Raw genomic sequence first — 72,089 nt, forward strand, 5'->3', positions numbered from 1 at the left:
AGAACTAAAGATGCCTATGCGCAATACAAACGATGCTATTACGAGGTAGCAACGACGCTATGACAGAGTAGTAACGAAGCTATGCTCAACAATCAACAACGCTTATGCGGAGTACAAACGACGCTATGACAAAATAGTCACGACGTTATGACAAAGTAGTAAGGACGCTTTGACGGATCAGTAACGACTCTATGGCAGAGTAGTAACGACGCTATGGCGAATAGTAACGACGGTATGACGAAGTAGTAAGGACGCTGTGACGGATAAGTTACGACTTTATGACGGAGTAGTAACGACGCTATGGCGAATAGTAACGACGGTATGACGAAGTAGTAACGACGCTAAGACGAAGTAGTAACGAAGCTATGTCGGAGTAGTAACGACGCTATGACGAACTTGTAACGACGCTATTACGGAGAAGTTACGACGCTTTGTTGAAGAACTAAAGATGCCTATGCGCAATACAAACGATGCTATTACGAGGTAGCAACGACGCTTTGACAGAGTAGTAACGAAGCTATGCTCAACAATCAACAACGCTTATGCGGAGTACAAACGACGCTATGACAAAATAGTCACGACGTAGTGAGGACAATGACGGATTAGTAACTACACTATGACGTTGTAGTATCGATGCTCACACGGTTGATCAACGACGTTATTACGGAGTATTAACGACACTATAACAAAGTAGTAATGACACTATGGCAGAGTAGTTATGACGATATTCCGAAGTACAAACAACGTTATTGCGGAGAACGGCGACGCCGTGGCGTAGTACAAACGACGCTATTGCGGAGTACAGCGGCGCTATGGCGTAGTACAAACTACGCTATGACAAAATAGTCACGACGTTATGACAAAGTAGTAAGGACGCTATGAAGGATTAGTTACGACTTTATGACGGAGTAGTAACGACATGGCGAATAGTAACGACGGTATGACGAAGTAGTAACGACGCTAAGGCGAAGTAGTAACGAAGCTATGTCGGAGTAGTAACGACGCTATGACGAACTAGTAACGACGCTATTACGGAGAAGTTACGACGCTTTTTTGAAGAAGTAAAAATGCCTAGGCGCAATACAAACGATGCTATTACGAGGTAGCAACGACGCTTTGACAGAGTAGTAACGAAGCTATGCTCAACAATCAACAACGCTTAGGCGGAGTACAAACGACGCTATGACAAAATAGTCACGACGTAGTGAGGACAATGACGGATAAGTAACTACACTATGACGTTGTAGTATCGATGCTCAGACGGTTGAGCAACGACGTTATTACGGAGTATTAACAACACTATAACAAAGTAGTAATGACACTATGGCAGAGTAGTTACGACGATACTCCGAAGTACAAACAACGCTATTGCGGAGAACGGCGACGCCGTGGCGTAGTACAAACGACGCTATTGCGGAGTACAGCGACGCTATGGCGTAATACAAACTACGCTATTGCGGAGTACAGCGACGCTATGGCGTAATACAAACTACGCTATGACAAAATAGTCACGACGTTATGACAAAGTAGTAAGGACGCTTTGAAGGATTAGTAACGACTTTATGACGGAGTAGTAACGACATGGCGAATAGTAACGACGGTATGACGAAGTAGTAACGACGCTAAGGCGGAGTAGTAACGAAGCTATGTCGGAGTAGTAACGACGCTATGACGAACTAGTAACGACGCTATTACGGAGAAGTTACTACGCTTTGTTGAAGAAGTAAAAATGCCTGGGCGCAATACAAACGATGCTATTACGAGGTAGCAACGACGCTATGACACAGTAGAAACGAAGCTATGCTGAACAATTAACAACGCTTAGGCGGAGTGCAAACGACGCTATGACAAAATAGTCACGACGTTGTGACAAAGTAGTAAGGACAATGACGGATTAGTAACTACACTATGACGTTGTAGTATCGATGCTCAGACGGTTTAGCAACGACGTGACTAAGGAGTATTAAAGACACTATAACAAAGTAGTAATGACGCTATGGCAGAGTAGTTACGACGATATCTCGAAGTACAAACAACGCTTTTGCGGAGTACAGCGACGCTGTGGCATAGTACAAACGACATTATTACCTGTGTCTTATATAAATGATAATTAATTATTTTTTGCTATTTCCTCGTCGAAAAAAAATTTGCAATGTTTTAAACTGTTACCGGTGAATATCGAACTGTTGACCGGTCAACAATTTGAACTGTTGCCCGCTTGAATAATGACGTCATTTCGTCGAAAAAATGACGTCATTTTACAGTTAAACAATCAAAATTATTTATTTTATCGATTACTGTTGTGTGTAAATACAAATTTAGTTTGCTGTTATTTCTATGTTGGAAATTTGATCAGGTAGTAAAACACTTATTTCATGGATGCTTGGTGAACAGTCAAAACTGTTGTCCCTCGGTAAACGAGGCTATGACGAAATACAAACGACGCTCGGACGAATTGGTATCAAATCTAAGATGGAGTATGATGGAGTACAAACGACGCTATGACGAAGTACAAACGAAGCTATGGCGAAGTACAAACGAAGCTATGGTGAAGTAGTAACAGTTCTAAGATTGGGTGTGATGGAGTAGTAACGACAATATGACGAAATACAAACGACGCTATGGCGGTTAGCAACGATGCTATGGCGGAGTACATACATTGCTATGACGAAGTACATATGACGCAAATGGTTAACTTTGTTAACTTGCAAATCTACGAAAAGGTTTCTTCACAAAAAGCTTGCGAACGACTTTGATTAATGTCTTATTCTGGGACCGATCTTGAAGTGACTTAATCGCTGCTTTGTACAATTTTTGAAGTGTGTCCTTTAATGCATTATTTTATTATTTAATCAATTAACTGTGGAGCCGATGTATTATCTATTTAAAGGCTGAACGTAAGCTAGCTTTTAATACTTCATCCAACTTATAAGCATGCTTTCACAAAATTTAACGAACGAAACAGAAATATTCAGAATTATTCAATCGTTTTGCTATTTCAACTCTGTATAATTTTATCAATGTTAAACGCCTATTAATCATAAACGAAACTGATTTGTTATTGTGAGTCTGAGCCATTATTGTGATTTCACTCCCTTGTGTGCAGTTTTCTTTTTGTTTAATCAGTTGCAGAAAGATTGAAAATTGTAATTGTGACATATTTGAACAAGTCCCTTTAAATCATTGTGTACATCAGTATACGCAATTTGTATTGCTACGGGCAATGATTTCAAACAGATGGATTAAGAAGTGCACTGGAAAAAGTAACACTTATCCTATCGCCAGGTTTCAGTTGACTCTGATATCTATTCAAGGGTGAAAGTTTTCGCTTTCGGTGGCTTGTTTAAATACATGAAAACTCGTCGTTAAGATTTATTTCAAACACCGATGTAGGATTTGACGAAGAGGTATGATTTGCAATTTATTTATTATACAAACATGCAATAGTTGCATTTGTCTTCTCACATGATAGATTTGTTGTTACTTTATATTTTTTACTTTTCAACGACTGTTCATAAACTCATAAATGTTCGTTATACGATAAGAAGAGGTGGAAAACGCCGTCCCCCCCCCCACCCCCTTAACATTTAATTGCTCACTCATTTATATATTTTCATGAGAATTATGTTATAAGATGGGGACGGGAGCAATTTTATTTACCTGTATTGTTAGTCAAAAGCTAACATTATGTTTTTACATAGTACATCACTTTCGCTAAATAGATCCTTTTTAAAATGTCTGTATTTAACATACAATTACCCATGACGGGATTGGTCTATTTTCACCGACGCGGAAAAAACAAACTTGCATATATGAGGCATTATATGAAAAGTTTATTGTGACTAACACAAACGTTACTTATACAGTGCTTACTTTAACTATTCAAATTTGCTATATTTGATGGTTAATATATTATGCATCGCAAACGTTTTGTTGCATTTCTCTTCGTCAGTGACCTTATTTACTCAATACCATATCAAATTAAAGACATAAATCGTGTACCGTAAATTTGTACTGTATAATGAACTGTATAACTGTATAACTTTATAAGAAAAGTCTCGGAATAGTTTTACAAATACTTTTTTATTTTCCTTCTGAATTAAATATAACTATGACACAATTTCTGTTTATAAAAACGAGTCTCAAGTATTCGTTGAAAACCTAGCCGCAAGTGTGTTTTGTGCGTGATTTCACGCATCTTATATACTCATAAAATGACAGGCATTAACGGAAGTGCGACACTTATAATGCGTCGAAATTTAATATATTCAATGGCTATTTGATTTGCTTATACAATCAATATATCAATATGCAAGCCTGTGGTCTAATGAAAACGAAATGCAACAAAATTACCTATTGGCGAGTACATTAATTAACATTTCAACCTCCGAGGGAAGGAAATAGTTATGTTAAAATTTTCCGTCATGCGATATACATATACTCTAACCTAACATTCTCCGATATTCTAAAAACACTGAAATTGTTTAAAAGAAATTATGAAAATATGTTTTTTATATTATAATGCAAAACTAATAATAATTATAATTCTATTTATGATTTAATAATATATACATTGTAAATCTTAAGTTTGTAATAATAGGTGTATATGTTCAGTGAGAATATTTTCTAACATTCAAGTATTATATAAATAATCAATGGGTATTTATTAATAATTTATAATTTACATATAGCAACAACCAATAATATTTATCACGTTAAATATGGTAAAAGATGTATTTTTAATTTCCAAAATTAACTTATTTATACATAATAATGTGCAATGGATTTCTATGATTGTATTACAACATTATATTCTTTATAATTAAGCATCTATTAATAAGTTCTGAAATTCAATTATTATATTTATGTTTAATGATATTCAGTAAAAGTCATTACGTTACAATCGGAAAGAATGTATTATACATCTTATATTAGCCTAATTAACTCGATTCTTAATCGAATAGTCCAGGCTATACTACTCACTCAAATGTCGGCGTCGGCGACCGCTTCATCTCTGGTTATGGTCTGGCGAAATATTTCGTGCATGTTGAAATTCAGGTTAACGTTTGCATTTAACAAGAGCATTCTCTGTATCTACACACAGCTCTTCGGAATAGTCATGCGATTCTTACTCGAAGGTGGTTGATTACTTCATTGACAAAACAAATTTACCAGTGTTTATTTACCAAATAAACAGCACTAACCAGGTGTGTTCTGTCTCCAGTGTGGTGTTACAAAACAAACTTATCTTTACAATTAAAACTCTGTGTAAAATCTATTAAAAATAGAATTAATTGTTAATTTTTCGTGTGTGTTTTTTTATAGAAAATTAAAAATTGTGTGCCGTTCTGATTGGTATCGTTTAAGAACATACAACACACATTACTTTTTTTGCAATATAAGAAAGAGCATTCGGAGCTAAATTTACTGTTATGTATTTAAAACGTTTACTTTTTAAAACCGTCTATTAGATTTAAATTCAATTACTTATTAGTAACCATTTATCAGTTGGGCGCTTTGTCCAGTGATAACGCCAAATATAATCGACGTTGAGCATATAATATACCATATAGTATATAGTATACTATAATACCAATTGTTCCAATATAATATACTGGATTTACTTCAATAGGCAAGATTATGAATAAAGGTCGCTGATTTTAATTATTTTGTATTTTGTACAAAGTTTTGCGTAACGTATTTCGCCGTAAGAAAGGCAAAAAAACAACGTTATGCGAGTTGATACGTAAATACATAACCTGAATTTTCAGAATTCGCTATGAATTCTAGGCAAGTAAACAGCACTGACTATATTTTGGTCACGTTTTTTTACGGATGAACATCTGTTCGCTGGAGAAATATTTAGAGTATATCATAACAAGAAGGATTTCAAGATTTCAACTTCATATATCATGGTGATATATCAAGATGAGAAAGTCCAATCAAACTATAGCAGTATCATTATTAAACGAATTATATATCTCACGAACAATATGGGGAAATGTATATAAACGATTTTACATGGAAAAAATGCACTTACAAATAATGATGTTGCTCTTATTCCTTAGGCATTCTGTTACGTTTTGTTACTTGGAAACTTGCATTTGCACGTGTTTCATCTGCATCTTATGTATTTTGATTTTATCCTCTAATGTTTCATGTTGGGATCTTTTCTTGTTGCGTCATCCCTGTATTTGAATTAGACTCATCATTCATACGTAGATTTTATATAAACCTACAATTTGTTGAAAGCCAAAACAAACCATACTCCTATACTTCGTATTGACACACAAGTTTAATCAGAAAACCTCCTTCTTACATCAACCTAAGTATGACACATTCAAATACGCGTGTTTGGCATTCCAAAAGCTGTCGTGAGAATTTCGCAAAATAGAATTGTGTGGTTTTGGCTTCAAGAAATCGATTCCATGCTTAAAATGACTTAACGATACAGTTTTCCCGGGACAGTATTGCATTTCTTAACCGCTAAGTTTCATTTTTCAGAACAAAACCTGACATGATACACACGATGCAACGGTTGTTGATTTCCCTCGCGTTGGTGCTCGTCTGTTGTCATGGTTACGCACTCGGCCCGCCCATCGAGGCCTGCGTGGAGATGTTTCCTTTAGATCACGGAGCTGACGCCCGAAAAGACTCGTCCCCGTTCACCATGACCATCAACGCTACGTCATATTCTCCGGGTGACGTCATTAAAGGTACGTGTTACGATATTTTATTGTATGCTTTAATGCGAATTGTATGGAAATATCGGTGATTAAAAACTTAAGTTGAAATATGTCATTGGTTATCGATAATTTTCACTGCTATGATGCGAAATGACGTCGTTATTTTGTCGTTATGATGTTATATGCCACCGACGATGTTAAAGCAGCATTAAATACATTTTAGCTTTTTCCAATCGTAAATATTTGTATATTCAAGCTTGGATTCAAATTTGGCGGACGTTTAAGAATACTCTAAGAACGGGCTTCAGAATGTTCATAGTAATGTTGCATGAAAACTACTATATTTTAAAATAGAGACCTTCAGTATGGGGGGTTGCGTGGGGGGATGCGTCTACGGGAGCTTATCGGGTTTAAGTGAGGTTAGTTTGAACTTACTTCCAGGATGGCGTGGTTTTCGTGCTTAGCGTGAAGGAGTAGCGGATGTTTACAGTAAAATCTAACTAAAATAACGATTAGTATTTTAGATATTTCGTGTCAAGCTATTTAACATAGGAAAGAGCTGGTTGTCATTCGGAAGTCAAGTCCACAAACGTGCTTAAAAGGAAGTCAGTCCCAATAAAGGGGGAGGTGGTTAAAAATTTATTTTTGGCAATAAATTAATTATAAGAGATAAAACGGCGTCGGGAAAAGGAACTTATTTTACATAGTTTTTAATGAACACGTACGTTAGTACTGTGTATTATAAGAGATGATATTTATACATCCAATTTCTCGAACTTTATGTAAGTAGACAACCGATTTGTGGATGGTTTTCCTTCAATAACTTTTATATCCCGACGTCTACGTCGATGGATACACGAGGGAACCGCACACACTTTGGAGCCAACATGGCGTAATCATTTAAAAGAAATATAAATACAAAGTGGCTTACCGGGTGAAACTATTCGCTACTCATTCACGAACAACCCGAAAACGACGCCATCTTGGAAGTAAGTTCCAACTAACCTCACTTAAACCTGGTAGGCCTTAGTATACGCATGCTCCACTGATAGTGCAAATCTAGTAAATATTTCTTAATATTTCTCTGCTTTTGAGATCAGCTTATTCAGAAACTGCGACAATAAATTAAAAACGTTTGGGCGGAGCCTGATATAAAATTAGAAGTGTGCAGTAAATTAATATTATCCCGTTAAATAACGGACACGTTTTCTCTGCCTTGTGTTACAACTACAATGATCCTTATTTCAGTGGTTCTAAACACGTCTGAGATCTACGGCCACTACTTCCTGGAAGGCTTGTTCGTGCAGATGAGGCCCGTCACGTGCTTGAACACTTCCGTCGGAACGTTCTCTATTGAGACGGGGGACGACTTCCTCAAAACAATGGACTGCTTTGCTAAACCCGCGGTACGTTTAATGAATACAAAAAAATAGTTCCAAATATCATTAATAAATCTTATTGAAATCATTGACCGAAGAGACTGCAGGTGAGCGTTGATATCAATTGGCTGAGTGATATATATGTAACAACGTTCATGTTTTAATTGTTTTTATTGCAAATCAAATTGCATGCAAACATTTTGAATATATCATGGCAACGTTCTACATGTCTTTTCAACATGTTCGTTATAACTTATAATGGTATACTCTTTTTAAAATATTTCATTGGAAATGTAGAAGAGTCCAATCTACCTGATGTCATAGTTACGGTTAAATTAAGTTTTCAATAAAAATGCATTCAAAGTAACGTTATCGCTTGATTAATGTGCTCAGTACCAGCTGTAAAAACAATAATTAATGTATAATGTACTTTTGTGAAAACATCGAATAATTGATTCCAGAGCGCCATAGCGCATTACTCGCACGAGCATATCCACGACCGCACTTTCTATTGGACAGCGCCATCTACAGCCAACGGCCATCTTTATCTCAGGTAGAGTTTATACTTCTAACAAAACCGTACAATAAATATTATGAAACCTCTAAACCCTTGTTTGATTTTTAGAATCAGAATCGTCGCAACCGTCACTGTCGACTTTCTCCTCCGACATCACCACCACCGCCGCCGCTGCCGCCGCCACCACCACCACCACCATCATCATATTAATCATTTTCATGTCCATCAACTTCATGTTTATAATCAAACTTCAATATGCATTTAATCAAAGTGCATATTTGTGAAAACTGTATAAATCTTTACCGACCAATAAACTGCATCAAATAGTAACGAAACTGACAGTTCTGTGGAATATTAAATTTCCCGTTCCGAAAAAATGGAGTATTACTTTAAGCGATAGGTTTGAAAATAACTTGTAAGTCTGTTGCAGAGCTACCGTTGCCAGAAACCTGAAGAACTTCTGGACGAACGTGTTCAGCGATTTTATCCTTGACGCCAGCATTCCGAATGCATCTCCTACCACACTGAAGACCTGCGCCGTGAGGTCAAAACAAACTTCCGGTGTTTCCATAACAACCAGCAGCAGCGTCGTGATTTTTGCAGCTCTCGTTGTTTTGGCCTTTGTCACAAAGTTGACGAATTGATAACTTGTATTTGTCGATATGTATGCTTCATTTAGTTTCTTTCTCGAAATATTGTAGATTACTTGTATACGACTGGTTATAACGTGCGTGTACATGGAAATCACACAGTCATATATAGACTTTATAACTATGATGTTAGCGTGCACAAGACGTTAAAATTCAACATGAAAGAATGAACATATGTCGTGTGTTTCTGCTGCTTTTGTGGATCTTCGGAATTATTGCTTACTTTCATGTTTTAAACTAGTATAGACCAGTAGAAACTTAATTTTATAGATTTAAACAGCGTATCACATAACGCAGTCATTTTTGAAAATCATCCCAACGTTCCTCCAATATACAAAAGAAATCTTAAAATAAACGTTAGCCTTTGCTACGCAATCTAAATCTTTAAAAAAAAACGTTCATGACCACTGTAACAAGTTTTTAATGCAGAAATCATCCTAGGAAACAATGACTTGACATTATGCTTAAAAGGTAGTTTCTTTTAACAAATAAGACCGACCGTACATTTGTATGTTTTGTGTGCGTATCTAAGCCATTTTTTATTGCAGGCTATGAGAGGATTGGTCATAAAAAAAATTCTATGGTCATGGTCACCCTATCTCTGATTCTTTAGGACAATTGTCGGGTACCAGCTTACCAAAAACAATTTGTAAAATGACCGCCGAGATCACAGGTAGAAGTAACGTACCCTGTATAGTGTATGGGCCCAGGAGCCCAATATATTCGAATACATGTATAAAATCATGTTTATGATATAAAAATTGACAAGGAGCCATGAAAAAAATCCCCACCCTCTGATATTGGAATCATAATATCATTATATAAAAATGGCAGAAAGAAAACAAGCATGAATGCAGTGTTTTATATGCACATGTACTTGTATAATAATTTAAATACTCAAATATTTTTAGTTTTTGTTTCTTTAATGATCTGTGTGTATATTATTTTGAGACTTTGTATCATGATAATATGAATGAAATGGGCAAAACTGTTGACATGAAACTATGATAAGCAATCGTTTAGTTTGAAGATATTCAACATACGTTTATATTTAGTTACAGCTATTTCGACATAATTAAAGACACATATTTATGTCCTCGCGCTTCAGTTTGAAAGATAACACTTTTTTTTCAAATCGTTGCCAGATAAGCGTGTGTTTTTCATTCCTGCACCACGAACAATGATGATTGTCGGAAATGTTGACATTCGTAGAAAAACTCGTATGCCTTGATAATATTTCAGTTTATTTTTCTTTAAGTAATAATTGCTTACACCGTCAGCGCAATAACAACATAAATATAATGAACGACATGAAAGCTACGCGGGTCCCGATATAACTATGACAGCCCAACATGCAAATTGACGCATCGCCATTTTTGTTTCTGTTTTTGTCTACGAGCTATCAGGGCTAGCAATAGTGCACTCATAATGAAGTGCATTACACAATTTATTGATATCTCGTGCTTTCAGTTCAGTAAAAGTGGCGATTAACTATTGCAAATCTTTCAAAAATAGAATTTATTATTGTATCATTTTATTGTATCATTAGATTATCCTCTATGTATAACTGGCTTAAACTTATTACAATTTTCATAAAACTCAACTTCTCGCGCGCCACCTCTTTTTTGAGACACTAATACATGAGCAAATGCAACTTCCAAGGTGGCGCTCAGGCCCGGATGTTTTGAAATTTCATGTATTATTTTACAGGGTGTTGAGGTATTATATGCTATTTTCAACATACATTTCTATTTCGCATTACTTTTAAAATCGGGCAGTGAAGTGCGATTCAGTGATTATAAATTCATTAAAAATGTACAGAAACATAAATTCTCAACCCATTTAAAAACGCGAGATTCACTCTATTACTTATTATTTGATACGACCCTACATTATGTTCCTGATTGATTTTTTTCACGCTAGAAATCTCTAAATACTTTTCCAATTCAATGACTGTTGTTTCTCGAGCTTTAAGACATAATTACCGAAAAAATGAAAAATGTCCTACCAATGCAATTGCGTAATTTTTCTCAAACCATGATAACTTTTGGAGACTTGTTCTCATCGAGGACTTCTCATACTATAGCTATATATATATATATATATATATATATATATATATATATATATATATATATATATATATATATATTAGTGTATACTACGGTGGCATAGAGGTGACATTCACTCTTTTTTTAAATTGCACTCCTCTTTTTTCTATCTCGTGGTGGCCTCACTTAGTAACTTGAGGCCACGACTTACTAACTCGTGGCCACGAGTTAGCTATCTCGTGACCACGAGATAGAAAACAACAGGAATGCAAAACTAAATGAAAGATGAGTGCAATTTGAAAAAGAGCGGTGCAGTAAATATAGGAAGAGGTGCATTAAACAAAAGTGGAGATAATTTTATCTATCTCGAGATCCCGACTTAGCTAACTCGTGGTCACGAGTTAGTCAGCCAATCAAATTATTCCACATGATTGTTCATGGTGATCTTTATACAAAGGGAAGTAATCATCAACAAAAGAGGAGAGAATTTGAGCTATCTCGAGATCCCGACTTAGCTAACTCGTGGCCACGAGTTAGTCAGCCAATCAAATTGTTCCATATGGTCGTTCATGGTGATCTTTATACAAAAGGAAGTATTCATCACAGTAAAAGCCCGCTTTGGCCAGCTATATATATGCGTACAGAATATTTGCACATGTTACGCAAAATTTGAGTGGCTTACTAACTCGTGGCCACGAGATAGCTAAAATTCTCTCCTCTTTTGTTTAATGCACCCTTCTTTACTTACTGAATCGCTCTTTTTTTTTAATTGCACTCCTCTTTTATATAGTTTTGCACTCCTCGTTTTTGTATCTCGTGGCCTCGACTTAGTAACATGAGTCCACGACATAGCTAACTCGTGGCCACGAGATAGTAAGTCGTTGCCACGAGATAGAAATAAAAACGTGTGCAATTTAAAAAAAGAGGAGTGAATGTCCCTCTATGCCACCGTAGTATATTGAATGTCCCTCTATGCCACCGTAGTATTCCCTGTGAAATCGAGTTGACAAATTAAAGTAAAGCAAACATGCTTCATTTTCATGCGCTTGGTTAAAGTGAACAACCGAAGGAATTTGTCAACATTCGTCATTTCAATATGTGTTTTGTTATAATGCAATCATTGAACATATTTAATTTATGCGACTGTTATGATTTTATCAACTGTTAATGATGTTCGCTGCGTCAATCGAGATACTCATTACTAGGGCTTAGTTGAAAAGTAAACCAATTACCATTACCTCAAAAACAAGTTACGCGAGAAACGATGTATGTACTTCATGTATTATTTTATATAACAAAATGATAATCTTGTCTTCGTGAAACATAGGCGCATTTCTGAAAACTCGTTAATGGAAAAAGATAATAAACCGAAAATAATGAATATCCTCAATTTGATCATAATCCATTTGCATCTATTTGTCGAAGGTTATGATTGCAAAAGTTTAAACTGTCAAATTCTATCTTCAGTTGTTATCACTTGCAATACTCTATATTGTTAAAAACAGTGTATTATTGTTTGTAGTTAATATATAACCTTTAAGACACATTCCGATGAATAACTGTATATCCCTCCGTGGCAGTCCCTTTTTCTCTTCTTGTATAAAACTAGTTTAGAAATCGCAAACAAGTCTTTTGATTTTTTTTCGGCGTAAGCTGAATAAGCCAGCTTTTCACCCTGACTTGACCTTTGTAAGTGTCCAATAAAATTCAAATAAAATTTCCCGCGGCTAGGTACGAATGAATACACTTCATTTATTCGATTGGCTGATTTGAGTATACCACCAGAACATTGGAAACATATCCGCGTCTTTGTAACACTGTTTTACTGTATGAAACAATTTTATCTCTAATGAAAAGGCTAAATAGATAGAACAGTTTTACACTCAATTCTCGACATCAATACAGTTTGTGCGTACACCTTTTATTTTCAGAGTATTACCAGCGCAAAAGCGTTTATACTTAAAAGGCTATGTTCTCATATTTAGTACTTACTTCCATATTCCTGTCAACATGTTAACATGTAAAAGTATAAAGAGCAGTGGAAGCGAGGCCTCACTTTAAAGAATTGCATTTCAACCCGCGAGGTTTCGGGTCAATTCGCGGACATTCAGAGTTTATATACAGGTCATCACCGGAGTTCGCGGTCAGTAAAATCATCGTTATATAATAAAGACGCTATCCGTGAACTAGGTGACCTGGAATTTTCTTTAGACCAGAAATATGTTAAAAGAAGATATTCAGCAATATAATTATGGTATGTCAATAATAGATTCTTAATGTGTTTTCAACAATACAATGATAAATATTATTTTTAATAAATTTAACAATAATTATTCCACCATATTGCCTAATGTACTAAAGTGATATTATGAGCATGTAACAGTTTATAGGTGTCTATCGCAACCGTTGATTATTTTTGATGTTTCTACTTCATATACACTTATAGTAATTAATGCAGCATCAACATACTAAAACAATATACCAGAAAGAGAAAAATAATGCATTTGAATATCAACCGTACTTTCGTTTGACAACTGATCATGCGTTTACGAGTTGAACCTAAATTTAGTTTTAGTGCAGATTTGTTCATACGACACAAAGACACAATATTGTTTTACGGATCATTTCGGCTTACAGGACTGGGTGGGTCACGTAAGAATATCGAATCTAAAATATATTTTTATAAACAACTGGTAGCAAGGTGAGTTGCAGGTAATTGATCAGTAACCACATTTAACTAACTATTTTGACCTGTTAATTCTTTTCAGCTCAATTCAACAGTGCAAAATGCCCATAATATCACTTTAAGCATGAGCACGATGATTCTCGATACTGTTAATAATCGAATCAAATAGCAATGCCCGACAGACCACTAAAACAGGTTTGTTCTCGTGTGGCCGGTTGACTCATATGTTTAAATTTCACTTCCATTCTTCTTTTGGTTTTCTGTTTTGTATCTATAGGTTTATGACCAGCAATATGTTATAATGTAAAATAAGCCGCGAAAACTCCCCGTAACATACCGTACTGCGTGTGATGCAGCTAAGAACTGCACAGAAAAAGACATTCGCTATCCTTGATCTCATTCATTAAACTATTTACGCCGTATATCTTTTTTAAAGATATTTCTTGTTTCCAGTATCCCATATGTGCCTGAACCATATCAGAGCATATCCTTTGGGACTATGTTGAAAGATGAACGTTTTGTGTTGCGATTATTAAAGCACTGGGCTTTTGTCGACATTTCACTGTCGAAACCCTGTTTTCTGCGGGTGTCTGAATTATGGCGAAAGGAATTTTCTTAAAAGTATCATTGCGTACCTTTTCTCGAATTAAGGATAATCTTTGAACTGATACGATGAATGCACAATCAGGGAAAGGCAAGAACAAGTTAACAATTTGTTGAAAGATAGCCATTTTACAGTTTATAATGGGACTCTATGATTAGAATTTAGGGTCGAGATTGTGAATCTCGGGATGATTGCTGTGGAATAATTGGAAGTATACCGGTGTCGTAGTCGGGCCGACATCGAACCGTGTTGCAGGGTCGATCTCATGCCGATGAAAACCTCATGTATAAGGCCGATGTACAGCTTACATCGGCGCGATGTCAGGTCGAGCTTATTAAATCTCTGACAATAAAGCCGGTGTCGATGTCTTGCCGATATCGGGCCGTGTTGCTGGTCAAATCCCATGCCAATGTAAACCTCCTATATTGGGCTTACACCGGCGCGATATAAGGCCGAGCTTTTTGAATCATGGATTAAAATTGCACTGGAACGACGGCAGTATGGCGGTGGTTATGTCGGGCCGTACATCCCCATATCGGGGCGATATGATATGTTTGTTGGATGTGCAAGAGAGCGTATGCAGTTAATGTGCTCGATATTACATGTTTACAATAGTCGACTTATTCAGCTTACCAGTATGCCGTATTCAGCTATGTTATGCACTATATAACGTACTAGATTTAGAGCTCTATTTGACTGTGATAAAGATTTTAGTTGAAACCAGTCGTAAGAACAAATCCGCATTTGCAAATCTTATACAATGACATGTTCAAAATACTCTTCTGTTGCGTAATTTTTATATAATACAATCAAACAAAAGAACAACGCGCTGAAGGCACTAGAGTTGTTTGCTTTGCTATTGCATAATTTAATACGCAACTCATTTTTCACAATTAATCGCAAGTTTGAAATGAACACACGCCATTCAAATTTATAAAGAGTGTGTCATAACGCACGGGTCGAGATTTGTGTGCACTTTTTATCATCCTATTTATTTCATGAGATCTTCTTCTTCTTCTTCTTCTTCTTGGCGTTCGCTCTACACGATCACACCAATTTTATCAATAAATGATGTGGTCCGTCTCAGGTCATCCACGTCTCCATAAAGTTTCTGATGGAGGGTTGTGTCCTGGGGCCACTTTGTAGCTCGCTCCTGGTCGTGACGTTTACATCTTTGGAGGATGTGTTCAGCTGTTTGGTCTTCTGTGCCACACGGACAGGTCGGTGACGGGGCCAGTCTGTATTTTTTATGCATGTGTGCATTGAGTCGGTTGTGCCCTGATCGGAGTCTGACCATTATCACTTGCTCTGCCCTGCTTAGGAGATGATATGCATCTGCCTCTTGTCTTGGCCGGGTAAGTGATTTAATGATGGTAACTTTCTCCTTGTAGCTTACTTGCACAGGTGGCTGATCTAACTGAGCACCTTGTTTTGCCAGTTGGTCAGCAATGAGATAACTTAGACAAAATAACAACAACATGGCCCTTTTTGGACGTTCTGAAAGCATAGAAAGTATGATGAAAATGGTAATTAGAACTGCATATAAAGACAATTTGCAATCATCATCATATTAAATGAATATTGTTGGAATACCATATACCTATCTCACTAAGAGTATAATTTCATTATTAAAATTCCATGTACACACTTTTGATTTTTGACACCATACACAAATTCAAAATTTACAATAAGATAATTGATGAAAAAAAAAATAAAAAAAATATGCGAGCAATATTTTTTACACACGAAATATGTAGTCAGCCCTGTTGACCCGTACTTTATGCATTACTTGTTACCCATCACACGGTGCTAACAACTCTGATCTTAACAGAGGTATAGAGCACTAATGCGCGTTTTCGGCACAGCTGTTTTACCCACCTTTTCACCTTAAATGACTTTAACATAACGCCAGCAGACACGCATGAATATTTTCGAATATTTCATAGGTTATTTCGAGATGAAACCTCTGAACTTTGGCTACATCACTGTGTCTGTGCTCAGCGCAAAGGATGTAGCACTGTTCAGTGTAAGGAATTCCGGACTTCTCTCTGTATGTTAAAACGACACAAATTGTGGCCCGGTTACAATTACGCGTTAAAATCCATCTCACAGAATTTCATGGTAAGTACTCGTTCACAAAATCGTCCGGGTAATAATTAATTAACTCTCGATAAACACAATTTTGCTTTCAAGATGAGAAAACAAACATTACCGAAATAGTATAGTGTCACGTTAAGAGGACAATCGTTTAATTATCCAACCACAATGTTTGTCGTACTCGGTCAGCTCGTCTGAAAAATCGTTCATGAACACCTGGATAGGCTGCCCTTATTTACAAGTTTGCTATTTTCCATTCAATTTTGAATCGAAGAGCATTGTGCCATTTACAATTCGCAATGAGATTTTGTATGACCCTCGTCATGCGAAAATGGGTCTTATTCCATATGCGCCCATCATATATATAGCCCACTCAGCCTGCGCATCTCTCAGTCTGGTCAGGAGATACATAATTAGACCATAACACATTGAGTCATTTTATAGCGAACAGCATCGCCTCTGACCAGACTGCGCAAATGTACATGTTGGGTTCAAGATACGCTGGCCGAAACGCATAAGACCCATTTTTCGCATAACGCGCCTATGAAAGTGTGATTTTAATGTGTCGAAAGAAAACTACGTTTAAATCAAATATTAACATTCGATATACATTGTATTTCGATAGTGAAGAAATATACTCATAATAAAGCATGTGAGGACACATATGATGTGCACTCCCGCAGTATAATGTTTATCCACTTATACTAATGTGTGGTTTGACAATGATAACACACATTTCATGCGGTGAATATGCGACTTACAAGTTAAAAAAAACAATAGTTAAAATTTTGTTTTCAATTTATTTATTTAGAAACGTAAATTGCAAACTTTATTTCAAAGTCAGCATTAACGCCGACTACCTTATAAAAAGATATTTGTTGTTATATTGAGATGTTTTTTTAATATTCGGTTTTAGCGATTATAAAGCATTTAAGCATTTTTGAGGTTGTCTATAGTATACCTATAGTTACATATTCATGTTTCTTCTTCGCGCTTGTATAGGATTTCTTACTTAAACCGAACCGATATTTTCTAATTTGAATACTAACTTCACATCAACAAAACCTAAAGCGTTTACTATTATTTTACATGTATGTGCTAAAAAAAAATCTTGTACATTTAAAAATGTTTGTTTGTATTTATAATCCAGTTCCTTATTCGAGGCTGAATAAGAAAAAAGGAACCAGTTCCTTATTCCTTGCAATACATTTCTACTAAGTTTTAAGTGATGATTATCCAGTTCTTTTTTTCAGTATGAATAAGGAATAAGGAACTGGTTCCTTATTCCGTATTCAAATCGAATAAGGAACTGGAATTTTCTTTCTATAAATTATAAGTCAAAATGAACCAACGAGACGAATAACTCAACAAAAATTATTGTAAAGGAAAGTCGGGTGTAACAAATATTAATTGCAGTACATTTCTTCGTTGTTTTATTTAATAATTACTTAGTTCCTTATTCGGTTTGAATAAGGAATAAGGAACTGGTTCCTTATTCCTTATTCAAACCCAATAAGGAACTGGAATTTTCATTCTAAACAAAATATCGAAATGAACAAAAGGGACCAATAAATCAATGAAAATCATTGTAAATGTAGGTTGGGAATCAAAAAAATTATTACAGCACATCTCTATTAAGTTTCATTTAAGGATAACATAGTTTCTTATTCGGATTGAAATAGCAATAAGGAACTGGTTCCTTATTTTTTATTCAAATCGAATAAGGAACTGGCATTTTCCCACTAAACAAATTATTAAAATGAACCAAAGAGACCAATAAATCAAGGAAAATCATTTTTAATGTAGGTCGGGTATAAAAAACATTATTTGCAGTACATCTCTAATAAGTTTCATTTCATGATAACTGTTCCTTGTTCGTATTGAAAAAGTGTTTGCGTACTCGGTCAGCACGTCTGGAAATCGTTTCTGAACGCCTGAATAGGCTTCCTTTATTTGCCAGTTTGCTATATTTGCTTGTTTGAATTCAATTTTATATCGAAATGCATTGTGCTAAAATGTGCCATTTACAACTCGCAATGAGATTTCAAAAAGACCCGCGTGAATGACACGAATATGCAAACAGTATTTGCAATTGAATTAACTATGATTTCTTCGATGTTTATGTTGTATTTTTGTAAACTTTTATTATAGTTTGTTATTCATCAAACTTAAAATTATTCGTAACGTTAATACGGTAATACATAGTGGAATATTTTGGGGCTATCACTAAATACAAGCATTTTTTAATCCATTATTTTAAAGTATTCTGTATTTGAAATTGAAAGATATTTATGGGGAAGTAAGAAAAACAGAAATACACCAGTTTCAGTTTGACAAAAACAACAACATGCAAACACTTTGAACGTCAATTCTTTTGAAAGTAAAACCTCCGTAAACCGAAATGAGTGAAACGAGATCAGTTCTGCACGACGTGAAATTTCACTGATTATATGATTAAATCATTAATCTTGTGAAAGATGTTTTAAAAAGGTATTAATGTATTTTCCCTTCGTTTTATTGCAGCGAAAAGGGGGAAAATACGTATTTAAATTTAAAGAATATTTGTAGTTTTATTGCCACGTTATTTGCAGTTCTCCGCGGATCGCCGATATAGGCTAACCAAAGCAGTTATATCATCGCAATAAATAAATGAGTTCAACATTTTAGAGTGTATATTTTATAACCTGACAGTGACACATACTCCTAAATAATGTCGTATACGTCAGAATATAAGTTTTTGGATAGAACGAGCATCATGGTACCCATTACTTAATATAATAACGAGTGGCCTCCAGAGTAAAAAAACAATAGTCTTACTTATCGAACACAACTCTATCAATGACTTGCATTATTGGTTTTATAATATGATTGTTTATGTTAATGCTTATTTTTGCATCTTTATGAATATCGGGTTAAAATAACCCAAAATATTCAATTACCGGATAATACATCATTTTCAGTTGTTCATAATACCAACTCATGTATGTGTATTTACTAACAAATCTACCATAAAGCTTATTAAACTTAAAAGTAATCTGTGAACTTCGAACGATTGATGCTAAGAACATCGTTGCTATGCTATGGAGTTACCACTGTAAGAAATGTGCTGTGTAATGTACGTTCGCTATTTCTGACCGAGGAGGCAGCCTCAGTGATTTGAAATCGGGAGAATAAGTTTACGCGTCACTATTAGGTCATTCAGGCTTTATACAACTGAATTGGTCCCCTTCAAACTGCACTTTCAGTGGCCTTTTCACAGATTTTGTCCTGTTTTGAATTTTGTCATTAAATGCTTTATATTGATAAATGTAAACATTAGATAAAAAAAGCTCCAGTAAAAAATCAAGAATAAAATGTAAAAAAAAGAAAAAAGGTAACCTTCAGCAGAGCTCGAACCATTGACCCCTGGAGTCCTGGAGTAAAAAGTCTATCACATAGACCACTCGGCCATCCTTCCGGATACAATACCAGATGTATTTTGTACTTTATATAAGCAATCCTCGTAGTTTCACGGAATATAACGACAACAATAGAACTCTCCAAATTATTAATTCGTTTCGCGTTGCAACGCTTTATTATTTTCGGGTTTTTAAATCGTCAAAAAAGAATATAATGGTCATTTTAGAGCATGGTAAATGTTCAGTATTACTGTTTACTCACAAATATCATAACCAGGTATGTGTATACACATACCTGATCATAACTAAAACGAAAATTTGCGAATCTGAAACAATTTTTTTCAATTTTGTCAATTTACCCAAACGTGAACAGGCCCCTTTAATTAAACCACGGACTCTAGATGAGACAATAATATACGCTCCGTGTTTAAACGTACAGTCGAGTTATCATTACCGAATCACTAGCGTAATAAAGTTGTGCTGGTGAAAAACAATAAATGTTTGATACTTCTTTTACACAAGTTTAATAAAATATAACCTTTGCTAACCGTTAAAGCAAAAATTCTGATTTAAAATGTAGACAATAAATTGTGTGGCACGTTTTCCCTCTGATACTAAAATCATAACGTTATTGTTTAAATATCAGAGGGTGGGGATTTTTTGTTCGCTTCTTTTCATTTTTTCTCTCATTAAACATGATTTTACATATTTATTTGAATATACTATCCATGGTACGTTACTTTCACCTGTGGTTCGTTGTTGCTAGCTGTAATATAACAGTAGGACTTTAGTATTTAAAGTAGAACGGTGATAAATAATTACAGAATAATTAATATGTATACTGAAGAATAATATATTAAACGTGAACACTACTTTATATTTCCAAGATGAATATTATATTAAACGTGAACAATACTTTACCTTCCCAAACACTTCGCACATGTCTCTATGTATCATACACAGTAATCTTATTTTTAAATTCTTCAAAACAAAAGACTAAACAATTATGTTACAGCCATGATACAGGTGGAAGTAACGTACCCTAGAAAGTATATGGGCCTATGAGCCCAATATTATATTCAAATAAATATATATACTCGTGTTTTATGAGAGTAAAATTGACATTGAGTAATAACGGGCTCGAAATGTTGCTTGGTTATCAGCCGAATGTGATTAAATGTCTGGACAGTTTTCTTTGAAGTAATTTTTTTGAAAGGTTGTCCGATTGCCCATAAGAGGACCAAGGTATGATTTTGAATAAAATTATTTTGACAGTTTTGCGGCCCTAGAGACAGGTCTATGATAAATTCTAGTAAATGACCTTGTTATGATTTCAATATCAGAGGGTAGGGATTTTTTCATTGCTCTTTGTCAATTTTTTCTCTCATAAAACACGATTATACATATTTATTTGAAATATTGGGCTCCTGGGCCAATATACTATCCATGGTACGTTACTTCCATCTGTGAGCCATAACACGTAATTTTAATGACAATAACAAAATTGGATGGCTTTTTGAGACACCACTCTTACTCATGTAAACAGGACACGCTTGATCCGCTATTGCCCTAATTCTTCATCCTCTTTACGGTGATGCAAAATCTTAAAAACGAAACAAAACTGAAATGGTGTTTTGCAGGCAGAAATACTACTTAATGGCCTTTAAATATATGCATATACTTCTTACTTACCAACTTAGTTATAAAATGTGGCCTCGCAAAATGTCAAACCTTGTTCTCAAAACGAGACGGAAGTAAATAAAGTCGTATGTACATAATGGCAAAACACACAAAAATTATTGACAAAAAGATGACGGATTTTGATTTAAAAAAAATATCGCGATTTAACGAAAATGCCTTGAATATGCTGACAGCAAAGTATCATCTAAAAATAATTACTATTAATCGTGATACGCATTTTTGAACATCAAAATGATCCGCTATTGGTAATGATCCGTTAATGGTAACTTGACTGTATTAGCGAAGTTAACGAAAATTATCATGATAAGTCATGTGTGGTATTGAAATCGTTTAAACAATTTGGCAACTCAAATTGCGTGTATTTTGATTGGTTGATTCTGTCGATGCCGAGCGCTAGTTATCCCGTTCCCATGCATTATTATATTCATTCTTTTATTACGAAGGTAATTTGGAAAGCGACACAATACATGTTTAGTACTTCTAAGTTAACCTCCCTTGGTACAAACATGGTTGCAAAAGTTACGTCCCTTCTTTACAAAATTGTTATTGTCTTTACTTCCGTATTGCAAAATAACTATCGAATTGAACATTCATTCATGTTCACGTAGAATTAGTTCTACTTGAATCGGTATAACTACACAGATAGTCATAAAGCTGGGAGTTGGAATATTGCAACTTCAGAAAGAATTTAGTTTAAAGGTGCTAGTGGATAAAAAAAATTGTATTTAAAGAACATGTATGAAGATTTTGCGTTTTAGTAAGTGTTTTATTTATCTTACATATCCTGTATAACATTTAATAATCCTTAAATGCCATTTTTAATAATAAAAACAAATCTATCATAAACAAGTTTTCTTTGTGCTCAGAGTCTCTTCTCTTAGATGAAGTGAAAAAGCTTGGAAGTGAAATGGTGGCGATCTAGTAAGGTTTCGTCTGTAATTTTAATAATTATCCTCGAGTGCCCAATTTCGACGCATACAAGCAGTATGTTGAAGTTTTGTTGCTCAATATAGGGATTTAGGTAATTAATTTTGTTATTTCATTACACATGTACCTTTTATTTACACATTTTAAATTCAATTGATTGTGTTATCAACAAAAATTCGTTGAAAAACGAAATGACCCAAGTCTATGTAACGGCGGCCATATCTGTTGAGAGTGCCCTAAAACGACGCATCTGATTGGTTACATGATTTCAATGTAAATATCACTCTTGTGGAGACTGAATGAATAAAATATTAACTCATGGTTGTTGTGCTTAAATTTGTAGTTGCTGTAAAAGTAATATGAAACTGAAATTAATTAAATCAAATAAGATTTTTAATTGTGTGAAGCCATACTGTCTGGCAGTGGTTTTAATAGGGGCCTGTGTCAGCAACCCTGTCATAACCTGTGTTTATGGAAGATATGTGAATATAACCTGTACTTCTTTTGTGGAACCTGCACTTATAATCAATTAAATGAAAATTAGTAATAAACATAATATGCAATTACCAACATAAACACTTGCTACATATTGTTAAAATTGTATTACAGCATAACCAAAAACATATCCGGACTTCAAATCAAAGTTTACGCGTACACCTTTTTCATAGTGAATATAAATCTATTTATACGATGTTTTGTCAAATGGCAGTCACGTGACTTATGAATAAAATAGTGAACTTTTGCAGACGAAACTAATGCATTAACCCTCGGTCTTATTAACAAAGACACTTGGGTGTAAAGTGTTCAAAAGTTTTGCATTAAGTAAAATACATAAAAATCCATCAATTGCAAAACGATCAACCATATCTTACCTTTTAACCAGCTATTTTCCACATAACAAACAATGGCTATAGTAAATTGTGTGTAGAGTATCATGTGCTATTGTATGACGTCAACGGATGTCGCTTATGTATCAAACAGAGGCAAAACAAAAAATGCGTCGAATTAGGGCAGCGTCGATTCGGGTCACTCAACGATACATTTTAAGTAAATACTTCATAATTTAGAGCAGTTGACTCACATCATTATTTGACTCTCAGCATTCCATTAAGACGCTAGTTAGTCTAAAAAGTTATTGAGACTTCGGGGCTTTTCATCAGGAAATTGGGAAAAGTCCCTAGCCTTTCAAATTGGGAATTTCATGCGCGATAACTGCTCATTTTGGGAAGGCCGTGTTTTAAAAAGTTTTTGAAACAGGGTCTTTTTCATTGTGCAGACGTATTAAAAGACACATTGTGGTGCATTCTTAATCATAATAGAGCTCATTGCTTTCAATTTGTGAGATGCCCATTATGTCTAAGTACAATTTGGGAAATTCCTCTATCAATTTTGGAAAAAAATGACCTTATTTACAATAGGGAAGGGGCGGAAAGTCTTATCCAATCCAAAGAGCCTGGGTCAACATTCTCAAAAAGGATAATCATTATTCAAAAGAAAAAAATAGTTCTATTGTAGAAGGTACAATGTAGCTGTTTGATTTTTTTTTATCTAATTCTGCGACTAAGCAAATTAGTAGTATACCTTTTTTGGTGAGTTGATTTTAATTGCTAATTCTCTGAAACAGTTTAATCTCAATTTATCCTAATGTGTGTTAAAGGGTTGATTATTTCATGCTTGTGACAAGTATATATAATCATGATAATTTCTCTGGAGAGTTTAACAGATATAGTGAGAGAGATAAAGTTGTACAGTTGATTTTTCATGTTCCATTTTTCATACCATTTTAAGGGACGTATATTGTAATACTGAGGACATGTACAAGATTGATAAAAACAGGAATAGTTAAAAGTAATAAAGACAAATTAACAGTTTTAAACATAATATTAGGGATTTTTTTACATAATGCTTAATATCAGCAGCACTCTTCCATTCATCAATCAACTTTAAAATGGAGTTAAAAGGACGGGTGATTGTGTACTCAATCCTTGGATGCCCCCATTGCATGCGGGCCAAGAACACGCTACAAGAGCTTGGTGTGCCATACACAGACATTAGCTTGGATAAATTTCCACATGTGAGGGCTGATGTTCAGACGAGGACCCAGAGGCGAACAGTTCCACAGATTTTTTTTAACGAGAAACACATCGGTGGGAATGATGATCTGCAGACATTGGTAAAGTAAAATGTCATTATTTTAATGGTTTGGAAGAATGGGTAAAGGGCGCTCTAAAAATGTAATCTAAAAATGGAATACAAATAAGTGACATCATTTCTAATCAATATTTTTAATTTCATAATATCTATCACTATAAATGCAAGTCCAAGTTGTACACTTTTTGGGTCAATATAAAGAAGTTTGAATAATCTGTCTTTAATTCTCAAGGGAAGTGTTATTATTACAAAAATGTATATGAACAGTCAATGGCTTTTGTTTTGATTTCTCTTGATTCCTTATTGTAGCTTTACTGTTTAATGTCTGTGACTAATTGTGTACTATAAATTTTGCACTTTTTGGTTTGTATACAGTATTGAATTTTATTATGGGAATGTTCTTTGAAGTAATGTTCGTTTTCCTGTTATATGTATGTTCAGGTAAGTAACAAGGAAGACTTCGCTGCAGCCCTGGAGGTTTTGAAGACCACATCCCCAGGGCCAGATGCCCCTTCTATACCAGACCCAAGCACAGCTGTGAAATCTGCTGGTATGTGATATAATGAAATGGAGTATTTTGTGAAACAAGACTTGCGCAAATCATTTCTTCAATCCTTTTACACTAAACTTGTGAATAACTTTTTTGCCTTGTGTGCTGGCCTATGTTATCAGGTTTTGTGATTCTACCATTGTGAACCTTTGTTCAACTTGAAAATGTAAAACTTGTAGTGAACAATCTCTTTAGAGTGCAGTGAGCTGTTTTTCAGAATTTCTCATGGGATATTGACCACATTGTCACACTACTATTGCAAAAAAATGTTCAAAGCATATTGTCAGGCTTTTCAAATTTCACCATTTTGGTGAATTTTGAGTATTTCATTTATGGCAGTTTTCAACTTTTGAAAATGGAAGAAAAGGGTTTTGTGACATATCTTACCTATGTATCATCTTTCTGTTGTAGACCCAGGGGACTTTGTATGTGAGCCTGATGAGTATGCTGAACTCGTTCAAGATCTGAGAAAGTCAGGAATCATCAAAGATCATCGCTCTGGTCTCCTCCGCTCATACAAAAACTCATTCAGTGGGAAAGACTTTGTTGATTGGGTCGTGAAAACGAAACAGCTTGGTTTGTACACTGAACTATTTGTCTATAGTTGAAAGGTGGCTGTAGTGTGATAGATATGGTGTCCAGCTGGGCACTGGGAGGTCACGTGTCTTATCCCCACTTTTGGAGCATTATTTAGATCTCTCCTAAAAGAACTGGTACTAAAGAAAGTACTGGTTGCACCCAGGAAACTGACTCGTCCATGTTTAAATAAGTTTATGCCTTTTTTCACAATTGAGATACAAATAAATCGGTTTAAACCTTTTTAACTTTGAAGCGAAGTGAAAATGGCTAAATGCAAACAGTCTAAAACCAGAACAGCCTGGGATTGACTCACAGTCTGTTCAAGTTTTATGCTATTTGCTGCTCATCAGTATCTAAGGTTTTGAGATGAACTCTTAAAAACTTGAATCTAGTAAGAAAGGTTTTTAATTAAATATAACTTTCTATGAGACTACGAATGTGTGACAATATGTATCTAAGTGGAAAAGGTTTAAGGAAATAGAGCACATATGTCAGCAGCATCCTCCTGTAGTAGATTACATGCAACAGTTAATATCTCTTTATCGTCTGAATTTAAACTTCACAAATGTCTTCACAGCTTTTGTGGAAGGTCACTACCCTTAGACCATAATTGTGGTCTGCATTTTTAGCAAACTTATGCCTCTTTTATTACATGGAAATACATGAAGTCTGTTTTTAAAAAAATGCACAAGGCAATATATTAAAAATCTGTTAAATTGTTTGTACAAGTGCATATTTACATGTATATGACAATTACAGGTACTCAAATTAGTTTTGTCATGTCAACGATGCTTTTGAAAATGTGTGTCAGGACACTGACCAAGGTCTATAACACTGGCATGGAAATACAAACAGTGAAGTGCACTTTCATGAGGCAGCTCTCGTAGGCATTTCAGCACTTATGATAGTCTTCAATAAAATGTCTGACAATCATATTGATAGTCAGAAATAAATATTGAAGTAATTGAATCTTCATACAAATCTGTCTGTCAGAATTTCTGTGAACTGTGAGGCATTTAAAAAATGTGTCAGATATGACTGACAGCCCCAATTGTGCCTTTCCTGTTTTTTTGGGTCCTGTTCATAAATGTTCCATATATGTGGTGAATGTTCCAGACAGAGAAAGAGCTGTAGAGATGGGTCAGGCTTTGATTGACAAGCATTTTGGTCATCACGTGAAGGGTGGGGAGTTGTTCCAGGATGCTGACATATACTACCGCCTACTGGAGGATGATGACACATCTGCACTGAATTCTGGGTCTTCAGATTGTGACCCAAGATCTGGTTAGAATTTTGTTGGGCTGATTTGCAATTTGCTGTATTTTTAGGTCATCTATTTTTTGAAAAAAAATTATGAGCTATTGTCATCACCTTGGCGTTGGCGTTGGCGTCCGGTTAAGTTTTGCGTTTAGGTCCACTTTTCTCAGAAAGTATCAATGCTATTGCATTCAAACTTGGCACACTTACTGACTATCATGAGGGGACTGGGCAGGCAAAGTTAGATAACTCTGGCGTGCATTTTGACAGAATTATGTGCCTTTTTTATACTTAGAAAATTGAAAATTTTGGTTAAGTTTTGTGTTTAAGTCCATTTTATTCCTTAAGTATCAAAGCTATTGCTTTCATACTTGCAACACTTACTATCATAAGGGGACTGTGCAGGCAAAGTAATGTAACTCTGACTGGCATTTTGACAGAATTATGTGCCCTTTTTATACTTAGAAAATTGAAAATTTTGTTAAGTTTTGTGTTTAGGTCCACTTTATTCCTACAGTATCAAAGCTATTGCTTTCATACTTGCAATACTTATTAACTATCATAAGGAGATAGTAGTATCAAGGCTATTGCTTTCAAACTTCAAAAACTTTCATGCTATCATGAGGTTACTGTACCTGGCAAGTTGAATTTTACCTTGACCTTTGAATGACCTTGACTCTCAAGGTCAAATTATTAAATTTTGCTAAAATTGCCATAACTTCTTTATTTATGATTAGATTTGATTGATACTTATTTATTTTTTTTAAGATCATCTCACAAATGACCACCACACCCTCACACTATACCCCCCCCCCCACCCCCCCCCCAATTTTTTAATTTTTTTTTTAAACGTTTAAAAATACAAATATTTATTTTTATTATTTATGTTTGAAATACCGTCCAACCATCGCACCCAAGAATCCCACCCCCCTCCCCCCCTCGAATCCCTCCCCTATTTTTTTTTTTTAAGATCATCTCAAAAATGACCACCACACCCTCACACTATACCGCCCCCCCCCCCCCCCACCCCACTCCCCAATTTTTTAATTTTTTTTGAAACTGTTAAAAAACACAAATATTTATTTTTATTATTTTATGTTTGAAATACCGTCCAACCATCGCACCCAAGAATCCCCCCCCCCCCAACCCACCCACCCCTCCACCCCCCCACCCCCGATTTTATTTTTTTTTTGCATTTTTTCCCGCGTTTTTGAAAGATAATGTAATAAATGTCCACACCCCACACTATACACCCCTCTTCCCCTCTTCACTCTACCTCTCCCTACTTTGTGATTGAAAATGAGAGTCCCTTCACCTTTAAAAAGAAAATAGATGAGCGGTCTGCACCCGCAAGGCGGTGCTCTTGTTTTATATTTTCATTTACTTATTATTCACCTGATCTCAAAGTGCTCTTAAGTTGAGCTTTTATATATTCAGTCAATGTCTGTCCACCTGTCTAATGGTGAATGCAGTAGGCATTGTTCTTTGTGTGTCAGGAAGTTTGATTTTGTCAACACTCTATAGACTACATTTTTGGCTCAATCTTGGTTAGGATATTAATTATAAACACTTAAAATATGTAATATCGTTCCTAATTACCATGAAATTTATTTTGTATGTCTTTCTTCACCATATCTAGGAGAACTGGCACATGTGTAGAAAAAAAACTACGTCATTGGGCCAAATATTTACAATTGTTATACCACAAGTGAGCATTTAAGGGCCATCATGTCCATCTTCTTGATATTGTATGGTGTACAAAAAATTAGCTTATACCAAGTATTGTGCTAAGGACATATTTTACTTTGAAGCTTTATTATTTACCACCATAGGGTCACCAATATGGTTTTTAACATTATTTTATAAGATGTTTGCATGTCAAATGAGTTTATATTTTGAGTATTTAAATAAAGAAGACACCTAGAATTTAACTGTCATCAACGCAAAAACAAAATACAGAATGTTTTAACTAAACATTATTATCCCCGCCAAAGGCAGAGGGATAAAGAATTAGCATTGTCTGTCCATTCGTCATGCCATCCGTCAGTTCGTCCCTCCATCTGTCACGAAACTTTGCAGGGTTATTTCTCAGAAGCTATATTAGTTATCAACATGAAACTTCATAGGTTATAGATATCAATGAGGTGAAGTGCCATGAACGAGAACCATAACCCTACACTTTCTGAAATATGAGCTATTGCCCTTTGTTTTTTGTATGATGTAAATTTTGAGGGCTATATCTCTGATATCATACAAGACTTCATGATGAAACTTCATCTGTGTATTAATATCAATGAGAAGAAATGCTATGCTTAAGAACCATAGCCTTTCACTTTCTTTTATTGCCCTTTGTTGTTTTTGTTTGATGTAAATTTTCAGGGCTATATTTCAGATACAATACAACATTTCAACATGAAACTTCATGTTTGTGTAGAAATAAATGGGAAAAAGTGCTATGCACAAAAACCATAACCCTTCACTTAATTAAATAAGAGTTATTACCCTTTGTTGTTTTTATATGATATAACTTTTCAGGGCCACGTGATTTCAACATATAACATTTATTGGGTATATGGATATCAATGAGGATAATTGCTATGCATAAAAACAATTACCCTACACTTTAGTATTTTTTATGACCCCGGTAGGGTGGCATATAGCAGTTGAATTGTCCGTCAGTCAGTATGTCAGTATGTGTCTATGTGTGTGTGTATGTCAGTCTGTCCGTCGGTCTGAAAAAAAACTTAAACGTTGGCCATAACTTTTGCATTATTGAAGATAGAAACTTGATATTTGGCATGCATGTGTACCTCATGGAGCTGAACATTTTGATTGGTGAAAGGTCAAGGTCATCCTTCAAGGTCAAATGTCAAATATATGGCGTCTGTCCGTCCGAAAACTTTAACATTGGCCATAACTTTTTCAATATTGAAGATAGCAACTTGATATTTGGCATGCATGTGTATCTCATGAAGCTGCACATTTTGAGTATTGGAAGTTCAAGGTCAAGATCATCCTTTAAGGTCAAAGGTAAAAAATATTTTTTTTAATCAAAGCGGCATTCTCATGAAGCTGCACATTTTGAGCGGTGGAAGTTCAAGGTCATCCTTCAAGGTCAAAGGTCAAAAAAACAAAAAACAATATTATTTATTTTTTTAAAGCGGCACAATAGGGGGCATTGTGTTTCTGACTAACACATCTCTTGTTGAGGAATATATCATATATCAAGGGACATGCACCCACCCATAAACAAAATTTATTTGGCGGGGGATATTAATTCAACAAATGTGAATGTTAACATTCTTCTTTGTAGCTGGTGCACTGGGGGAAGATATTAGGAAGTTGATCTTGAAAATTTACAATAGCTTCTTATCATCTGATGGCAAGGTACAGTAGACATACACAAGTCTTTTGCTAAAAAACACTTTTGTCCTAAAAGGAACACATAGACATAATCCTCGATATTAAGGTGTGCATGATCAATTAAGATTTTCTGCTATGCATTTTGAAGTTATGTATTTACTGCTTCTAACATGTCAACTCTTCTTTAACCATGCAAGAAGTAAGAATCTTACTGTGTATGTGTATTAACACACCTTTTTTGAAAGCATGCTTAATTTAGAATGATAAAAAATTCAGATGACCATACACTATTATAACCATTGGTACAGCCTAAGAGTTTGTTCCAACAAACAAGTCTTTTTTTCTTTAGTATAAGAATTCCCAGCAAATACCATTGTAGCCTTGTTGTATATTTTTATGCCCCCGGTATGGAGCTGTACATTTTGAGTGGTGAAAGGTCAAAGTCATCCTTCAAGGTCAAATGTCAAATATATGGCGTCTGTCCGTCCGTTCGAAACCTTAAACATTGGCAATAACTTTTTCAATATTGAAGATAGCAACTTGATATTTGGCATGCATGTGTATCTCATGGAGCTGCACATTTTGAGTGGTGAAAGGTCAAAGTCATCCTTCAAGGTCAAATATATGGTTTTTTTTCAATATTGAAGATAGAAACTTGACATTTGGCATGCATGTGTATCTCATGGAGCTGCACATTTTGATTGGTGAAAGGTCAACGTCATCCTTCAAGGTCAAATGTCAAATATATTGTGTCTGTCTGTCCGCCGAAAACTTTAACATTGGCCATAACTTTTTTAATATTGAAGATAGCAACTTGATATTTGGCATTTCATGTGCATCTCATGGACCTGCACAGTTTGAGTGGTGAAAGATCTAGGTCATCCTTCAAGGTCAAACTAAGGTCAAATATATGGCTTCAAAGCAGCGCAGTAGGGGGCATTGTGTTTCTGACAAACACATCTCTTGTCTTGTTATACATGATGTACCGGTAGTTGTAACTGAAAAACATTTTCCTTCAAATAAAAATTAAACAAAAACATGATAGCTTTGTAAAATATAAAAGCTAACATGGTAATTTGGGTATGCTTTTGGATGTGCTTGTTAGAATTGTGATACATTGTATAATATCATTAATGTATAGTCAAGATGGTTTAGGGGTTAGGCATATTTTTTAGTATTAAAGCTATTTATTAATTAATACTACATGCAAGAGCACAACTGAAAAATAACAATGAAAGGTCACAAACCAGAATAATTTGTAATATAGTATTTAATACCCCTGTATAAAATAAGAACATATTTTCATTTAGAAATTATTGTTCAAATTGATAGAGGGAGCTTTAAATTTAAACAAATGCAGGATATACTTAGCACATTTACTTGTACTGCTGCTGTTTGTAAAAGTAAAAGATCTTCTTAAAAACAATTAGTTTGATCCCTACATTTGATTATAAAATGTTGTATTTGTACAATTAATAATATCATTGTTGTTTCTTGAAACTAAAATACAAAGATATTGGTGAAAATGTCAAGTTTGATGGCTGCATTCCACTGATCTAATGATAGATTCGTAAAATACTTGTCTCATGGTTGTTTCTAGAAAGTTAACTACAAAGGTATCGGTGAAAGCAGCGAGTTTGAACAGTACATACGTCTCACAAAGGAGCTGGTGCGAGTGCAGATAGTTGAGGCGTCGAGGGAGGAGAAGTTGGCATTCTTCATCAATGTTTACAACGCTCTTGTGATACACGCCAATGTAACCATGGGGCCCCCAGTGAATCTCTGGCAGAGGTACAAGGTATGGGATTATTTCAAAATAATTAATGTTCTATAAATGTGATAACTTTGCTTTGACTGAATTTGTCTCTTTATGGCTCTATTATCAGTATTTCTGAACAAAAAGTTGTTGCTTAATAGAATTTCATTAAGCAAAATTAATATGTCTTTAGGAAGAGATCATTTTGGGGGTGGCAGATTAATCTTAACATTATTGTATTGAAGTGATGTATTGCAATATTTTTGGATATGTCAAATCACAAAATATTGAATGTTCAGGTATGTTGTGAAATTGTGTCTTGAATATGGTGGTCACATTGTTCTGTTGGGTTGGTTCTGTCTGTGTTTAGTCCTTGTCCCTGTCTATTAAACGATCTGACAACATATTAAGTTTCTGCTGAATTTCTAGTACATGAGATAAAGATGAGCCACGCTTTTGGAAAACGGAGCTTAATGCATGTGTGTAAAGCGTTGTCCCACATAAGCTTGCGCAGGCTGATCGGGGACGACACTTTCTGTCAAGAATGGATGTTTGTTTAGAAAAAAACTTCATTAAAAAGAAAAATTCAATATAAGCAGTCATCATTTATGATCAATAAGTTTGTAAAATAAAGGGTATGTGAATGATACAAAGTGAATGATGAGAATGACTGAAATTAAGATAATGCATATTCTTATGCTTACATGTTCCAATTATGTGTATTTTACCATACTGTTTTCTTTCTCAAATAGTGCCTGTTACGGATTGTACCCAGCTGATAGACTGAATATTTTGGACCTGTTATTATTATGTTCAAAAGTTATAATTGCATGATATTATATGACTGTATCAAAGTTTATGTGTCAACAAGTGTATTTGTTTAAGATATTGTTATTTGACAACTGTGCTCATATTAAGTCCATCTTAAAATATTTCAAAAATAGATTCCTATGAAGTTATTTAATTTATTTACATATCTGCTCTTTTAATTCACACACTTTACTGGTATAGAAAAAAGTTCATTTCTTTGGTGAGAAGTCAATAGTTTCACTGATACTTTTGGTGTTGTATTTTTGCAGTTCTTTAACACAGTGCGGTATATAATTGGAGGGTATGAATACTCGCTACAGGATATCGAGAATGGAGTCCTAAGGGCCAATAGAAAAGGAATTGGTAAGATCTTGCATTACACACCTCATACCATTTAGATTTTTCAGCACATTTATTTATATGGAATGTTTCACAATAATTGTATGTTATCAGTACTTTTAAGGGCTCTGCAATGCAGAAAAAGAAATCCCAATTTATACGTTTAGTAGGCTGTTTTTCAATTTCTTTTTTTCTTCTTTAAATTGAACTTTTGTTTCTTAGCATTTTTTGCTGTTTGATACATTACGTCATTAATCCCGTAGAAAACATGATTTTCATTTCAATAATTATATTCTTTGTTTGGTGTGCACCACATTGAAAAGGCTTTTGGTCTTTTCATTTAATAAACAAGCATACGACGTTCATTCCTTATAAATGGACATGGGATATGGATTTTAAAAAGGTGTCCTTCAATCAGTTATGTTAATTTGTGATCTCCTCAGTTTTCATCCATGTTTCTGCAAACTTGGTGTGTTCAATTTTTAGCTCGGCTGTTTGCGGAGAAAACCCGAGGTATTGTCAAAGCTAGCTCGTTGTGTTGTTCGTGTCGTGCTAAAACCTTTACATTGTCTCTAAAATCAAAGTGCTTCCACCTACAACTTTGAAACTTCATATGTAGCTGCACCTTGATGAGTTCTACACGCCACACCCATTTTTGGGTCACTAGGTAGAAGGTAAAGGTCACTGTGACCTTTTAAAAAAACAAACTTTTCTTCTGACAAGGTTTAATTTATTCAAAACTGCACCCGCAGCCGAGCGTTGGCACCTGCTATGCGGTGCTCTTGTTCTTTTGACCTAGAAAAATCACATCTGTTGTACAAAATACTTGTTCATACAATTGTCTTTACAACAGATGGATTTTTTTTCTTATAGTTCATATATTGATTCAATTACTTTCAGGCATGTTCACAAGACCATTTGGTTCCTCTGACCCTCGTGTAAAGGTGGCACTAACAGAACACGAGCCTTTGATTCACTTTGCACTTGTTTGTGGGGCCAAAAGCTGCCCACCCATAAAAACTTACTCTTCTGAGGTGAGTACATTTAAAGGCAAATAATTATGACTAAGTTTCCCCACCTATCAAATAAGATTGGCTAAGTTTCTCCACCTATCAAATAAATACGGCTAAGTTTCACCACCTATCAAATAAGTATGGCTAAGTTTCTCCACCTATCAAATAAGTATATCATGTCTAAGTTTCACCACCTATCAAATAAAGTACAGCTAAGTTTTCCACCTATCAAATAAGTACATGTACAGGTAAGTGTCTCCACCTATCAAATAAGTATGGCTAAGTTTCTCCACCTATCAATTAAGTATAGCTAAGTTTCTCCCCCAATGAAGTATAGCTAAGTTTCTCCCCCTATCAAATAAGTATGGCTAAGTTTCTCCACCTATCAAATAAGAACAGCTAAATTTCTCCACCTATCAAATAAGTACCGCTTAGTTTCTCCACCTATTTATTAAGTACGGCTAAGTTTCTCCACCTTTCAAGTAAGTACGGTTAAATTTCTCCACCTATCAAATCAGTAGGGCTAAGTTTCTCCAATTATCAAATTAGTACGGTTAAGTTTCTCATCCTTTAACTTAAAAAAGTATACCCTACTTTATTATTGAACATGCAAGAATGCAAAAGAAAACTATTAAAGAAAACTAAAACTGTAAAGCTGGACACAAGATACTTGTTGGTATTTACCAAAGAAATTACAGTTATCTTGCTAAGCAGAGATGTTAAAGTAATGGCCAACCATAAAAAATAACTTTAATAAATGTGTGTTTTTTTCCCAGGGCATCTATGAGCAACTGAAGCTGGCTGCAGAGTCCTTTCTAGAGGGGGATGATGGCTGTCAGGTGGACATGGGCAATAAGACCATCAAGTTGTCACAGATCCTCAAATGGTACAGTCTGGACTTTGGCAAGAACAAGGAGGAGGTGAGACTGGGAAGCAGAAGTAATTAAAAGGAAAAATGAAGTCTGTAGACTATGGCAATAGTTTTTTTTAAAGTTCCTCACATTTGACTGCATGGCAATAGTTATTAAAAAAACCTTGCTCACATTTGATTGGAATTTAAATGCTTTAGTCAAACTATTTATGTGAAAAATATCATAGTGCAGGGGATTTTAATGTTCTGTTGCAAAGCTAGTCGGAAATTCACACCCATATTTTAACCATATATTGATTTTTTGTTTTAATAACTTTGCATAAATGTTAAGTATCATAAGACAATCTGCTGCTTGTAAAACTCGTCTCGCCAACTAACAGAGTAATGTCACTCTTAGAAGTTTAAGGCTATATTGGGCTTAAAACATCTTGACATTTCTCATCTCAGCCATAAATTTGTCTTTTATCCTATTACGGTACAAGATGAAAATCGATAGTATAACAACGATCCTACAAACTTGAGCTTTATATTATCTCTATGTTTAGATCAGATTTGGGTTTTACTAAAAATTGGAGAATACATTTTTGTCAACTACAGAAAAAAACAAAATCGTCAAAAAATGTGATATTTGACAATTATTAATGGAAAATAGGAGGAAATAATAGGATAAATAGAATATAATGTGAGTTTTGGATAAAAATCAAGTTTATCCAAAACTCTCATAATATTCTCTATGTATTGATGCATTTTCGAATAAACTGCAAAAATGTCAATCATTTTGAGGCAACATATTGCATGTCACACGACATTCCCTACCTCAAAGGTCAAGATAACATGTAGAGGTCAAAGGTCAAATTTGGACATTAAACAGCTTTTTCTTACTGCAACTTTATTGAAGTTTTATAATTAGTTGCCACTAATGACCACCATGATGAGGTGGCATTTCACATTTATCCCCTGTCTCCCTACTTAAAAGGTCAAGATCATACTCAAGGTCAAAAGGAAACTTAGACCATGAAATAGCATGTTCAACTTCAGAAATTGACTGTGGGCATGCTCTAGTTACAGCATTGTTTATTTACAATAAATATATACATGTATAACAGTTGAATACAGAAAAACTGTTAATTAGCTGTAATTGTTCTTACTATTAGCTCACCTGAGCAGGAATGCTCATGGTATGCTGTTGTAATCGACACCATCTGCTTTTTCAACAGTTTGTGTGTCCTCAAAAGTTTGCTTAAACATTTAACTTCTTTTCTTAACCATGAAATAGCGTGTTCAACTTAAGAAATTGACTGTGGGCATGCTCTAGTTACAGCATTGTTTATTTACAATAAATATATACATGTATAACAGTTGAATAAATCAGTGTCCGGTTAATCTTTTCAGGCATAATAAGGCAATATAGCTGAACACAGAGGGGGTAATCACGTGATTATCAAGATAGCGATGTCCATGCAGAGGCAGGTATTTTTCACCCTTGTATACCCTTTATTATTAATATTAATTTTTTTAACTCCGCTCACTTTCCAGCCATATTTGTAAGAAAGTTACTGGCGTTTATTTCATAGTCATATTCGCTCAATATCTCGACTTTACTCGTTGCAAAATTTCTTAGCGGGATGTCCAAATTAGGGCTCCACTACGAAAATTTGCAGGGAGTAAAGTTGAGATATCAAGTGAATTTAAATACGAATTCAACGCTAATCACATTTTTCCTGATATGGCTGGAAAGTGAGCGTTGTTTAAAAATTAAACAAGAGTAATAAAGGGTATAGAACGGCGAAAAATAATGTCTTGGCATAGACTTCGCCATCTTGACTATCACGTGATTACCCCCTCTGGCTGAACAATCGTTTTGCTATGTTTCAGATGGTAGAATGGGTTCACAGGCACATTGTTTTGCTATGTTTCAGGTGGTAGAATGGGTTCACAGGCACATTGTTTTGCTATGTTTCAGGTGGTAGAATGGGTTCACAAGCACATGGCTGAGAGTGAGAAGAGGTCACAAGTTGGGGAGTTGCTGAGCAGCAAGAACTTCAAGCTTTCTCATATGCCTTATGACTGGGGAATCAACTCATAAACTGTGAACAAGAACTTGAAGCTTTCCCATTCCTAATGACTGGGTAATCAACTCATAAACTGTGAAGATAATACTCAATCTTTCACATATGTATTACAACTGAGGAATCAACTCATAAACTGTGAACAAGAACATGAAGCTTTCCCATTCCTAATGACTGTTGAATCAACTCATAAACTGTGAAGATAATACTCAAGTTTTCCCATATGCCTTATGACTGGCGAATCAACACATAAATGAATGGGATATAAATGTATAACCTTTGAATCAAGAACAAATCTTTTAACATATTAACTTGCACTATTACTGGATATTCAACTTAAAACCTCTTTAAGCTTGATTGGGTCAATGTAACAGGCCTATTTAAACACTATTGAATCTGTTTTTATTAACGGGTACTACTTATCTTAAGAAAGATCTTGAGAACATTACCTATTTTAGACTATGAGAGGTATACATGGAGGGGTAATAGGCCAAAATAAGGATATTTATGAGACAGGGTCTCACTTCTTTTACACTCCATGTTGTTGTTAACGTTGTGATATATATTGTTTACCTATTTTATACCATATTGATTTTATTTGTATTGTATATTAACAATTGTTATTGTTTATAGGGTGCACATTTCATTGCTTTGGTTGTGTATTTTATGTTGACTTGTCACGATTTACATAAAGTCTTTAGACACAGCAATTAATAAACTATATTTTAGCTTTAGTAAATTGGGGATCGCATTTCAAGAAAGCTTGTAAAAAATCAAATACATGTATAACTAACTAGATACTTGTTGGCAACATGTCAAGCCCATTGTAATCAATGATTGTAACTGTTAAACAAGCCGCACCTTGGACATGTTTGACCTTTAGTATGACCTTTGCAGTTGCCCATGGCGCAAGTGACACATTTGTGGTAAATTATTTTTAAAAATTGCATGAAGAATGATGAAGTTAAAATAGTGACAAGCCTTATTGAGCCTTGTTCTGAGAAAACTGGGCTTAATGCATGTGCGTCAAGTTTAGGCGGAAAGTGTCATCCCTGATTAACCTGTGCGGACTGCACAGGCTAATCAGGGATGACACTTTACGCACATGCATTAAGCCCAGTTTTCTAAGAACAAGGCTCTATTGTATTTTGCCTTAATGTGTGCTTACATTGAGGAAGAGGCATGTCATACTTGCAACGTTTCATCTGCACATGTGGGTACATTTATAGGAAGCGCTTTTAAAGTTTCTGTATTGACATGTCATTTATTTCTTCCATTTGACTCTAGACTTCTAAGTGTTACCTTGACCTTGAGTGTTACGAGCGAAACATTGTCTATTCATGGTCATCATTTGTGGTATGTTATGCTCAATTGGTCATTGTCTGTTTGGGTACTAAAATGTACCCCAGGTACTCTTAAGTATACTTAATGTACCCGGGGTACGGTTAATATGCTGAAATGTACCTGGGGATTTTAATGCTAATTTGGTGGTTGTCGGCTTTTTTTCAAATTAATTATGTCCATATTTATGTCAATATTCTGTAAAATGGCCTTTATATTGTAAAAACTCCTACTCAAAAAGCATGTTTAGGCAGGTATTGTTCAAACAGTTATTTTCTTATTCCGTAGCGCGTTTGACGACTTCAATTTTTTGGCGGGAATAATACTCGGGTACAGTATAAATTTGCCAGATATGTGTTAGTATATTTATCATACAAGGGTACATTTAAGTATACTTAAGAGTACCAGGGGTACATTTAAGTAGTACCAGAGTCGATTCTTAATTGGACGTGTACATGTCATTATATTTTCCGTACCCGGGGTACATTTAAGTAGTACTCGAGCTGATTATGACAAACACACACAATCGAACGTAAGTTATTTTAAAATTGCATAAGGAATTACAAAGTTACGGACTGAACAAGCCCTGTAACAAGCATGCACATACATTTGATTGTTATGACTGCTGTCGGTTCGTTCCGTTCAATTCAACTACTTCTAAGTTTGAAATTTCTTATGCGAGTATCAGTATGTTAAATTCAACAGAAAAGGGATATTATCAACTATAAAATGAATGGGCTACAACATTCTTAAAATGTTCCAAAGTAAAGTTTACTTTTACTTGTCTGACATTAACCTTTGAGCAAGGGATGCATTCATTGCATGCGACACATCCTCTCCACATGATTATCTTCGGTAAGTTGTTAAATAATTCTCTAAAGAATATTAAAGGGGCCTTTTCACATTTTGGAAAATTGACAAAATCAAATAAAGTTGTTTCAGATTAGCAAATTTTCGTTTTAGTTATGATATGTTTGAGAAAACAGTAATGCTTAACATTTATCATGCTCTAAACTAGCCATTATATGCATCTTTTGACCATTTAAAAACCTAAAAATTATAAAGCGTTGCAACGCGAAACAATTGAATAATTTTGGAGAGTTCAGTTGTTGTCGTAATATTTTGTGAAACAACGAGGCTTGCTTATATAAAGTATAAAATACATTCGTCATTGTATGAGCATGGATGGCAGAGTGGTCTAAGTGGTAGACTTTTACTCCAGGACTATAGGGGTCAGTGGTTAGAGCCCTGTTGAGGGTTACTTTTTCTGTTTTAAATTGTATTCTTGATTTGTTACTGGAGCTTTTTAGGTCCAATGTTTACATTTATGATTATAAAGCATTTAATGACAAACTTAAAACGTGCCAAAATCTGTGAAAATGCCCCTTTAAAGCATCAGAAACTAGCTATCCACTCTGGTGTGGCTTTACATGATGTTTTCTTATGGTGAGCAGGTGAGAAGTTATTTTCTAATGACTGGAAAATTTCTTGGTTGAGAATTTCTGGCTATTTCTATTGTTGATTAATCAGAGATTATTTTGCCTTCTATACAATTATATGCATACCTATATGAACATGTATATACATTATTTGTTCTATTGTTTGTTTTAAATAATCTTTATATCATCTGAATTTTATTCACTAATAGATGGATCAAATATCTGTTAACTACGGAATCCGGATAGTGCCATCTATAATCTCGCACTTCTTTCATCAAGGGCGACACTCGACACAGGAAGCGATACTTGTCTTTTTCTTGACAGTCGCGGCGACGCACGATATTTTTCTATACAGTCGCGGCGATACTTGATCTTTTTAGCTCACCTGATTGCTCAGGTGAGCTTTTGTGATCGGTCTTTGTCCGTCGTACGTCCGTCCGTCCGGTAACATTTGTTCGTAAACACTCTAGAGGCCACATTTATTGTCCGATCTTCATGAAACTTGGTCAGAAGCTTCGTCCCAATAAAATTTCGGTCGAGTTCGAAACTGGGTCGTGCCGGGATAAAAACTAGGTCACTAGGTCAAAAAAAGAAAAAACTTGTAAACAATGTAGAAGTCACATTTCATGCCCAATCTTCATGTTACTTTGTCAACATGTTTGTCTTAATGATATGTTGGTTGAGTTTTAAAGTGGTTCCGCCCGTTGAAAAACATGGCCGCCAGTGGGCGGGGCAGTTTTCCTTATTTGGCTATAGAGAAACCTTGTAAACACTCTGGAAGTCACAATTTTTGCCCAATCATCATGAAAGTTGGTCAAAACATTGGTTTTATTGATTTTTCGGACGAGTTCGAAAATGGTCCAGATTGGAAAAAAAAACACGGCCGCCAGTGGGCGGGGCATTTTTCTTTATATGTATATAGTGAAAACATGTGAACACTCTAGAAGTCAAATTTTTTGCCCAATTTTCATGAAATTTGATCAGAACATTTGTTTCCTTGATACGAGAGTTGAGTTGGAAAATGGTTCCGGTCAGTTGAATAACATGTCTGCCGGGGGGGGGCAGTTTTCTTATATATATATATATATATATATATATATATATATATATATATATAGTAAAAAAAGCTTGTGAACACTCTAGAAGTCACATTTTTTGCCCGATCATCATGAAACTTGGTGAAAGGATTGGTTTTATATATATCTCAGATGAGTTTGCAAATGGTCCCGATGGGTCAATAAACATGGCTGCCAGGGGGGTGGGGAAACACACTTTTTAGCTCAACTGATTGCTCAGGTGAGGTTTTAGGATTGGTCTTTGTCCGCTGTCCGACCGTCCGCATTTGGTTTGTAAACACTCCAGCATTCACATTTCTCAAGCATTCTTTATCAAAGTTGCTGAAAGATCTGTCAAGTTTGATGATAGGTCACCATTTCAAATCTTACAAAAACAAAAACACCCCCTACGCCAGAGTTTTGGTTCAATAATGATGAAACTTGACCAGGATGTTTGTCTGGTCAATATCTAGGTCAAGTTTGACATTAGGTAAAGATTGAATGAACCGACTCCTCTCAGGTGAGCGAACTAGGGCCATCTTGGCCCTCTTCTTCATGACAGTCGCGGCGACGCACGATATATTTTACACGATATATCGCCTTTTTGGCTACCTACACAAGGGCGATATATCGTGTTAAATATTGTTCAAATTTCGGAATAGTTTTAAACATATATCCTTGTCAATATATATCAAAATTATTATGAAAATAAATTAATCTGTACTCGGTTTACTAATGCTAGAATAATATTTTATAAGTGTGTCGATGGCAGCAATATTAATAATAAATGGTTAAAAATTACTGTAACACTGTTTAAAAAACCTGACAGTGGACAGGCGATATTATTACAGCGATATTTGAACAGTACAAATATCGTGAGTCGCCGTGACAGTCAAGAAAAATATCGAGTATCGCTTAGTGTTGTCCCGTAATCGTTCATAGTTCATGGACGACCCATAGTTACTGGCAATGTTTATTACTCTTAAATTACCGGTGTGTAGCCTATCATTCGATATCTCGTCATGCGCGAATTGCCAAGATGACGAGATTTGCATTAACTACCATTTTCTCGTGTCACGCATGGGACAAGTCGGACCCTCTCTATTATATCGGTTTCTCTGCATAATATAGGATAAAATATTCAACAACACCATGTATCAGTTTCTAGTCCAATTTAATGTCTAACATACTTAATATTTTCGGTTATACAAATACAGTCTGATAGCTACATGATCGTATCTTTCTCGATCCGTACGTCTCCAAGTCTAAACGCTAACTGTCTTGTTTCCCTCTAACATCTGGCCCGTGAAACTCAGTTATGAATCCCATTGGTCAGTGTTCTATATGTCTTTATTTCTAATTGGCTGAATTACAATCTGGAGAAGTCACTATTCAAGTATGCACACGTTAATGAGCGTTGTGGTACAAATAATAAATAATGCAAATACAGCCTAAGGCATGTGTCAACAGTATTGTAACCCCTTTGTTGTTAGACACGCACCAGATCCAAATATTTAATCTTTTGACCGTGATATACTTGTCAATATTTCGTACATAAAGAAAACCCAAATATTTCACCCAATTTCTCATCATTATTTGACACAACTTATCCTCTCAATTTGATTTTTATGTATTTTAGGATACAGAAAAATCTTTAAGAATGTAAGCATGGAAGTAAACGAAAACATATTAATACATACGATGTAGAAAATCAAACACGCAAACATGCAAACATCAGTGACTAAAACACATATATGATGAAATGTTTAAATGTACGTCCCATTGTTGTACATTTTCTTGAACCCGTTTTGATAGTATATTGTTCATAGTCCCATGTGAACGCTCGTTCATGCCATTAGACGCGGGATGATATATTGTCGTCTTTACGTGGTCAATGTTCATTGATTTTAATGTTTCCGTGAAAGCTGTGCTTGTGAATTCTTTTCCGTTATCAGTTATAATTCTTATAGGACAACTATGACGGCAATAAATCTCGTTCATTAACAGGTGTATTACGCTATCAGACGACTTATCAGGCGAAGCGAAAGCTTCTATGTATCCTGAGAATTGATCTACGAAACATATTATATATCTATTTCCGGAAAGCGTTTTCGGATATGGACCGCATATATCTATGGAAACAACTGAAAACGGAAACGGCGGTATGGAGGTATCTGACGATATGGGAGCTTTAATTGCTTTTAAGTTTCTACTTTGACATATAATGCACTTAGATACATAATCATTCAATTCTTTGAACATTTTAGGCCAGTAATATTTCTCTTTTAGTGTCTGAAAAAGCCTTTGAGACCCAGGATGTCCGTTTTCATCATGGTATTGCTTGACAACTGAATCAGTCAGGTGTTTAGGTACAAACAGCCTGAGAGTAGGTTCCTCATCTACGTTTGATATGTAGTGCAGTATGTCATCAACCGTTAAATATCTATCATCTTCACTCTTGTTCTGTTTCCCTAATCTTAATCTCGCTTTAATCTCAGATATATGAGGGTCTTTTTCTTGTTCTATTTGCATATTAAGCCCTAATATGTTATCATTCGACGCTGTGTCGTCGACTGGAAGTGGCCGCGGGGTAATAATATTATCAGTTATTTGCCTGTGATCGATATGCGTAGAGTCAATTACATTAATTTCGCGCGTCTGGTTTTGTCCATTTATTTCCGAACTAATCGTCAAATGTTTATCGTTAATATCTAATTCTAGTTCTGTTTGATCGCATTGATTATTCTTTATTTTGGTTTTTGGAGGTCGGCTTAGAAAGTCAGCAATAATATTCTTTTTTCCCGGTATATATTCAATTTTGCAGTTGTAACCCGCTATACTTAAGGCCCATAATTGTATTTTCTTGTTTTGCATCGGACTTTCCAATAAATACTTAAGCGGCTTGTGATCACTCTTTATAACAAATTCAGCATTGTGTAAATAATGGTGCAATTTACTTAGACTGTAAAATATGCTGTAACATTCTTTTTCAATGGTACTATATTTGCATTGCGTGGGGCTTAATCTGTGCGATATGAAAAATATCGGCTTTTCGCCCACATAATCCCCGGTCTCGTTACTGTCGCATTTTTGAGTCAAACAGGCTCCGACGCATTTATCAGATGCATCCGTATACAGAATATAACCTTTTTTTGGATCAGGGTATGAAAGATAAGGGATTTGCGTGAATGAGTCTTTTAATTGTATGAAACTATCTTCGCATTGTTTTGACCATTTAAATGGGACATTCTTTCTCGTGAGATTAATGAGAGGTTCGACTACTTCTGAATACGACGGACAGAATCTCCTATAAAATCCTGCAGCACCTAAGATAGATCGTACATCGCGCACGCACTTTGGCCTAGGGAATTGTCGGATCGCTTCCACTTTTAACGGATCTGGCCTTATACCATTTTGATTTATGATGAAGCCTAGGTATCTAGTCTCTCTTTGTAAGAATTGACATTTTGATAGTTTTAGCTTTAGGTTATGTTTACTGAGACTCTGTAGTACTGTATCTACGTGTGATAAATGAGATTGCAAGTCAGGTGAAAATATTAAAATATCGTCTAGATACGCCACAGCGAAGCTCTCACAACCTTTGAGTACTTTATTAGCCAATTCTTGAAATATAGCACCGGCGGAGGAGGCACCGAAAGGCATAACATTAAATTGAAATAGACCCCTGAATCCCGAAGCGAAAGCCGTTTTTTCTCTGTCCTCTTCCTTTATAGGTATTTGCCAATATCCCGATATCAAATCTAAACTGGTGAAATATTTACTTTTACCTAATAACGCCAATATATCATCTATTAATGGTAATGGATAGGCAATTGGTTTTGTAATTTTGTTTAATTGTCTAAAATCAACACAGAACCTTTTCTCATCTTTATTATCTTTATTTGAATTATGGTTATTTTTCTTTTTATCTACTAAAACAATAGGGAAGCTCCACGGACTTCTTGACGGACTTATTATGTTTGCGTCTAGCATTTCGTCGATGGCTTTATCTATGAATACCTTATTGTTTAATGGTGTTCGATACGGCCTTAATTTAATGGGTGGATGATCCCCTGTGTCTATGGTAAATTCTATTGCTGAAGTTTGTGTTAATTCTAAATTATTTCTTGCGAAGAGAGTTCTGTGTTTTAAGAGTATCGGTAGAATATTTTCTTTTTGATTTTCATCTACACGTAAATCTGATAAGATTTCATCTTTAGATAAACCTGATTTCGGCTGATTATTTTTAATAACTTCTTGTACTGAGCATATTTCATTATCATTTACCGATTTTATTCGCCCTATGGCACAGTGTCGTCTAAGCCTTATTGTTTTGTGCGTATTGTTTATAATTAAAATGGGAAATTGTCTATCACGCGTTGTCTTGACGACTGAATTAACAATTGTTAAACCGGGTTCATTATCAAAGAAAGAATTGCTTATTCCATTGAATTCATAATTCGTATTTGAACGTATGCAGTTTCTTTTAGCTTGAGCAAAGAGTCTATATGCAGTTTGTGGTTTTAACACAGTATGCCTAGTTAATCTCGCTATCGTTGAAAGATGTACATCTTCTTCTAGAGGTACATAACAGTTATCAATCCTCAAACACCCTAAATCAAAGTATAAACGGACACCATTATCTTGTAAAAAGTCTCTTCCTAAAATAACATTTCTATTAACGTTACTTACTACAAAAAACATGTGCTCTTTATATATGCTCCCTATTTTGAATCTCAATTTTACACTTCCGTGGACATGTAATGAATTTCCATTTACCGACTTTAGATTTACTTTTTGAAATATCAGTGCGGGTTTTTGTTTTAACATATCATAAGTACGTTTACTCACGATGCTGACTTGAGCGCCCGAGTCTACCAAGCTCCTAAATTGATAACCACCTGTTGAAATAACACAAGAATTTGGACTACCACACAAAGCAATATTATATGTCTCGACTTTTCATTCTTACCATAGACCCCTTTTTGGTAAGAATTTCCTAGTTTTTTCGATTAATGTACGTTTTTCTTTGAGTACATTCTCTACTAAAGTGTCCTAATTTACCACAATTCCAACAATCAATTTTATCTTTCCAATTTTTGTCATATTCTTTCTTGCGCCTTTTATCGTTTTGATTTATCGTATGACAGTTCCGCCCTACCGTATATGCACTTATCTCGCGTTGCCTACGGCGACAGATTTCAATAGAATGACCGTGTTTCTTACAATATGTGCAAACAATAGATGACCTAATATAATCGATATCTGTCTGAATATTATCGGTCGTAATGTTATCAAGTCCATTTATTTGTGATCGTAACTCAAACCTAGCTCTGACACTTTGCTCATGTATAGCGCTTTTTAAAGCATTTGATAACGTTGCATGATTTTCGCGCATTAATTTAAGTCTCAAATAATCGTGCGATAATCCGTCGATAAAATTTCTACTAACTGTTTTTCTTTATATTCTAAATTTCCTTCAATATTTTCGTATGCATCAGTCGCGAGAGATAAAAGTCGCTCAGCGTATATTTGAACATTTTCGTCGGTCTTTTGTTTAGTCGTCTTTAATAATGAGAAAGCGTATTGTGGGTCTTGAATTTCCGCGAATCTTAATTTAAGCTGTTCCTTTAAATCTGTCCACGTCCCGGTCGGATCATCAGTCAAAAAACGATGTATGTAATCACTAACAAGCCCTTTACTAGATTGGTAAGCAACAAATTTTAATTTATTCTCATCTAAATTGGTAAGTGTTCCATATTTTTCTACATTTTTAATCCAATGTTTAAATTTTTTTGAATTTCCATCAAATGATTGTACCACCTGTGAAATAGTCTGAGTGCTTATGGCCGTTTTAACATCTTTAATTTGTTCATTTAAATTTTGAAATAATTCAGGGATTATTTGATTTGCCATTTTGATACAAGCGTTAGGGAATAAAACAGTCACTCACCGGAAGTTGCAGAATGTGTGCGGTCTGATGTCGTTGTTCCCGGCTCACGGTTGTTGTTACTGGTTACAGAAGTTGCCGAAACGGAGTTTCTTCGCGTTGTTTTCCATGGCTTCGTAATTGTAAGTGGTAGTATTTCTTTGTTCGAATCCTTGGTTCACGAGCACCATTTAACGTCCTGTGTCCCGTAATCGTTCATAGTTCATGGACGACCCATAGTTACTGGCAATGTTTATTACTCTTAAATTACCGGTGTGTAGCCTATCATTCGATATCTCGTCATGCGCGAATTGCCAAGATGACGAGATTTGCATTAACTACCATTTTCTCGTGTCACGCATGGGACAAGTCGGACCCTCTCTATTATATCGGTTTCTCTGCATAATATAGGATAAAATATTCAACAACACCATGTATCAGTTTCTAGTCCAATTTAATGTCTAACATACTTAATATTTTCGGTTATACAAATACAGTCTGATAGCTACATGATCGTATCTTTCTCGATCCGTACGTCTCCAAGTCTAAACGCTAACTGTCTTGTTTCCCTCTAACATCTGGCCCGTGAAACTCAGTTATGAATCCCATTGGTCAGTGTTCTATATGTCTTTATTTCTAATTGGCTGAATTACAATCTGGAGAAGTCACTATTCAAGTATGCACACGTTAATGAGCGTTGTGGTACAAATAATAAATAATGCAAATACAGCCTAAGGCATGTGTCAACAGTATTGTAACCCCTTTGTTGTTAGACACGCACCAGATCCAAATATTTAATCTTTTGACCGTGATATACTTGTCAATATTTCGTACATAAAGAAAACCCAAATATTTCACCCAATTTCTCATCATTATTTGACAGTGTGTCTAGTGTCGCGGTCTGAAATTAGGCCGCGATACACGAGATTCGGATAATATGGGCGATCTTTGAAAAATAAAATATCATGCGTCGCCGCGACTGTCAAGAAAAAGATAAGGTATCGCTTCGTGTGTCTAGTGTCGCCCTTGATGAAAGAAGTGCAAGATTATAGATGACCTATCCGGATTCCGTAGTTAACAGTGTTGTCTACTCAGGCTGGATATACAATGTAATTAATATAGGAGCATTAAACAACCTGATTCATGCATTTAGTTGAATGTTAATTTAAGGATGAATGATTTTAATTCTTAATAAATACATTTGTACATGTATATTATTAAATGACCTAAAACAGAGGTAAACCCCCAAGAAAGTAAATATGCAGTTAAACAAGTTTCAAATAAATAATACAATGTTGTGTAGGTAGACATTGTTAATGAAAAACTGAATTACTTTTCTTAAATTATATTATATGTGCATGATACAAATGTTATTACAAATATTTATGTATATGTATGTTCATGAAATGATATTAAACGTTGTCGTTAATATGCCTGTTGGCGTTTGCCATTTTCTGCATAAAAGGTTATCTTATCGGTTCTAATTCAATATAGCAACATCGTATTGTTAGTTATGAATTATTATTATTTAAGATATCATACCAAAAGTTAATTATAAATTCTCAAGTAAATGTACTATTGATATACGTGTATTTAAGACAATGTGACGGATTACTAGGCTTAATTGGTCGTTTTCGGCTCAGCTAATACATATATTCATATTGTTCAGTCTGTATAAGACTATACTAATAAACAACATATAAGTAAGCGAAAGATCAACACAAGCAGCAAAAGCAAATCAAATGTTTATGATCATTCTTTCATTTTTAATATTAACTTCTTTTGCGAGATGACAATAAGCATAAAGTGTACATATGACTGTGTGATTTGCATGTGCACACACATACTATGATGAGTAAGAAACTTAATCGAGCAAGCACGGATACATATAGACTTATACCATACCCGTAGCCAGGGGGGTGCGTTGGGTGCGTTCGCACCCAATCTTTTTTGACGAGTAAAAAAATGTACTATAAGTTGCAACCAACTTTATTTGACGCAAAAACGGCTATTAATTTTTTTCAGGAATCCAGTGAGTCTTCGTATTTAAGCGTTAAAATAATGTATTCAATATGCAACCGACAGGTCACCATATAATTAATTTCTCGATTAAGTCATTCCCAAGATAGCGCGTGATTTTTATTTACAATTTTTAACCGTAGAATTGTTGAAATCAACAGAAGTTTTGATAGCAAAATTTGAGAAGATCTAGGAAGCCGGTCCCCGCAACATGGAATTGGAATCTTTGTTTTAAATGAATATTTGTTTTCTGTATAATGCATAATTATTAACCTGGCACTCTAATCCGTATAAAATCGATACTTATTTATAGATTTTTGATATTAAATTATTGTTTTCTAACTTTTGTCATCGTTATAAATGGCTGTTAAAGCCGTAACTTTAATAGATATCCTAACAAAATGATGAAGCCACGACTTATAACAATTACACATTGTGCACATCATTTTCGACAGACTGCGTTGTCTTTTTGTTATATCCCCGTACAACCATTTTCGGATCCCCTAAATGGAGGGGGACATCCCCTCCCGCATATATACGAAACTCCGCCTGCACCTTCAAGACGCTTTTAAGATTGCCCGCGACGTTGTGGACTCAATTAAATTTGAGAGGGTGCATCGCTCTCCCGGGTTCCCTACACCTGGGAAAGTGCGTAACATTGTCGCAAAAATTAATTTTTCAAGGAAAGAGAAATGGTGCTAAAACTTTGGAAACAACTAGACGGATCAGTGTACCGTGTATTTGAACAGTTTTCTCAAGAGGTAATAGAAAAGAGACGAAAGTTAGTGCCTCAAATGAAAGAAGCCAGGCGGTTAGGAAAACGCGCCTATCTGGCATATGACACTCTGTACATAAATGGAACCGCGGTAAGAGCATAGGGGCACGATGGCGATGAGGTGTCGGTATGATGGTGGAACATTCATGGTTTAACTGATTTAAAATGATCTAGTTCAGAGTTTACAAATATTTTAAGTTCATTTGATATCTGTTTTTTGTTTGAAACATGGACCAAGCTCTCTAGTAACATTACGCTTGACGGCTATCTATCTTAATTTCTTTAGAAAATTTCAACATAGAAACGCTCGACGATGTAGCGGTGGTATTGCTATTTATATAAAAGATCATTTAAAAAATGGAATTGAAATTATACGGAATCATTATGACACTATTATTTGGATCATATTAAATCATGTGTTTTTAATACGGCCCGTGATATTTACATATGTGGTAGCTATATATGGGGAGAGGACTCACCAGTCTACAATACAATTAATGTTGATATTTTTGATATTTTAGAAAATGATATCACATATTTTTCTGAAATTGGAAATGTTTTTATAACAAGCTATTTGAATAGTAGAATCGGTAATAAAATTGATTTTATTGTACATGATACATTTAATACCGAACATGATGATGTCGATTATTCACCAGACCAAGCCTTTGCCAGGGCGTCAATAGATAAAATACATAATAGTCATGGCATTAAATTACTTGATCTGTGTAAGTCCTCCACATTACGTATTATCAATGGTAGACTAGGCGATAGTTGTAAACCCACATTTTTTTCAAATAACGGTTCTTCTGTGATTGATTATCTGTTGACTACAGAAAGCAATTTTCCATTGTTAGCAAACTTTACTGTTTGTGATTTTAACGAATGGAGCGATCATGCACCATTGCAGTTTTTATTGTATTGTAATAATTATTCGCCTTGTTATGATGCTTTCACTGATGTTAAATATCAATGGGACAATACATTTCGAGAAGAATTTCGTTCAGGAATTATTTCTCGACCTCCCGTATTGACAGAAATTGTTGAAAATATTGAATGTTCAAGTAAACTTTCAATTAACGTAGCTGTAGAAAAATGTACTACTACAATCCGGAACGTTGCGGATCCGTTGTTTTTAAAATCTCGTGTTTACAAAAATAAACCCACGTTCTTTGTTGACAGTTGTATAAAACACGCTGATTGGTTGACAACGGGTGTATAATTGCTCGAAATCAACACGAAGACGCTTTACGATGTTTTAATTGTATTAAGTCTGATATAAATAGGAAAACGTTGTGTGAAAAGAAAAGTATTTATAAGCAGTTAACTAACAAAAAGAAAAGGGATGCATTTAAACGAAAAATGGTAAAAATTGAAAATGTAAAGAGTAAAAAGCCGAAGGAATTTTGGAAATATTTTAAATCTAAAAACAAAATAAATGGCAATACAATTTCAATACATGCATTCAAGGATTATTTTGAAAATTTGAGTAATACTATTTCTCATACTAATAATGCCGAAGCTAAAGAATTTTGTTCAAATAATAATCTATGGAGGAAAATTGTACTTTTCCAGAACAAGACCAGCCGATAACATTAGATGAAGTTAGGAATGCAGTTAAACGCTTAAAACGTAATAAAGCGGCTGGCAGTGACTTTATTTTAAATGAATATTTTCTTGAAAATTTGGATATTTTATCAAATCATTTATGTGACATGTTTAATAGTATTTTTCCCCGATTAGTGGGCAGAAGGAGTTATCATACCTCTGCATAAAAAAGGCTCTGTTGATGATGTTAGGAATTATAGAGGGAAAACACTTGTTAATTGTTTTTCTAAGTTGTTTACAACTATTTTAAATAAACGTATCGAATCGTTTTGTGAAGACAATGCTAAAATTTCTGATGCCCAGTTTGGATGCAGAAAAGGATGTTTAACTGTTGATGCTATTTATATCTTGTTGTCTGTTGTGCAGCATTATTTAAATGAAAACAAACGTTTGTATGTTATTTATGTTGATTTGCTCAAATGTTTTGATAGTATATATCGCAATGCATTATGGTTAAAAATGTATAAATCTAGTGTACAAGGTAAACTTTTGAGAATAATTAAGAATATGTATGAAAATGTTAGATCTTGTGTTTAGTCGTGTACATCATAGTATGAATACTTTAGTTATGCTGTCGGTCGAAGACAAGGGGAGGTAATGTCCCCGATTCTTTTTTCACTGTTTGTAGAAGATTTGGAACCATTTTTGCAAGATAGCACATTGTCTGGCCTATATATAGACGACATAACCTTAATTTTATTATTATTTGCGGATGACATGGCTATTCTAGGTAAATCACCAGAAGAAGTACAGAACCACTTAGATAACCTATATGTCTATTGTAATACATGGGGGCTTAATGTGAATACTTCAAAAACAAAAATATTGTTTTTTCGTAAAAGGGGTAAAATTCGAAAAGATGAAAAATGGACATATAATGGCCAAGATATAGAAATCGTCGATAATTTTAATTATCTCGGCACTGTTTTAAATTACACTGGTAGTTTCACTTTAAATCAAGAACATTTGTTTGGAAAAGCCCTTAAGGCTATAAATATTTTACTCTATAAATGTAAGCAGTATGATCTTAAACCGAAATTATTTTGTCAGTTGTTTGATTCTTTTGTTGGATCTATTTGTTGTTATGCCTCTGAAATATGGGGTTTTAATAAATCGAAAGAGATCGAACGCATTCATTTAACATTTTGCAAGAGATTGTTAAATGTGAAAATAAGCACATGTAACGCTACAGTTTATGGTGAGCTAGGCAGATATCCATTATATGTAAATAGATATGTACGAATTGTTAAGTACTGGTTAAAAATTATTAACAGTAAAAATATTATGATACAAACTGTGTATATTCAAGCATTAAATGATTGTAATAAGGGATGCAAAAATTGGGTTGCAAATGTTAAACAATTGTTAAACGATTACGGATTTTCCTATTTTTTGAAGCTGCAAATATTACTAAAAGTCATTCTTTTGTTTGTGAATTTAAATGCCGAATTATTGACACCTTTAAGCAAGAATGGTTTGGTGATATGAATAGAATTTCTACTCTAGATATGTATAGAATGTTTAAAACTACTCTTGAATATGAAAACTATTTAGATTTATTACCCAAGAGTCTACGTTTATACTTTGTGAAATTAAGGGCTTCTGCCCATCCATTGAGAATTCAGACAGGAAGATACTCACGCAACAATATCCCCCGCGAAGAACGTTATTGCCTTTGTTGTAATCAACGTGATATAGAGGATGAATTCCATTTTATTTGTGTTTGTTCATGTTACCGTTTTCTACGGCAAAAATTCATTAAACGTTTTTATTTCATAAATCCATCGGTTGTTTAGTTAATTATCAAAATTTGTTGAACAGTCATATTTGTTGATTGAAAAATACTAATTGTAATTTAACAACACGAATTGCTAATGAGTAGCAAAATACAACAGTTTTTAACTATTGGATGTTTAAGAATAAACAATTTGGAAAGCATACCTCTGCTTCATTCAAATCCCAAAATATCGTTTGCAAATATAAATAGACACCGGATCTGAGATCTTCATGTTATGCCAATAACCGGCTACTTACCAGAATCAACTGAAATCTGGCGTTAGGAGAAGAGTTATTTATTCCAGTGCACGTCTTGATTCATCTGTTTGAAATCAGCGCCCGTGGCAATACATATTTGGGTGAATGTTGTCAACCAAGATTTAAAGGGACTTGTTAACATAAGTCAAAATGAAAAATGTCAAACTATCTGTCACAGATTGAAAAACATAAAAGAATGTTCGACATAAGGTAGTGAAATTATTAATGTTGCAGACTCACAATTAAAAAAAACAGTCCCGTTTATGAGAAATAATCCTTTGAGATTGATACAGTTATACAGCGTTCCAAACTCAAAATGAAAAAATAATTCGGAATGTTTCTGTTGTATTTGTTACATTTTGTACATGCACGTGAATAATATCGGCGTAGTACTAAACGTAAGTTTTTCTTTTAGCTTATTAATACAATTGACACCGTTAACAGAAATAAATAATTTAACTATTAAAATTATGAATTAATTGGCACACTTAAGAAATATCACAAGAAGCGAACTCGTTCAAGGTAGAAAAAATTCATTACAAACGGATATCAGCCTATGTTGAAGAGACATGTTCGAAGATTTGCAATTTTACAACATAAATATCTGAAACTGTTGATAAACCAACAACAACATTAACAGCTGCAAAAATCCTGTTCTTGTACATAAACCTGCCAACTCACACTAATGATTAATAAAAAGAAATACACTCCTTTAACCTTGACAATATGCACTGTAGCACTTGCAGATCATTTGTGTGTAACGTTCGAAAAATATGGAATGCAAGAAAAACGAGATGCGCACAGAAGCTTTAAGTTTTAAAGTAGGAAATAAACTGCTAAAAACATTACGCAGTTTTGAAACCATGGCAATATGCCCTATAGCACTGAGAGAAAATTATTTTACAAACATTTGTTTAAAATCCAGCGCTTAAAAAAACTTTTTAAAGGTAATTTAAAAAAAGAACAATAACTCATTAAAATAGCAACATATTGAAATTTTGATAGTATTCACTGCTGCACTTGCAGATAGTTATTCCTTTAAAGTCTCGTGAAAATCGCAAACACAAAGTAGGAACTGCGCACAGACGCTTTTGATGCTTCCTTAAACTTAGAGCAACACTAACTGAAAACATAGAGTAATCGCGAAATTAGATAGTGTGCACTGTAACATTAGGGTGTGAGATAATTCTTTTGAAAAAGTAAGAATTTAATCGCACGTAAAATGTAGGAGATTCTGCACACAAAATACTGTATACGTTATTTTAAACAAAGGGGAATAACTCCTTAACGCCTCACTCAACTGCAAAACCTTGACAATATGCGCTTAAACTCTTGGAGATAATTATTCTGTGTTTTTTTTTTGAAAAAAAATGTCATGCAAAATATAGAAGTTAAACACATATTCATTTTAATGTCATTTTCAACAAATGTGCAATATTTAACGCAGTTTCGAAACCTTGAAAATGTTCGCTGTACCACAGCGGATAATTATTGTGCAAACGTTTGACGAAAAAGCATAATGTAGGAGGCGCGGAGCAAATTTGACGATTATCCGTTAAGTTTGATGAAAAAAATGTATTAGGAGTTGCACACAGAATAATGTGTGACAAACAGAAGCACGCACACACGCATGCGAAATGACGCCTCCCGTTTCTATATCATGAAAAATGTAACATTAATAATTCCTTAATAAATGTGCATTTACTTTCAGTTGAATAAATACTGGACCCGAACAATCGAAAGTATACACATGTACAAACAAAATGTTGGCGCATATTAAGTATCATAAAACCTGTTCTTATGTGTTTGAGTTCAGATGTTGAAAGATATAATGACCTAAAGGGCAATATATTATAATTGGCTCATCGAGGGAAAATAAACCTGTTTGAAACTGCAAGGGTCAGAAGTGGTTCCCCGGACCTCATCTCCCCATGCGGAAATCAGGCTGGAGTTACACAGGGCTCCATTCTTGGTCGAGCTCATATCAATTTATTTGCAGACGACGCTAGTTTATTCGTCGTTTCTGACACTCCAAATTCTGCAGCCGAGTCGCAGTTTTAGAAAGCGACATAGACAAGTTGCAGTATGGGCCGAAGCATTGTTCGTAAAATTTAATTCATTCTGAATCACGTGTTATATCGAGTAAGATCATAGACCTATCTATATGTTAGATACTCCAATTCCTTCAGTGAATAGTCAAATACATTAAGGCTATATTCTTTCAAATGATGGAAGCTGGAAGCAACAAATTGAGGGTATTGCATTAAAGGCATGGTCACGAGTCAACCTTTTAAAAAAGGTTCTCTTTCTCCATGATCGAAAATGTCTTGAAATCATTTACTTCACGGCTATTTTACTAATTCTATAATATGCCAATGCTCTATGGGATAATTGAACGATGAATGAAAAAATAAGCTAGACAAAATTAAGCTGAAGCTGCCCGCATTGTTTCCGGCTGTACCAGACTTACTAGTATGTCCTCAGGGTTACTTTTTAACGAAGTTTGCTGGGAAACTCTTGGCACAAGAAGGTCCACACTATCAGTTGTCGAGCGATCTACAAGATCGTTATGTAAGTCATCCCACTTATATCGGTGCTCGGAATCGGGCTTCTTTGTACCAAAATTCCTTCTCGCCCTCAACAATTGCTGCTTGGAATTCACATGCAGACGATCGAAGCATATGTTGATATCATATCTGATTTTAAAATGGCCCTTGATCTGAATAAACCTCGTAGTAATCCATTGTTATATTATGGTAGACGAAGACAACACGTGCTGCACACACGTCTACATGTAAGAACTAAATTTAGTTCTCTTAAACATTTATATGATAAAAATCTGGCTCCATCGCCACTTCGGCAATGCGAAAAATAGAAGACAGGACTCACTTTTGCTGGTCTGTCAATTACATGCAACTTTACGAAAAAACGTTAGTGAGATCTATGGAAAACAAGAACATCAGTGAAACTGATGGATGCTCCCTGATGATGCGCTTTGTCAATCTATGTGTTAATAACCACCTAAAAAAATCTATTATTAGCCTCGGTGACCTTGACCCCAGTGACCTCAAACCTCATCAAAAGGTAGAGGTCCATGCAAGGTACCTACATGCCAAGTATGAAAGAGATCGGTTAAGTATTGAAGGTGCTATGAGAAACTGTAACAAAAGTGTGACGGAAAAATCTATTATTAGCCTCGGCGACCTTGACCCCAGTGACCTCAAACGTCATCAAAAGATAGAGGTCCATGCAAGGTACGTACGTGCCAAATATGAAAGAGATCGGTAAAGTATTGAAGGTTACATGATAAACTGTAACAAACGTGTGACGGAAAAATATATTATTAGCATCGGTGACCTTGATCCCAGTGACCTCAAACCTCATCAAAAGGTAAAGGTCTAGGCATATAACGTACATGCAAAATATGAAAGAGATCGGTAAAGAATTGAAGGTGCTATGAGAAACTGTAACAAAAGTGTGACGGAAAAATCTATTATTAGCCTCGGTGACCTTGACCCCAGTGACCAAAAACCTCATCAAAAGGTAGAAGTCCATGCAAGGTACGTACATGCCAAATATGAAAGAGATCGGTAAAGAATTGAAGGTGCTATGAGAAACTGTAACAAAAGTGTGACGGAAAAATCTATTATTAGCCTCGATGACCTTGACCCCAGTGACCTCAAACGTCATCAAACGGTAGAGGTCCATGCAAGGTACCTACATGCCAAATATGAAAGAGATCGGTAAAGAATTGAAGGTGCTATGAGAAACTAACAAAAGTGTGAAAAAAAAATCTATTATTAGCCTCGGTGACCTTGACCCCAGTGACCTCAAACCTCATCAAAAGGTAGAGGTCCATGCAAAGTACCTACATGCCAAATATGAAAGAGATCGGTAAATACTTGAAGGTACGTGCTATGAGAAACGGTAGCAAAAGTGTGACGGAATGAAGTAAGGAAGGACAAACTGGCAACTATATGCTCCGCCGAAATTTTATTTCGGGGAGCATAAAAAACACGGATATATTAATGCGTGGAGATGATATGATAATTTTTCCCGTATAGATAATTTTAATGTTTTGATGAAGTACATAGTTGTCCTCAAAAATGTTTGGTGAAATCATGCCCCTTAATCAAAACTGGCAACGCCCCAGTGGTCACACAATTTACATAGACTTGTGTGTATTTAATAATTTACAAGATAAATATTGATGCAAAGCATCAAAGGGCGTCGGGAATTTCAGTGTAAAAGGCACTCAATGAAGTTACATGGAACGATTTTTCTTCTACTGTAAATATTAATATATTGGCCGATTATTTTAAACAAAATAGAAAAAGATACTGGTATTACCATTATCTATGATTGTGTGTTATAACCCCCAAATAACCATTATCTATGATGTTGTGTTGTAACCCCCAAATAACCATTATCTATGATTTTGTGTTGTAACCCCCAAATATTTTATAGTTCATTTTATTTACATTGGTTTCCTTTTTTTACTGGCATCCGTGTGCAGTTTTCATTAATGGAACAGAACTGTGTACGTAGGTTTTAAAAAATCTTCTTCATCTTGTATGGCAAGCGGTTCGACGCGTAATCCCAAGAAACTAGGTTTCTCATGAGAACCTAGGTTCTCAGAATGAGAACCTAGGTTCTCGCTTGAAGATTGCACATGGCTTCAAGAACCCAAGTTTTCAAATGAGAACCTAGATTTTCATGAAAACCTAGGTTCTCATTTGAAAACCTAGGTTCTCAGAATGAGAACCTAGGTTCTCATGAGAAACCTAGTTTCTTGCGGTTCGACGCATAATCCCAAGAAACTAGGTTTCTCATGAGAACCTAGGTTCACAGAATGAGAACCTAGGTTCTCGCTTGAAGATTGCACATGGATTCAAGAACCAAAGTTTTCTCATTCTGAAAACCTAGGTTCTCATGAAAAACCTAGTTTCTTGGGACTATGCGTCGAACCGCTTGCCATAATCTTGTAAGCGTAATTTCATATTTTTCTAAAATTCAAGGGGAGATAATTCTGAACTTATTCTTACGTTGCTCATTTACGATAGGGGTTGAGTACTCATTGATATGAAAACACTGTAAAAGTTTTAATGTGTTTACAAACCCCCCCCCCCCACCCTCTCACACATATTTCATGGGCATAATAAAAACAAAGTTTGGTTACAAGGCTATTGTCAAGCAATATGGTCCCCTACCGGCTCCAAAATTTGTCAGAAATTCCACCATTTTCAGAATTTTTGACGTAGGAACTAAATGAAATGACGTGCATAATGTCCATATTGCTATCTATACATGTTTCAAGTTTCATGAAAAAATATTAAGAACTATTAAAGTTATCGCAGGATCCAGAAAAGTGTGACAGACAGACTCTCAGACAGACACACAGAGCGCAAACCATAAGTCCCCTCCGGTGAAACCAGTAGGGGACAATAAAACAGCATATTTGTTTAAACTTTAATGTCTACATCAAAACAAAAAGTTAACATGTAACACAAATAAAATAATTTTATTCTACAGGGGCTCGAACCTTGGGCCTCTCACATGTGAAGCGAGCGTGTAACCACTACACTACGGAACCGCTTGAAAAATCACCTTCTAACTTAGATATTAATAAGTGACTGTAGTGTAACGGTTATCAATAAAGCAATAAACTGTGTAATCGCTGTCGTCTTGTAAAATTGAAGAAAATACGCGTTAACCAAAACTCAAACAGCAAAAGTCTGCGCTTTTGTTAGAAAAACCACAAAATAAATATATTTTGATAATGTTTTGTTTTTATACAAAACCAGAAAGTTTCACCGGTTCGCGTATTTGCCCAGTCCCTGTGATCTTTTATTATTGCCCAGTCCCTGTAATCAGTTATTAATTAAAAGAATTAGCTTTGCATTATTGGCAATAAATGTTGTAGTAAATGTAATAGGCACAAATGCAGTACTTATGGTCCCCTACCGGTTTCACCGGAGGGGACTTATGGTTTGCGCTCTGTGTGTCTGTCTGTCTGTGAGTCTGTCTGTCACACTTTTCTGGATCCTGCGATATTTTTAAAAGTTCTTAATATTTTTTCATGAAACTTGAAACATGGGTAGATGGCAATATGGACATTATGCACACCATTTCATTTTGTTCCTACGTCAAAAATAATGGTTGCTATGGCAACAAATAGACTAGAAATACTGCTGAAAATGGTGATTTTCTGGATCCTGCAATAACTTTAAAAGTTCTTAATATTTTTTCATGAAACTTGCAACATGGATAGATGGCAATATGGACATTATTCACGTCATTTAATTTTGTTCCTACGTCAAAAATTGTGGTTGCTATGGCAACCCAAAAAGATATCTGAAAATGGTGGAATTTCTGACAATGGTGGAGCCGGTAGGGGACCATATTGCTTGACAATAGCCTTGTTTACACTAATTTACACAAAAAATCACCACTATGCAAGATATTCTGACAACAAAAATACATGTATATACATTGATCCGTAAAACAACTTCTCCTCCCATAAGCGAAAAAAACAACGTATTACATACGAGTCGCCGCACTTCAGTGCGACGCCAAAAACTCTGTAACCACAATGATCAGAGGTATAATTAATATTTGGTGCGTAACATTTTGTAGTGGTCCTCTATACTAGGTTTGCCTAAAAACTGGCCACTCACCAGGCGTTGAATGTGTGTGTGTGTATGGAGGGGGTGTGTGTTTTATATTGAGTTAAATATTATATTCACTTCTCTGGAACCACAAACTACAATGCTTGAGATGTGTTGGCATCAGATTGCGGCTCTTTACAATAAAAAAAAATATTGTTAAAATCATGCCCCTGGGTTTCGAAACTGACCAGGCGTTTCTACAAAATTAAGCAATGTAGGGCTACATAACAGTTTAATATCATGAATAATAGATTGGAATATTGCATTGAAAAATATATAAATGAATTACATTAAACTTGTGAAGCTCTTAAATAAACATATGAATAAAGCAAAACATTTGACTGTAATTTATGCTTACAAAATTCATTGTTGATAGCAAAAACTCTCAACCGCTGGTATGTGATGTATGAGGTATCATAACCATTTTGTATAAATGTCTATGCAAAGAATGAAGAAGTTAAATTTTGCAATTTTTTATTGACAATTAAAAAAAAAGAAATATGTAAATTTTTTACAAAAAAGTCAGTATATCAAACTGATTTACAAACAAACAAGCTTAATTTATTATTTAAATTATACCAATAATATATTGTTATGCCTAAACATGAAAAAAGGTTAAGTTAAAAATCATTTAAAATACAACAAAAAGCTTCCTCAAAAAGAAAGAAGATTCTCATTATGTCAGAATGCATACTATACAATTACAAACATACAAAAGATTTTAGAAGCTAAACTGAAAATTAAAAAACATTACTATTTAAAGTTATTGGCATAACCATTTCTAACAAAGCAAAAACAGATAAAAATACTACTATTATTAGTTATTAAAATTATATTTTTTTAACTATAAAAATGAAACAATAGGTAAAATTTATAAAAATACTCTTAATTTGGTTTACCAAAAACAAGAAAGTTATACTTTTTTTAAAGCAATGCAGTCGTAGTTAGTTAAGCATAGTTAGACATCATAGATGCTGGTCTGTTAACAGGACTGGGCGTGTTTCTGATGAGGGCAGAGCTGCTCCGCCCGAATGGTTTGGTGACCGACATGCTCTTTAAGGGCCTGATAACCAATCTTCCTCGATTCTTCATCCTAGGCGGTACTTTCATGGCGTTGGCCACGCCTTTGCCCACGTCCTGTGATGTCGGGGGGATGGTCATGTGACGGATGTATCGGAAAGGTCCGGGTTTCCAGGGGCAGACCACAAAGGCTTCTTCCTCTCTATGAGGCGAGTAGGCACTGTAGACTTCTCGGAAGTTTCGAAGCAGCTTTTTTGGCAGGACAACATCGGCATAGAGTCGGTCCCAGTGGTCCCAGGCGTTTCTGATCTCTGTCTGCCGCAGGTTGTGGTAGTACGCATCAATGGCTTCTTTGGCCTAGAAGTGAAAATATTTTGTTGATTATAAATTTTGTTTTCAGTGTTTTCAAAAAACTAATAGAAACTAACAGAACAAACTGTAACTACAGCAAGCACAAAAAGCATTGAAAAAGAACAGTGGCTTTTGCCAAAATATAGGCTCATTGTTAAACATTGTTTAACAGTTCATAAGTATTTTTATATTTCAACAATTCATAAATAAAAATAAACTGATATAACAAGACAAGTATACTGATATTTCACAGATTGTTTTACACTTATAGCTTCCTCTGTTGAAGGTTCTCTCCTCTGCTTGAAGGTAATGAATGTAGTCATACAAGGGAGGTTACTGAGCAATAACCCTCTCAAAAGAAGTATGTAATGTTGGTTTGAGGTGACATAGCAATATAATGTTAAAGGTAAAGCACAAATAACAAGAAATGTGTTTGTCAAAAACACTATGTCCCCTTCTGCGCCGCTCTGATTTTTTTGGTGACCTTTGACCTTCAAGGACAACCTTGACCTTTCACCACTCAAAATGTGCAGCTCTACAATACACATGCATGCCAAATATAAAGTTGCTATCTTCAATATCGCAAAAGTTATGGCAAAATGTTTAAGGTGGAGCAAACAAACAGACCAACAGACAGGGCAAAAACAATATGTCCCCCACATAGTGGTGGGGGACATACAATTTAGCCAGAAACACTATCAGGGGAGAAATTCTTGTCAGCTAGTCTTAAATTTATGGCAAATGATTTATTGCCTATTCAATACAATACAAAATGTATTAAATATGAAATAGTGATAAAGATGAGGTCAACCCGTCACTCTAAGCTAGAATTAATCCCACAATAGAAAGAAACATTTTTAACAAGACTATTGCCAAGTAATAAAGTCCCCTACCTACGCAGGATCCACCATTTTCAGCAATATTTTTTAGTTTATTTGTTGCCATAGCAACCAGAATTCTTGAGGTAGGAACAAAATGAAATGACGTGCATAATCTCCATATTGCAATCTATCCATGTTTTAAGTTTCATGAAAAAATATGAAGAACTTTTAAATCTAGCAGGATCCACTGTTTTCAGCAATATTTCTAGTCTATTTGTTGCCATAGCAACCAGAATTTTTGACGTAGCCTAGGAACAAAATGAAATGACGTGCATAATCTCCATATTGCCATCTGTCCATGTTTCAAGTTTCATGAAAAAATATGAAGAACTTTTAAAGCTATCGCAGGATCCACCATTTTCAGCAATATTTCTAGTCTATTTGTTGCCATAGCAACCAGAATTCTTGACGTAGCCTAGGAACAAAATGAAATGACGTGCATAATCTCCATATTGCCATCTGTCCATGTTTCAAGTTTCATTAAAAAAAATATGAAGAAATTTTAAAGTTATCGCAGGATCCAGAAAAGTGTGACAGACTGACTGACACCCAGAGCGCAAACCATAAGTCCCTCTCCGGTTTCACCGGTAGGGGACTAAAAATTCAAAACTTTACTGCTCTCATTTAAAATGGACAAGAACCAGATTACCTTTGCCCTGATTGTGTGAAGATCATTAAATGTTGGTTTCTCTGAAGTTTGCGACATTTTCAGGCTGGGTAGGTCCACGTCAATGTACTGGATACGGGGGGTGGTCCAGCCAAGTCCCATAGCCAGTGAGTGCTTGTTGTTGTCTGTTCATGTGAAATATGATAAGTATAGGGAAATAGAAGAAAAAGAGATATATAAAGATAACAGTGGCACAGGGGTGTTCTATCAAGCATTCAGGAGGTGGCGTGCTAAACCCCATACCAAATATGGGAGTGTTATCAAGATGTTCTCTTAATACACAAAGTACAAGTTATACCCAGGAAACAGACTTGACTTAATAAGCCATAAGCTTTTAATGCCATCGGGTTGAATAATAAAATTACATGTATTTAATATTAATTATTTGTTATATTTTCTTTCAATTCATTTAAACATTGGCTATGAATTAAGCTTATAACCAGTGTTACAGGTACATGTGGATTTTAAAATCTACAGGTAACAGGTTATAAGCTTAATTGGTCGTAGAAAGTTCTGAGCATTCCTTATTACATCTAAATCAGCTTGAAACAGAGTACACAGGCTATGGTGTCCACCTTGTGACAGGAAGGTACACAGCTCGGGTTTCCACTCAGGGGGGTGTTCTCAGGATATTATCAAAGACACCAAGAAAAAGAACTCCATGCTGTTCATGCAATACAGCTAAACTACTCAGTTATAAAACAAGTCACATTAACTCTAGAAGGTCTCTACAAGGCCAAGGCTTTGCATGCAGTCAAATTACTACAGAGCTATGCAACTATATATAGCGAAAATACAGGAAAATAATAAAGATTAAACTAAATTAACCCACACTTTCTGCCGTTGGGCGCACTCATGGACAGCATCTTTCGGTTGCTCATGACCTCTTCGCTTTTTTTTTCATCCACAATTTTTATTCTCCGGCGCTCCATTGTTGTTGGCTTCACTCTGGTGGCACACGTGTTCTGAATTGGCGTTGTTGCTTCTGTCGAAACAGGCTGGGTCTGGGCCTGGGGTTGGGCTTTGTTCTTCTTTGACTGCATCTTCAGTTTCACTGCATAAAAAAGGTGGAATGAATTGGTTTATGTTGTAACTTTATCTTCACATGATTAAAAATTGACTCATATTATATAATAACAAAATGTGAGTGCCCTCCTCCCCCAACTTACATAAGTCACCCATAGAAAGACATCATGCTATAAAAATCAATAAAATGGTAATGAAAATGGCTGGATTAGTGGGGGCTGGATTAGTGGGGTTTGTCAACACTTATCAGGATTAAATGCCTAGACACATTTACAGCTGCTTGTACTATAATCTATCGAATAAAATATGGAATTTAATAGTGTCCAATGTGCAGATTGTATTTTATCACATCATCTTAACGGATGTTTTTATGGGTAATACAAATCCTTAAAATGATTATTGGTACTTTATATCATTTTACAAGCCCCTGCGACCTTGACATTTGACCTAAAAATCTATAGGCTTTCTTTCTGCACAAGAAACAATCATACGAATTTGCATGTACATAGGTCAATCTTAAGCAAAATACGTCAGGTTTCTGAAGGAAGGGGGTTGCGGATCTAAGCATAATTATAAATTATATCTTTAGACTTAAATAAATTATTCATTAATATTTAGGGTAGAATATGCAAGTATAGCAATTGTACAATTTAATAGCACATTCATACTTTTAAACAATTTTATATGTTCATTCAAACAATATATTTAGAAAGAAAAAGTAAAATACAGGTTATTTAGGTCTATAAATATGGGTCTATCCCTCTGCTTCGTTGACTTGTATTTAAATCTGTTACCTAAGTTTCTCTGCATAAATTTAAAACAAGCTGTGCACAGCAATGCCGATAAACTGTTTGATTTGTCGCCATTATTTTACTCAACCATAGTACACAAATCAAAATGTACTCACCAGTGCCGATTTTCTGCCTCAGTTCCATGATAAGGTTGGCATTGTGCAGTTTTGGGAAGCCATTGTCCTTTTGCTCTGCAAATAGGCGCATTGTGTCATTGATCTCCTTGCTTAGGTTTGCCACAGTAGTGTCTGTCTCCTCTTCACCACTGTTGCTCACGATCGTCTTGCTTTGCTCGCGCGTAGAAGACTTATCCTGTTGTGAAATAAACATTTTCTTTTTAATGTTTGTTGTTTTAAGATTGGATAAGTTCAGCACAAGAAAGCATTGTTTTTAGATAAGCAAGTGATGTGTTTTTAACTTTGACCTCATTGTTTGACCTAGAAAACTGTGGACATATAAAACAATATTTACCTTTAAAATCTTCTTTCTATGTACTATCTTTTTCGCCCCCATGTGGACAAACTGCAAGGGCTTGGCGTATGGGGAGTCATTTTTCCCACATGATTTCTGCATCTTTTTCATCTGCCGTTCGAGCTGGCGTGTGGTGAGACCAATGAGGCGTGCACCAGCTGTGTAGTGGCTGATCAGGTGTGGCGCCTGTTTGCGGAACGTCTTCTCGATATCTGCAAGCGTCTGGCGGATGGAGAATTTTGTGATAGCGGAATAGAAAAGTCGCTTTCTCCTCTTGTACTTCTGCTTTGTTTCTTCGTCAGCTGTGGACAATTAGAGAAAAACAACGTTAAGAGAAATATGAACACAATGGATGAAGGTCAATAATTGAAGAAAATAGAAAGAATATACTATGAATCTTTCACAGACACTGTTTTCCCACAGACAAACCCACTACATATTCGACATTGGACAAACAGACAAAGCATCCAAGTCCTTCTCAGTCGTGGCCTTATTCTTATCAATCATTTACTCATTAAGCTAATTCAGCTGTTAAAGTTTGAAAAAAAGCCACAGACGACCATTATGGGTAATAAACCTCCAAAACAGGCTAGGCTGCATGTACAAACATTGTTTTCCTGATAATCATCTTCACATGAAGGTAATTTATCTGTGAATGTTAATAGAGAAGTCTGGATGATCACTCACCATGCTCTGGTCCCAGATGATCCCCTTCCATGTGTGTCATGTGAAAGAGGAACTCATCAAAGTCGATGTTTCCATCTTTATTCTTGTCAGCCTTCCTGAGTATCTCAGACACCTCATTGAATGTGATCTCGCTGTCAACACGACGCAACTCCTCATAAAGATTGTCAGCTGTGATGATGCCAGTGTTCGACTGGTCCAGGGTGTTAAAGAGCTGTCGAGAGAATGCATTCAAATGATAATTACATTTCGGGCAGTCTCTGAGAAAACAGGCTTAATGGAATTGCCTAGTGTTAATTGTCCCAAAAAGGCCTGTGCAGTGTGCACAGACTTATCAGGGACGACACTTTTGGCTTTAATGTTTAAAAGAAGTCTCCTCTAAACAAAAAATCCAGGACTGCACAGAATAACTAGGACGACACTAAACGCACATGCATTGAACTCTGTTTTCACATTTTTATCATTGTATTTCAGTTTGGATTTGTTCTGTTTCCTTAGAATTTAAGTCATATCAAGGCAAGTCAGGGCTAACTTCAACAGATTGGTGTCCCTATTAAAATTAGAGCAAAATCCTGGGAAAAACTGGTGTCCCTCACCAAAATTTAGGGGTCTCAAGTTCCCGGGACCCTGTTACTGTCGAGGCCTGTATGTTTATTTCATCACAACTCCTGGGTTACTTAGACAATAACACACAGCAAAGCTGGGCCGGACGTCTATAATCAGTCGCTGCCAACATGATGTTTAATTCTTTCGTTAAGTTGTGGCTTAATTTTATTTAACATCCGTTCGCTCAGACTAAATGTAGACGCCATTTTGTTCAGTTTAAGCAGATAGGAATATTTTTTTACTATTTATAGTAACTATATGTAATATAAGCCAGTTCACCACTACTAGTTAAGCGCACATAATTATGCAAGCAACTGCTTGCATGATTCATAGGAAGGAGTATGGCTTAGATATAATATCATGACCACAAATTTTCTCATCTTGGGCAGGAAATAATACCATCTTTCCCAAAGGAGCTTACTGCAGAGTCTGATCAACACTCCAGTAATCTATGTTTTTATTCATTAATGAAACAATTTCCATAAAAAATTGACATAGTGCTCAGGTCTTTCCGCATTGATTACAAGAGATTTACTATGAAAATATTGTTCTTTGTCAACATGAAAATCAGCAAGTATCTTGTTTGACTTTATACAACTCAATTGATTCAATCAATCGGAAATTCTTAGACATATTGGTGTCACCACTATCGAGGTTGTTTCTTGGTAGATTCAATACTTTACTGTCTTTGGGGAGATCACTCCCTGTATTTAAGTACACTGACTTAGATCTTGATATTTTGTTATGAAGATTTCCATGTACAAATGAATGTTGTTGACTTATGAAATAAACCATTTGAGCTTAATTCTGGCAAAACTGGGCTTAATGCTTGGGGGTAAAGTGTTGTTCAATATTGCCTTGTGCAGTCTTCACAGGCTAATCAGGAACGCAACTTTTTGCTTTTAACGAAACTTTTGTTTAAGAGATGTGTCTTCTCAAAAAAAATCAAATTTAGGCAGAAAGTGTGGTCCCTGATTAGCCTGAGGGGACTGCACAGGCTAATGAGGAAAACCATTATATGCATTTGCATTAAGCCCATTTTTCCCCAGAACGACACTCAAATACCAGTTAACCATTTTATAATACTTGTACTTACATCACGAAAAGTGGCAATAGCGTGCTCATCCATTTCCATGTCCAAGTCATCCACGATTGGATTGCGCTCTGAAAATTCACAATACAAAACAGTCCTTTGATATATTGAGTAAGAAAATAACTGAACAAACAAGACTATTGCCAAGCAATATATGTCCCCTACCAGCTCCACCATTGTCAGATTTTTTATATTTATTTGTTGCCACAGCATCCATAATTCTTGATGTAGGAACAAAATGAAAAGACATGCATAATCTCCATATTGCAATCTGACCAAGAACTTTTAAAGTTATCGCAGGATCCAGAAAAGTGTGACAGACAGACAGACTCACAGAGCGCAAACCATAAGTCGCCTCCGGCGAAACCGGTAGGGGACAATAAATAGAGAAAACAACAGAATGGCTGACTAAATCGCTCACCACCTTCAACTTGGTCATGCTTTTATTGTTTAGTTGTTAATGCCTATTAATCCAATTTATTTTTTACAAGTTATGCAGCACAACTTTTTGGTACCTGTCAGTATGAATGAATTGTCAAATAAGATGATTGATACTCAGATATTTCTATTTAAAACAAGAGCTTGTCACAGTAGTGCCAAATCCCCGTTGAAATGTGTTTTCTTATATGACAACATTTGTTTTAGAGAGTAGAATAATATTTGTGAAACATGACAGCTGTGTCATCTCTTTATATTTCAAGGATCAATTAGTTATATAGTGTTAGAGTTATGTTGAGAATACAATATATGGAAATCAGATTAAGGAAAGTAATTAAAAAAGAAGACTATAAACAGTTACTGTTCTTGATCACTGTATTTCTCCTTAAACTCATCTTTTAATTTTACAGTGAATACTTAAGTGTTCAAATTAAAATATTATTGTAAAATTAGATAAAGGGAGATATTAAAAATTGAAAAGCCAAAATATTTACTATGGAATTAAATTAAAAATAATTTAAAATTTTAAATAAATAAAATATAAATAAATATTTAAAAAAAATAAAATAAAGGGAGATGATTCAAAACTACGGCCAAAAGAGTTATGGTTCATGTTCACTGCACTTCTCCTAGTTGCCATCTGTTTATATTTCTCGTTTCAAGTAAATCCCTTCCGTAGATTTAGAGTTATGCTCTGGACAAAAATTTACTTTGAGATTAAATAAAGGGAGATATTTCAAATACTAAGGGGGGTTATGGTTCTTCACTTCTCTTCTCCTACTTGCCATCTGATTATATTTCAAGTTTCAAGTTAATCCCTTCAGTAGATGTAGAGTTATGCTCTGCACGAAAATTTACTTTGAAATTAAATAAAGGGGGATAATTCAAAAACTAAGGTTGATAGAGTTATGGTTCTTAGTCACTGCACTTCTCCTACTTGCCACCTGATTATATTTCAAGTTTCAAGTAAATCCCTTTGATAGATTTAGAGTTATGCTTTGCATAAAAATTTACTTTGAAATTGCGAGATAATTAAAAAACTAAGGTAGATAAAGTTATGGTTCTTAGTCACTGCACTTCTCCTACTTGCCATCTGTTTATATTTCAAGTTTCAAGTAAATCCCTTCAGTAGATGTAGAGTTATGCTCCAGACAAAGATTTACTTTAAAATTACATGTATATAAAGGGAGAAAATCGAAAAACTAACGTAGATAGAGTTATGGTTCTTGGTCACTGCAATTCTCCTAGTTGCCATCTGTTTATATTCTAAGTTTAAATTAAATCCATTCAATAGATTTGGAGTTATGCTATGGACAAAGTTTCAGACGGAAAGACAGACGCACAGACGGACGGGACCAATTATTATATCCCCTCCCAGCGCCCTCACACAACTTTGGGGGAAGGGGTCCGCAGCCCTTAGGAGGGGGAATTTTCGCGGCGTTTCCCTTTTTGGGGGATTTTTTTACTTACTCTCTCATTATAACATTTGTACATGTTTGCACTATATTCACAGCATTTTTCATAATTTATTATGTTTGCATGTTTGCAAAGATTAAATTGAAATAGAATTGATATATAATAATCATGAGACACATCTTTCTATTAAAAAAAAAAGAAAAGTTTTTTGTTTTTTTGTTTTTTAGGGGGAATTTTCCCCCCCAATCGGGAAAAAAAAGTATACTTTTCATGTGGGGGACTGCCGCCGAATTTCGGCCCCAGATTTTATAGATTGAGGGCCCTGCCTCCGAATTTTTTTTGGCAGGTATGCAAAAGAATTAATTCTTCAATAAATAACTCACTATTCATTCCAACATGAATATGATTGAAAACAAAACATCATATTCTTCTTATAGTTCATATTCTTCTTATTATTTCACCATTTTTCTTCCCATGGTCTCCACTTTTATCTATAAATTTCACTTTCAACTACAAAAGTGTCACATAGACTAATGCACCCTCAATACATCTCTGGACACATACAACTCCACTATTTCTACACTGGACAAAAGAAAAAGGTAAATAACTCAACCAAAACTGTCACATTCAAAATTTCTTATTATGCTCCACACATCAAGGCCATTCACTTGTAAAAGTTTCATCATTATTAACACTTAAACTATGAAGGAGTTATATTCAGACAATTATTGGAACAGACAAAGGACATAATATTGCAAACATTTGTTGCAGTCAAAATTCAGTTTTTCAATGACAAAATTATCACCACACGTCATTCAATTTATTGTGAAAGATTAAGTGAGAATATTATACCCAGTTATGAAAGAGAGGTTGAAAACACACGCTTTAGAAAGTCAAAGACAGGCAAAGGGCCCTTATAAAGCCAAACTTGTCGCAGCCAAATTCCTATCTATTCTTAACCATAATCTACGCATTAAGTCACTCTAAGTATAAGCAGATCTACCCAGTGGTTAAAGACATATAAAATACTTATAGACTTCCAGATGGATAAGTGCTATATACGTCTCCAACTATCTAAGTATTTATAATTTTGACACCTTGACAACATTAACTTATATCATTTTTAAAGTATTTGGGAGCCAAAAATCTAATACAGCAATTTCCCAATAATGAGACTTCACAACGTGAATTTCCCTAATGTCAGGGCTTTTCGCGTACTGGTACTTTTCCCATTTTTGGGAATTGTATATAAAACATGTTTAAGTCTGGTTCTGGTTATTGTATAACTCACCAGTGCTTTGCTATGCTAAAAATAACAGCCAGAATTGAGCTTTTTCCCTGATCTCAAATCTTTTTTTATATTTATATAAAAACTAAATTGAAGCTTAATTCTTGAAGTAAAAAACTAAGTACACACACAATTTAAAATTCCATGACAAGTTTAGTAGAACTGGGTTTAAACATTGTATTTTACTTATAAATACTTGGCGCACAAAAAACTTTGTTGTAAATAAAATATTTTAATAATATTTAGATCAATTGTTTTCCCATGTTCTGGTTTATCACGCATTTTGCGCAATACAAATGCCACTGACTGTCAAATACAAAGCAGAAAAAATAACGACTGCTTACCATCTTCCTTTAGATCAACACCATTTGCCTTTGAAATGCTTTTTGCTGATCCACCACGAGCATCACTTTTACTTTTCTGCTCTTTTGACTTCCTATCTTTTATTTTCATGTCCTTGGATTTGGAGGATGCATTTTTCTTTTCAGTCTGTTCAGTCTGAAATTGAAATAACTGGGTATGTTTATGGTGGAATATATCACCCGCTTTGTGGGAAATATGTGTGGGAGTCTTATGCCAAATGTGGCCTGTGTAGCTCCAGACCAGACTGCGCTAAATGCTTCTGTCTATTCAAGGCAGCATTCCATAATAAATGCTACTTGTATATGGCAAAAGAAAATATAATATACTCAAACCAGGTATTCTCGCGGATCAGTGATAATTTTTCATTTTTAACCAATGAGTTTTTAAAGTGCACATGTGCTGAAACAATGAGCTTTTTTCCAAAAATAATGAGCTTTTTTGGTTTTTAATTTATTAATATAAAAAAACTTGAAACATCAACAAATTTTTAATGATTCATAAACATTTTAATTTCTAAAAGTAATTGTTATAACTAAAAACACATAACATTAACACTAAGTTCAGAGTTTGTTATAACTAAAAACACATAACATTAACACTGAGTTCCGAGTTCAAGTCTTTGAAAAGAGCCGACAATCCTTAGCCTAGCTGCCTCCACACACTGACTACATC

The 72,089-nt window shown here is 35.0% G+C and overlaps 4 protein-coding genes across 8 annotated transcripts in view; 2 read left to right on the forward strand and 2 right to left on the reverse strand.

The window, feature by feature from the left end:
- The first annotated feature begins 6,264 nt into the window (after positions 1-6,264).
- Positions 6,265-10,224, forward strand: LOC127862686 (putative defense protein 1). Its single transcript, XM_052401925.1, has 4 exons — positions 6,265-6,716; positions 7,935-8,092; positions 8,527-8,618; positions 9,013-10,224. The coding sequence occupies exons 1-4, from the start codon at positions 6,518-6,520 to the stop codon at positions 9,224-9,226; spliced, it is 663 nt and encodes a 220-aa protein (XP_052257885.1). The 5' UTR covers positions 6,265-6,517; the 3' UTR covers positions 9,227-10,224.
- Positions 10,225-15,551: 5,327 nt separating this feature from the next.
- Positions 15,552-21,838, reverse strand: LOC127861371 (uncharacterized). 2 transcript variants are annotated; one of them, XR_008040182.1, is made up of 2 exons: positions 21,761-21,838; positions 15,552-16,070 (listed from the first exon to the last, which is right to left on the reverse strand). XR_008040182.1 is itself a non-coding variant. In XM_052399768.1 (2 exons), exons 1-2 carry the CDS (start codon positions 21,604-21,606, stop codon positions 15,613-15,615), a joined length of 462 nt encoding a protein of 153 aa, XP_052255728.1. In that variant the 5' UTR covers positions 21,607-21,662; the 3' UTR covers positions 15,552-15,612. The 2 variants fall into 2 exon arrangements, 1 of the variants encoding a protein (XP_052255728.1); XM_052399768.1 differs by lacking the exon at positions 21,761-21,838 and adding an exon at positions 21,603-21,662.
- A 458-nt stretch (positions 21,839-22,296) lies between these two features.
- LOC127862312 (uncharacterized) lies at positions 22,297-38,100 on the forward strand. 4 transcript variants are annotated; one of them, XM_052401384.1, is made up of 11 exons: positions 22,297-22,526; positions 24,485-24,869; positions 25,289-25,397; positions 25,809-25,973; positions 27,093-27,260; positions 30,547-30,620; positions 32,197-32,394; positions 33,432-33,525; positions 34,402-34,535; positions 35,291-35,434; positions 37,349-38,100. In XM_052401384.1, the coding sequence occupies exons 2-11, from the start codon at positions 24,645-24,647 to the stop codon at positions 37,469-37,471; spliced, it is 1,434 nt and encodes a 477-aa protein (XP_052257344.1). In that variant the 5' UTR covers positions 22,297-22,526; positions 24,485-24,644; the 3' UTR covers positions 37,472-38,100. The 4 variants fall into 4 exon arrangements, with proteins under 4 accessions (XP_052257344.1, XP_052257340.1, XP_052257341.1 ...); XM_052401380.1 differs by having other exon boundaries at positions 24,613-24,869; XM_052401381.1 differs by having other exon boundaries at positions 24,616-24,869.
- A 22,679-nt stretch (positions 38,101-60,779) lies between these two features.
- LOC127862230 (uncharacterized) overlaps positions 60,780-72,089 on the reverse strand; it is a 13,715-nt gene continuing 2,405 nt past the window's right edge. Inside the window, exons 2-9 of the mRNA XM_052401261.1 lie at positions 71,399-71,552; positions 67,916-67,983; positions 66,217-66,427; positions 65,530-65,831; positions 65,175-65,370; positions 64,074-64,295; positions 63,224-63,366; positions 60,780-61,699 (exon numbers count right to left, since the gene is read on the reverse strand). Coding sequence (XP_052257221.1) covers positions 61,271-61,699; positions 63,224-63,366; positions 64,074-64,295; positions 65,175-65,370; positions 65,530-65,831; positions 66,217-66,427; positions 67,916-67,983; positions 71,399-71,552 — 1,725 coding nt within the window. The 3' untranslated portion in view covers positions 60,780-61,270. The remainder of the gene's footprint in view (positions 61,700-63,223; positions 63,367-64,073; positions 64,296-65,174; positions 65,371-65,529; positions 65,832-66,216; positions 66,428-67,915; positions 67,984-71,398; positions 71,553-72,089) is intronic.

Source organism: Dreissena polymorpha, chromosome 16 (genome assembly GCF_020536995.1).
Source record: "Dreissena polymorpha isolate Duluth1 chromosome 16, UMN_Dpol_1.0, whole genome shotgun sequence".
NCBI classification, from domain to species: domain Eukaryota; kingdom Metazoa; phylum Mollusca; class Bivalvia; order Myida; family Dreissenidae; genus Dreissena; species Dreissena polymorpha.

Bases quoted from the DNA above. Each gene is read 5' to 3' on its own strand.
- LOC127862312 (XM_052401380.1), top strand. The intron at 25,398-25,808 runs GTATGTGATATA...TTTCTGTTGTAG, and splicing joins CACAGCTGTGAAATCTGCTG to ACCCAGGGGACTTTGTATGT. The intron at 32,395-33,431 runs GTATGGGATTAT...GTATTTTTGCAG, and splicing joins ATCTCTGGCAGAGGTACAAG to TTCTTTAACACAGTGCGGTA.
- LOC127862686 (XM_052401925.1), top strand. From the start codon at position 6,518: ATGATACACACGATGCAACGGTTGTTGATTTCCCTCGCGTTGGTGCTC. The intron at 6,717-7,934 runs GTACGTGTTACG...TCCTTATTTCAG, and splicing joins TCCGGGTGACGTCATTAAAG to TGGTTCTAAACACGTCTGAG. The intron at 8,093-8,526 runs GTACGTTTAATG...AATTGATTCCAG, and splicing joins ACTGCTTTGCTAAACCCGCG to AGCGCCATAGCGCATTACTC.